At 44.1% G+C, this 71,663-nt stretch overlaps 3 protein-coding genes and 4 pseudogenes across 7 annotated transcripts; 3 read left to right on the forward strand and 4 right to left on the reverse strand.

The window, feature by feature from the left end:
* The first annotated feature begins 10,628 nt into the window (after positions 1-10,628).
* LOC308418645 (rRNA-processing protein FCF1 homolog) lies at positions 10,629-11,207 on the forward strand (annotated as a pseudogene). The gene has a single exon. The product of its transcript is annotated as an rRNA-processing protein FCF1 homolog (transcript).
* Positions 11,208-21,245: 10,038 nt separating this feature from the next.
* On the forward strand, positions 21,246-21,527 carry LOC308418519 (barrier-to-autointegration factor-like; the record flags this gene model as incomplete). The annotated part of the gene is made up of 1 exon (XM_080913899.1): positions 21,246-21,527. The coding sequence occupies exon 1, from the start codon at positions 21,258-21,260 to the stop codon at positions 21,525-21,527; it is 270 nt and encodes an 89-aa protein (XP_080770025.1). The 5' UTR covers positions 21,246-21,257.
* A 12,351-nt stretch (positions 21,528-33,878) lies between these two features.
* On the forward strand, positions 33,879-34,663 carry LOC308419188 (RNA-binding protein 7-like; annotated as a pseudogene). Its single transcript has one exon. The product of its transcript is annotated as an RNA-binding protein 7-like (transcript).
* Positions 34,664-34,940: 277 nt separating this feature from the next.
* Positions 34,941-35,493, reverse strand: LOC308418563 (ferritin light chain 1-like; annotated as a pseudogene). The gene has a single exon. The product of its transcript is annotated as a ferritin light chain 1-like (transcript).
* Positions 35,494-55,983: 20,490 nt separating this feature from the next.
* LOC308419051 (small ribosomal subunit protein uS2-like) lies at positions 55,984-56,874 on the reverse strand (the record flags this gene model as incomplete). Its single annotated transcript, XM_080914599.1, has 1 exon — positions 55,984-56,874. The coding sequence occupies one exon, from the start codon at positions 56,872-56,874 to the stop codon at positions 55,984-55,986; it is 891 nt and encodes a 296-aa protein (XP_080770725.1).
* Positions 56,875-66,183: 9,309 nt separating this feature from the next.
* On the reverse strand, positions 66,184-67,110 carry LOC308418802 (uncharacterized protein NKAPD1-like; annotated as a pseudogene). The gene has a single exon. The product of its transcript is annotated as an uncharacterized protein NKAPD1-like (transcript).
* A 2,866-nt stretch (positions 67,111-69,976) lies between these two features.
* Positions 69,977-71,024, reverse strand: LOC308419345 (glyceraldehyde-3-phosphate dehydrogenase-like; the record flags this gene model as incomplete). Its single annotated transcript, XM_080915054.1, has 1 exon — positions 69,977-71,024. One exon carries the CDS (start codon positions 71,022-71,024, stop codon positions 70,017-70,019), a length of 1,008 nt encoding a protein of 335 aa, XP_080771180.1. The 3' UTR covers positions 69,977-70,016.
* Positions 71,025-71,663: the final 639 nt, after the last annotated feature.

The following is a 71,663-nucleotide window of genomic DNA, read 5'->3' on the forward strand; positions in this document are numbered from 1 at the left end:
CCTGTTCCTCATGACTCACTTTCCCCAGCGAGGCTACTCATCTTTTCTTGTTTTATTTTTTTCAAGAGTTTCCTTGTGTAGCCCTGGCCCCTGGCTTTCCTGGAACTCCTCAGAAGAAAAGATCCACCTTCCTCGAGTTCTGGGATTAAAGGTGTGAACCACTACTGCCCAGCCAATGCTACCCCTCTTAAAGATTATACCACCTCTCAAAACAGTGCCAGGATCAGATGACGGAGCATTCGCCACATGAGTCTTGGGAGACATTGCAGGTTCCAACAATAGCACGTTACCTCCGAGAGCTGTCTTGCTTGCACCCCAGTGTTCTGACAATTTTTATTCTAGGGATTTAAATTTTCCTGACTCTGATTTCTTCAGTAGCGTACTGTTCATTCCCCATGAATTGTATAATTTATGTATGTTGGGTTTTTTTTTTTTTTGTTTGTGCTTTTTTTTTTGTTTTACTCTTTAAAAACAACTACTTTGTGTGTGCATGGTACGTAACCCACACATATACACACCATGGCAATCAAAGGACAGCTTTCTGAAGATGGTTCTTTCCATCCATTTTTATGTGGTTTCTGGTGATCAAATTCAGGGTCAGTAAACACCTTGACTCACCTGACCTATCTCCCCAGTCCAATCTCCGGTCTTGTTCTACTATGATTTGTTAAAATACAGAAATCAGTTTTTTCTTAAATTCCCCCCTCTCATTTTTATTGGATATTTTATTAATTTACATTTTCAAATATTATCTGCTTTCCCAGTTTCTCCTCCAAAAACCTCCATCCTATGCCCCTTCCCCCTGCTTCTATGAGGATGTCCCCCTGCCCATCCACCCACTCCTGCCTCACCTCCCAAGCATTCTGCTACATTGGGACATCAAGCCTTCACAGGACCAGGAGCCTCCCCTCCCACTGATGACAGATAATGCCATCCTCTGCTACATATCCTGTTGGAAATCATGGGTCCCTCTATATGTACTCTTTGGTTAGTGATTTAGTTTCTGGAAGCTCTCGGGGGTCTGGTTGGTTGATATTGTTCTTCTTAGGGGGCTGCAAACCCCTTCAGCTCCTTCAGTTTTCCCCCTAACTCTTCCATTTGGGGAGCCTGTGCTCAGTCTGATGATTGGCTGCAAGCATACGCATCTGTATCAGTAAGGCTCTGGCCGATTCTTTCACGAGATAGCTATATCAGGTTTCTCTCAGTAAGCACTTCTTGGCATCAACAATAGTATCTAAGTTTGGTGTCTGCATATGGGATGGATCCTCAGGTAGGGCAATCTCTGGATGGCCTTCTCTTCAATCTCTGATCCACTTTTTGTTTCTGTATTTCCTTTAGACAGGAGCAATTCTGGGTTAAAATTTTGTAGATGAGTGGGTGGCTCCATTCCTCACTGTGCCTAACCATGCCTAACCTCTGGATATGGTCTCTACATGTTCTCCCTCCCCTTTGTTGGGTATTTCAGCTAATGACATCCTTGTTGGGTTCTGGGAGACTTACTTTTCTGGGATCTAGGACTTTCTGGTGGCTACCTTAAGTTCCTTATCCCCTATTGCTACACACCTCTGTTCAATCTCTATACATCACTTCTGTCTCCTATAATACCTGATCCTGTCTCCTTTCCCTTTTCCCTTCCCTCTTGCTCCCAAGCCTCTCCTATCTTCTACCTCCAGTGATTATTTTGTTCCCCCTTCTGTGACCAAAGCATCCACAATTTTGGTTTTTCTTCTTCTTGAGCTTCATATGGTCTGTGAGTTGTATTGTGGGTATTCCAAGCTTTTTGCCTAATATCCACTTATCAGTGAGTACATACCATCTAAGTTCTTTCGTGACTGGGTTACCTCACCCAGGATGATATTTTCTAGTTCCATCCCATTTGCCTGTGAATTTCATAGTCATTGCTTTTAATTGCCGAGTAGCACTGCACTGTGTAAATGCAACACGTTTTCTGTATCCATTCCTCTGTTGAGGGACATTTGGGTTGTTTCCAGCTTCTGGCTATTATAAATAAGGCTGCTGGGCTGGAGAGATGGCTCAATGTTTAAGAGCACTGGCTGCTTTTTCAGAAGACTGGAGTTCCATTCCCAGTAACCACATGGTGGCTCACAACCATCTGTAATAGAATCTGATACCCTCTTTTGGTGTGTCTGAAGATAGAAATGGTATACTCATATGTGGGCCTGAAAAGTAAAAAGTTGGAAATATAAGAGGTTGATGTCAGTTGAAGCCCCGATGGTAGTTATGCAAATAACTGTCAACTGATAGGTGCTTTCTGAACTCCCGATTGTAAACCAACTTTGCCTGCACACACCACAATGGGGCAGATGTACAAGGCTCTAGGCAAGCCCCAAACCCCACCTCCACAGGAGAGAGTGTCATAGACTCTAGGCAGATCAGCCACCCCCTAAGTCCCTCCCCTGCACACATACAAGTAGCATTAGAGAAACAACTCTGGCCAATCTTAGAGGCAAACGAATGGGAAGCAGGTGGTTGGATCCTGGGCTGTTTAAAAAGAACAGAACAAAGGAAAGAGGTACTTGAAAACAAAGACACACATCAAAACCTTCTCCTCTGTCCTGGCTCCTTTGTGGTCCTGACTCCTTCATTCTTTATGAACACTCTATTCCTGAGCCCTATTGCTGGTCCTGCACTCCTCCTGACAGCCTGGGTGGGGGGTTCAAAGCCTGGCTGGCAGGGCTCTAATCTCAGCACCCTGCTGGGCCATAGCCTGCCAGAGTTCACTAGCCTGACAGCAACTGGCTGGAATTTGTTCCCACGCCTTCCAGCCTGAACTCAAGCAGGCCAGGCAGAGAGCCCCAGAAACTGCCTTCCCTTGGGACCTGCACTGTGGAGCTACCTTCCCTCAGAGGAGCAGAGTGGGGCCCCCACTGCACAGTACAACATTCATACATAAAATAAATAAATAAATCTTTAATAAATTAGATAGGAAGGTAAATAGATAGGTAGGTAGATAGCTAGCTAGGTAGGTAGGTAGGTAGATAGATAGATAGATAGATAGATAGATAGATAGATAGATAGATAGGGCTGCTGTGAACATGTGGAACATGTGTCCTTGTTATCTGTTGGAGCATCTCATGGGTATATGTCTAGGAATTGTATAGCTGGGTCATCAGGTATGTCCAATTTTTGAGGAACCACCAAAATGATTTCCAAAGTAGTTATACCAGCTTGCAACTCCACCAACAGTGGAGGAGTGTTCTTCTTACTTCACATCTTTGCCAGCATCTGCTGTCACCTGAGTTTTTGATCTTAGCCATTCTGATTGGTGTGAGATGGAAACTCAGTGTCATTTTGATCTGCATTTCCCTGATGACTAAGGATGTTGAACATTTATTTAGGTATTTCTTGGACATTTAAGATTCCTCAGCTGAGAATTCTCTTTAGCTCTGTACCCCATTTTTAATAGGGTTATTTGGTTCTCTGGAGTCTAACTTCTTGAGTTCTTTGTTTATATTGAAAATTAGCCCTCTATCAGATGTAGGATTGGTAAAGGTCTTTTCCCAATCTGTTGGTTGCTGTTTTGTCTTATTGACAATGTCCTTTGCTTTACAAAAGCTTTTCAATTTTATGAGGTCCTGTTTGTCGATTGTTGATCTTAGAGCATAAGTCATTGGTGTTTTGTTCAGGAAAATTTCCCCTGTGCCCATGTATTCGAGGCTTTTCACCACTTTCTCTTTTATTAGCTTCCGTGTATCTGGCTTTATGTGGAGGTCCTTGATCCACTTGAACTTGAGTTCTTATATTTCTTTTAGAGTCTACAATGTGATCTTTTTGAGAGACAGTTCTGAAGGCATACATTTGTTTTTTGCAACCTACTTTTAATAAGAATTCAATCTTTCCTTTAGCCTACCACCCAGCAGAGGTAGTGGAAGAGAAAAGTTATTAGGATATGGGGGAAGTGAACCTGTTCAGCAATAGTTCTTGATCCTCTTGGGCAGGAGTTCATTCCTGTAGCAAACACTGAATGCGACTCAACAGCTGTAACCCAGTCCTTGAAGCAGGTAGATAACAGGCATGAGCCAGCGGCTACAGTCCAGTCCTATCAGCAAGAAGAAACCAGGCACAAACTGGCAACTGTAGTTCAGTCCTGGAGAAATCATCAGGCTTGCCAACCAGCCTGATGCGAGGCCTCTGAAGTAGCAAGCTGCCACAACAACCTCGAGAGCAGTTCTCGGTGGAGTTTCTCACAGTGTTGGAGTTACCACAAGTTGAGCTCAACAACGTTATGTGAAGCAAACCAATACATGCATCTGTTTAGCGAAGAATAACAAGGTGGAACCAACCAAACCAATGCCTAGTGCTTTTCTCCCACTGTCTGTGGCGCCATATTTATATTCCTTCCTCAAGTGTCCTTACACATGTCTGCTACATCCAAATTTCCTTTCACCTGTGTGCCCCAGAAAAATATCACTTGACATAACTAACTTTCCAAAGAACTAAAAATTTCCACTTCATAGTTCCATAGCCAGCTAATAAGAATGTTAATAATAATAATAATGCATTAATAGCCAGAGGATAGAATATTCTATAGGTATTTGTTACGTTCATTTTGTCCATAGTCCAGATTAATGCTACATTTTTTTTAGTCTGTTGGTTGGTTTTAATTATTTTGCACATATCATCTATTACAGAGAGTGAAATATTAAGACCACCACTATAATTTTCATGGAATCATATGTTCCTTTACATTAAGTAAAGTTTGTTTTATTGCACTGAGTACATCAAAACTATGAATGCATATTTGTAATCTGTAGTGGTTTGAATAGACATGGCCCATATAAACTCATGTGTTTGAATGCTTGAGTCACAGGAAGTTGCACTATTAGGAAGCATGGCCTTGTTGAGTAGGTGTGGCCTTGTTGGAGGAAGCATGTCACTGTGGGGGTGGGCTTTGAAGTCTCTTATGTTCAAGATGCACTCAGTGTGGAATAGAGTTCTTCTACTGTCTGTGAATCAAGATGTAGAACTCTCAACTCCCCAGCACGATGTCTGCCTGGATGCTGCCATACTTCCTGCCTTGTTGATAAGCCTATGAGATTCTGAGCCAACCCCAGTTAAATGTTTTTCTTTATAAGAATTGCTATGGTTGTGGTGTCTCTTCATAGCAATAAACCCCTAATAAGACAGAAGTTGGTACAGGAACTGGGGTATTGCTGTGATAGGCCTGACATGCTTTTGTTTGGAGGAATTTGGATTTTAGAAATTTGGATTAAGAAGGCAGTGGAACGTTTTAAGTAGGGCTTAATGGGCCATAGTAGTGGAAGCACAGAAGACAGTGGTGCTGAGGTGATTTGAATTGACTTAAGAGGTTTCAGAGAATCTTAATATGTTGCTTAGAAATTATTCTTGTGATGTTTTGGTGAAGAATGTGGCTGATTTTTGCCCTTGTTTCCAAAAAAAAATCTGCTTGAAGCTAAGGTGAAAAGATTTAGATTAATTACATTGCTAAAGGAAATCTCGAAACAGACTACTATATACTCTGCCCTGTGATTTGCTCTTATGAAGAGTGTTTTGATTTCTATTTACTGAACAACCTGAGCAAGAAAAAAATACATGGTTCAAGGAGAAAATGGGCAACAGGAAGTGAAATGAAGCTAAATCCTGTTTTCAAGGAAATAAGCAGATTAAAGATATTAAATGGAATTAAGGGAGTAGTGACCTTGGGGTAAGATACTACCCAGCTAAGTGTCCATCTTGTGAAAAGGAATGAAAGAAAAGCTTAGGTTCAGGTGTGGTGGTGCAATCCCAGCACTCAGGAGACAGAGGCATGCAGATCTCTGAGTTCAAGGTCAGTCTACAGAGCAAGTTCCAGGACAGCTAAGCTTAGGCTATGAAAAAAAAATCATTGAAAACAGAAAGCTGGTAAAGATATAATTGAATAAGGGGGCTGTGTTCCATTCCTAGCAAGCAGCAGAACTTTGAAGCTTCAGCCATGTGGCTGTAGCTTTAGAGACAAGAATAGAAGACAGGGGTTTGGAATCTCCATCTACAACTAAGGAAATCCATTAAGGTCAAGCATGTGGCAGGGGTGACCCTGTATGGAGGCCCAGAAAGGCCATGGTGTGGAACTGTGAAAGGCCATTGTGTGAAGCTGTGAAGGTAAAGAGTGAAGCCTATATTGCCTTGGAGACCCCAAGATATTAGACATCTGTGGGACACCTGCTTTGGGGAAGTTGCTAACAGGGGGTGGAACCAGCCCAAGAGAAATATGTGTGTTGTAGTCATCAAAGCTTAAAGGAGTTGAAGATCTGCAAAACATTTTGACATCAGACATGAAGATACATGGAGTTTGCCCAGCTGTTTCTCAGTCTTCCTTTGGCCTGGTAATTCCTCGCTATGCTCCCTTTTGGGGTAGTAATATATATCTCGTGTCATTGTATGTTGGAAGTTTGTGATCTGTTTCTTACTTTTATTTCATAGGGGATCACACTTAAGAGACTGCACGAATCTTAGAAGAGACTTTGGAACTTGGAAGTTTTAAACCTTGTTGAGACTGGGATAGACTACGGGGACTTCTGAAGCTGGAGTAAAATGCATTTTGCATTGTTGTGGCTACAAGTCTAGGGAGGAACAGAGAGTGGGATGTGGTGGTTTAAATAGGCCGGACCCCTATAGACTTATATGTTTGAATGCTTGGCCCACAAGGAGGTGCACTATTAGGAGGTGTTGGAGTAGGTGTGGTCTTGTGGGAGGAAGTGTGTCACTATGGGGGAGGGCTTTGAGGTCTCTTATGCTCAAACCACACTCAGTGTGGCACACGGTCTCCTGTTTTCTGTGGATCAAGATGTAGAACTCTCAGCTCCTTCTCCAGAAGCATGTCTGTCTGGATGCTATCATGTTTCTCATCATGATGATAATGGACTAAACCTCTAAATTTGTAGTGACGTCGCCCGCGCCACCACTGTCACCTAGACTCAGACAGAGGCCTGGGGTATTGAAAAAGAAACACACACACACACACACACACATACACACACACACACACACACACACACACACACACACACACACACATACACATGGGGGTCACTCAATAATGGGTGAATGCTAACCAGGCTTTACTCGGGACTGCTTTTATATGAGATGAACAACAAAGCCTGGGGAGGCCAGGTGCAGTCAAGAGTGTACAGAACAGGATTTCCTCAGGGTAGAGATAGCTTGGATGGAACACTCTGGGGCGTGGTTAAGAACCACAATGGATACTAGGAAGGAGTTTCTAGCAAAACAAGCGGGGGAAGGGAAAACAAGGCCAGGCTCCAATGGTGGGTTACAACATGTAGGCCAGCGCCAATCACAAGAGTTGCCTTGGTCATGGTGCCTCTTCACAGAAATTGAAGCCATAACTAAGACATAATCATTATTTTTTTCAGTCTGGGTTTCACTATGTAGCAATGGTTGGCCTAGAACTCACTATGTGGATTAAGATAGTATTGAACTCACAGAGAGTCACCTGCATCTGTGTTCCAAGTGCTGGAATTAAAGGTGTGTGCCACCATGCCCAGGCATTATATCTGTTATATGAATTATTCTCTTTATTAATGTGTAATGGCATTCTTAAAAGATTTATTTATTTATTTTATGTGAGTACACTGTTGCTGTTTTCAGACACACCAGAAGAGAGGGCATCAGATCCCATTACAGATGGTTGTGAGCCACCATGTGGTTGCTGGGATTTGAACTCAGGACCTCTGGAAGAGCAGTCAGTGCTCTTAACCACTGAGCCATCTCTCCAGCCCCATGATGACATATTTTTAAACCTCTCTCCTGAATAGTTTTCCAATGAAAACTACTTCATCAGATAACAGTGTAAGCACTCTGACTTGGTTTCAGCTTCTTCTTCTTCTTCTTCTTTTTTGATATAATACTTTTATCCTTTACTTTTATTCTGTAGGTGTGAGGTGGATTTTATGTGGACAGCAAACAGTTGGATCTTGTTTTTAACCCAGTAATTTTTTTATATATATTTTGAGGGTTTTGCTGTTTTTTAAAGCTTTGTTTAGAGGTATTGCTGATTCCTGTTGAACTCACTGTGTAGATCCGACTGGCCTCAGATATATCTGCCTGTCTCTGCTTCCCAAGTACCGGGATTAAAACAGTTTAACACTGTTTCTGGCTTCTTATAATTTTCTTAAAATTGCTTTTTATTGTTGGTTGGTTAGATCGGTGTCTGTTCTTTTGCATCACTTCTGTTATGTCGGAGGGTTTTGGTTCATGGGGTTGAAAAGGAACAACTGGTTATTTCCTATTTCCCCTTTACTTGTCTATTCTTGATCAGAAGTTTTTCTTTGTCACATTCCTGGGATTGTGACTTTTATTCTTCTCTGTGCTTAGGATTTCTTCCATGTGTCTTCTACCGTGCACCGTGCTAGCTTGGTACTCAGGGATTGCTTCAGGTTGTGCTTGTCTGAAATGTTCTTCTTTCTTCATCGATTTTAAAACATAACTTCACTGGACACAGCAATTCTCAGTTACTGCTATTTATGTCTCAAAATGTATCTATCACACCGGGCTCTCCTTGATTTTAGTATTTTTGCTGGATTTGCCATAGTGTGTGAATTGGCATTTTTTTTTTCTTGTTTTTAATGCTGGTTCTTAGAGGAAACCCTTGTCTTCAGGACAGATACAGTGTAAGAGGAAGTGATACCATCATAGATCTAGATGGCACTTTGGAAGAAACATATGGAGGAGATTTTTGTGGAAATACTGAGAAACAAGCCTGTAGCCAGACAGGCTCCTGGGAAGCAGAAATGCAACTGTTGACAGGAGGCAGGTTTAAGCCTCACAGCTGTGCCTGGTGTGCTTCCAAATGACCCCAGGGGTGGTTTGCAGTGAGCCTCCTAATATCAAACTAGTGAATGAAGATCAAACGCTAAAAGAAGAAATAGAATCCGGGGTGATAGATATAATGGGGGAACCCCTTTATTAGAGAAACGGAAACCCAGAGAACAATGTTTCCAAACTGAAGTTGCCGAGCACCAAATATTTGAAGGGAAAGGCATGATTTGTACACAAATGTGATACTCTCACTAGAGGAGGCTGTGGTTGACTTTGAGATGAATGTTACTTACCTGGATAATCACAAGGTACATCTTTTCCAGGATTAGCTTACAGGGCCAAGAGCCAAGCTATGCTAGAAAGGGTATAAAAGTATCATTTATTTACCTCATATAATTGTCGTCTTGGAGACTTACTACTGAACAAGCTCACCTTTTCTAGTTCTTCCTGAACTCTGACTGGCTGGTTAAACTCAGATGTTCTGGCTCAAACTCTTCTCCAAGCTGACTAATTCAAATCTGGATTCTCTCAGCATCTCACTGAACTGTTCTGCTTGGCCTAAAACTGACTCCAACAATATGTTCTAATCTTCTTGCTCTTTCTTATTCTCTGGCTTAAACTACCTCTGCTGACCTGCACTGAGTTGCATGAACCCATGAACAAACTCAGCTCCACTATACTACACTGCACCCACTGCACTGACTCCCGGCTGACTGTCTCAGCTCCACTACACTGCACCCACTGCACTGACTCCCGGCTGACTGTCTCAGCTCCACTACACTGCACCCACTGCACTGACTCCCGGCTGACTGTCTAAACTACACTACACTGCACCCACTGCACTGACTCCCTGCTGACTGTCTCAGCTCCACTGCACTGAACTCAACTGACTGAACAGACTCTCTCCCTGAGCTGCTCAGTTGCTTTTTTCCTGAGAGCTGAGCATGTCCTATTTCTGTGAAATCTTTATTCTGTCAAATCTTTCTCTTATTCATCATTTTGTCTGCCCCTCAATTTGACATCATTATTTAGGATTAAGGATGTGAGCTGAAGGATTCCAGCCAGAGGGATTAAAGGTGTGTCTGCCTTCCAGCCAGATCACACAGACCTAGAAGGTCTTTGGATATGATAAGAGCAGCCATGCTGCTGGATTAAAATCTCTCTATAAAGGGGGAGGGCTTCAAATACTGACAAAGGTAAGGGGCTCCTTGGTAATCAATTTTAATGTGGATTTTTCAAAAGAGCAGCTGATAGAAAGTGGAAGAACTATCCAGCAGCCACTCAAACAAGCATCAGTTCTGAAGAAAAAAAATGGACTGGGGTTTTATTAGATAATAAATATCACTGAGCTGAAACAGGTAGATTAGTGATATTTATTACCTACAGGGCTCTTCGTGTGTTTTCATTATTCTCAACCTGCCAGTTTGATTTAAACTCCCCTCAGTCATCATAACACAAATAGTGAAAAGGCTTAAGGATCTGTCTATTGCATCCAGAATGAGCAGCATGAGGTAAACTAACACTTCTCCCTTTGGGGATATAATGTCTTGTGCTGCCACCTGAGTTTCAAAAAGTCTCAAGAGAGTGCCAGAGAGAAGAAACTAGATAAGGGTTAGGGACAACTGTTAGCTACTTTAAAATGCATCTGGAGAAGTCTATTTTAAGACACAAGCTAGTTTTTTTGGTTTTGTTTTCCCTTGACTCCCATTTCATTTTCCTGTGAGCTGGATGTATAATCCTCCCATCAAGCAAGATGTGCACACAAAGTGCAAAGTAATAATGAAAGTCCAATCTCGGAGCGATTCCGGAAGAAACAGAAGTGTGGCGTGAACATGGGGAAGCAAAAGAAAACAAGGAAATATGCGACTATGAAGCGAATGCTTAGTCTCAGAGATGAGCCACTTAAAGAAAAGGATAGGTTAAAGCCTAAAGAGAAAGAAAAGAAAGATCTGAGTGTGCTGAAGGAAAGAGAAGTCCCCCAGCATCCTTCCTGCTTGTTCTTCCAGTATAATACACAGCTGGGTCCGCCTTACCACATCCTTGTGGATACCAACTTCATCAATTTTTCCATTAAGGACAAATTGGACTTAGTGCAGTCAGTGATGGACTGTCTGTATGCCACGTGTATTCCTTGTATAACTGATTGTGTGATGGCTGAAATTGAGAAATTGGGACACAAGTACCGTGTGTATCCATGATTTGACCGATTGCCATGCACACACCAAGGAACCTATGCCGATGACTGCCTGGTACAGAGAGTGACTCAGCACAAGTGTTACATTGTGGCCACAGTTGACCGTGATCTCAAAAGAAGAATCCGGAAGATCCCTGGCGTTCCTATTATGTACATTTCTAACCACAGATACAACATCGAACAGATGCCAGATGGTTACAGAGCCCCTCCCTTCTAATTCTCACTCCACAGAATCCGCCTACCATTCTTGGACCAGCTAATTAAACATGCTTTCTGTTTTTTTTTTTTGTTTTTTTGTTTTTTTGTTTTTTTTTGTTGTTGTTGTTGTTTTGTTTTTTGTTTTTTTTTTTTTTTTTAAAGAAAGTCCAATCTCCAGTCCCCACGAAACACACATGCTTTCTTAGTTAGGGTTTCCATTGCTGTGAACAGATACCATGATCAAGGCAAATCTTTTTTGTTTTTTTTTTAATTGAAGAACTTTATTTTTTAAAAAAACAAAGATAAATGTACAAATTTTAAGTATTTTTGCATTACAGTATACGAATACATTTTTGTCATTCCTTGGTTTTTTTATATATAAGGTTTGATATATCTTACTAGTTCCAATTAAGATCTTACTAGTTACAATGAGCATAAAGTACATGTAAACAGGATCTAACCTAGAATTAGTCAAGAATTTCTTAGTGTGTAAGGAGTAAACATAACGGTTTTTTTTTTTTTTTTTTATTCTTCTTGAACTTCACACAGTCTGTGAGTTGTTTCTGGGGTGTTCAGAGCTTTCTGGGGTTAGTATCCAATTATCAGTGACTGCATATTATGTCTGTTCTTTTGTGACTGTGTTATCTCACTCAGGATGATATTCTCTAGATGCATCCATTTTCTTAAGAATTTCATACGGTCATTTTTTCTGATAGCTGAGTAGTACTCCATTGTGTAAATGTACCACAATTTTTGTATCCATTCATCTGCTGAAGGACATCTGGGTTCTTTCCAGCTTCTGGCTATTATAAATAGAGCTGCTATGAACATTGTGGTGCATGTATCTTTGTTGTATGTTGGAGCATCTCTTTTAGGTTTTCTACCTCTAGGGTTGTCTCTTTTAGTGTTTTCTTTATTGTGTCCATTTCCATTTTAAATTCCTTCTTCCATCCTTTATCTCTTTGTTTCTGTTTTCCTCTAGTTCTTTGAGTTCTTTGAGTATTTTTCTTGTTTCCTCTTTAAAAGCTTCTAATTCTTTATGCTTTTCCTCCTGTTTTTGTTTAAGGATCTCTATCATCATCTTGAGATATGATTTCAGGTCTGAGTCTTCTTTTTCTGGAGTGTTTGGCATTCCGCTGTTTGCTGTGATGGAGAGCTGGGTTCTGGTGTTGCCAGGTTATCTTGGTTTCCATTGGGTAAGTTCTTTTGCTTTCCTCTTGCCATCTTGTTGTCTGTGATTATACGTGGTCTTGTTGTCAGTGATTGGTTCTTGCCTCTTCCTTTTACCTGGCCTGTGTCCCTGGATCTCCTGATCCCCGGCTACTGGGAATGCCTTCTCACCAGGCCTGTGTCCCTGGATCTCTGCTGTTCCCAAGGCAACTCTTATAAAGGCAACATTTAATTAGGGCTGGGTGACAGGTTCAGAGGTTCAGCCCATTATCATCAAGGTGGGGGCATGGCAGTGTCTAGGTAGGCATGGCACTGGAAGAGGCGCTGAGAGTTTTATATCTTGTCTGAAGGGAACTAGTAAAAGACTGTCTCTTCCAGGTTGTTAGGAGGAGGTTCTCAAAGTCCATTTCCAGTTTCATACTTCCTCCAACAAGGCCACACCTCCTATGTCATTCTCTGAGCCAAGCATTTTCAAACCACCACACATGGTATCTAACAGCAAAGAGTTTCATGAAACTGAGTACATTAAAGACCGGGCTATATAAATTAAGGTTATGAAAAGAGCCCATTGTCTTTGAGAAAATGCATTTTCTCATTTCCTTTGGAATATAATAAAATCTGATGCAGGTATTTTACTGTTAAAATATAGCTCTTGAACTTGAATGTTGATTTCTTTCTCTAGACTTAGAAAAATGTTAATTATAATTTCATTGAACAGATTTTCTATGATTTTAGTTTAGTTCATTCTTCTAGGGATGGAAGATTTTTATCTCTTAATTATGTCCCAGAGATTTTGGAAAGTGTTTCCAAAGATTTTGGAAACTTGCTTGTTATATATATAATTTTACTCTATGTGCATGGATGATTTTCCTGCATGTATGCCTGTTTACCACATGTGTGTTTGATGTCTGTGGAGGCCAGAAAAGGGTTTTGAATACCCAAGATCTGGAGTTACGGACAGTTATGAGCTTCTACATAGATACTGGGAGTAGAATATAGATCCTCTGAAAAAGTTGCCAGTGCTAACTGCTGAGCCATCTCTCTGTCCTCACATGCATTTTTAAAAAGAGCAATCTATTCATTGTTGTCCCAACTTCTCTCTCTCTCTCTCTCTCTCTCTCTCTCTCTCTCTCTCTCTCTCTCTCTCTCTCTCTCTCTCCCCTTTCTCTTTTGAACCAAGGTTTCTCTATGCAGCTCTGGCCATCCTGGAACTTGCTTTTTAGGCCAGAGATCTGCCTGCCTGTACTTCCAGAGTGCTCAGATTAAAGGTGTGCACCACCATGGTCAGCATCCTGACTCTTTTCAGCCAGCATTTTATATGAAGGCATCTTCTAACCCATTGTTTTATTCCAGAAATCCCAAGTGCTCAACGCCACTAAGGATAAATTGGAAATGTATAATAGTACATCTGAATAATAATTGCAGATTGAGTACATACAACAATTATACCTAAGGCAATGCACAGTGTCTGTCGGTGTTCTGTCAACATAACCAAATAGCACCATACCTGAGATAGTGAAAAGAAAATTTTTATTTTTGGTGATGGTTTCAGAGCTTACTGTCTGGGAAGTCCTATTCTTTAGGCATCTAGTGGCCTGTAGGAATGAGTTTAACCAGTTTGCTTTACCACATCCAGAGTGATCTTAGAAAGAAATATTTTGCCTCATCTGTGAGTGAGTCTGTGACTGAGTGAGGGGAGGTGGGAAGACCCCTGCTACACATGAGTGACATCATCCCATGAGCTGGGGAGACTGGACTACATAAAAAATAGAAAGCATGTTGAGCACCAGCAGTCACGATCCCCCTCCTCCCTCCTCTCCCCCCTCAGCCTCCCTAACAGATACAGTGTGACCAGTTGCTGCAACATGCAGCTACCATGACTACCCTGGAACATCCAGCCTCCTTCCTTCAGTTGCTTTTGTTACAGCAACAAGAAAAATAAGTAATATAGACCGACTTATCCACTCCATAGCACAAGACTATGATGACACAGAATTGATGTAATTCGTGTCCTGTAAATATATTTTTACAAAAGTCCCAGTAGAAAAGGCCTTTCAGATAATATGATATATATAAATACGATATAACTCTGATGCCAGAACCCTGTTGTTCTTCCCATCCCACCCTCCTCTCCCCTCTCTCTTTTTGTTTTTTGTTTTTGTTGTTGTTGTTGGTGGTGGTGGTGGTAGTGGTGGTGGTGGTGTGTGTGTGTTTGAGACAGGATTTCTCTGTAGCCGTAGTTATCCTGGAACTTACTTTGTAGACCAGACTGGCCTCAACCTCACAAAGATCCTTCTGCCTCTGTCTCCCTGGTGCTTTGATTAAAGGTGTGTGCCTCCACCACACTCCCTCTTCTCCCAGCTGAATCTGGAATCCTGACACCCAGAACAAAACCATGTGAACCAGCTCCTTTACAGAGCATCTCTTGACACTGCTCAGTATTTCATTCAAAAGTAAAATTGATAGATAAAACTGTACAAACTACTCTACATTCTGGAATACTTATATCAGACACCTCTGTCTCGTAGAACACTTGATTTCTTTAATAGTGGAACTGTAGGAAACGTCTACCTTTTCCTTTTGTCACCTGAAACACTGTATTATTGAATACAGTGTATATACATCAACAGTGTATATACATCAGGGTTCTCTAAAGGAACAAAACTGACAGAATATCTGTGTGTGTGTTTTCATGAGTACATATGAATACACACCCATACACACATATATATCTATAAATCTATATAGATGTATAGATACATAGTCCATACACATAGAGAATGGCTTACAGGCTGTGGTCCAATTAGTTCAACAGTCGTTGCCCACCAATGGAAGGTCTAAGAATCCATAGCTCTTCAGTCCGTGAGGCTTGATGTATCAGCTGCTCTTCAGTGTATGACAGAATCCTGAAGAAGCAGCTCTGATCCCAGCAAAGGAACGGACTTGCAGTGAGAATGAAGGCAAGCAGGCCAAGAGAGCTCCTTCCACGTCAGTTAAGTAGGCTGCCAGCAGAAGGTCTGGCCCAGATTAAAGATGGAGCTTCCCGCTCAAATGATCCAGATTAAAAGTGGGTCTTCCCAGTTCAGATAAATTTTGAAAAGCAAAAAAAAAAAAAAATAAAAGACAACAACAACAACAGAAAGCCTTTCTCGCAGGTGAACCTGGCTGCCTGGGCTTTAGTTAAATCCAAATGCTGACACCCAGCACAGCACCGTAGAGCAGCGGAGCTCCATGCTCCATGTCTAGCTGCAACTTTATGTCCATTAATGTACTCCCCTGCATCCTGCTCCCTGCCACTTCCCCTGTTCACTGAGAATGGAGATCAGCGTAACCATTATGTAAAACATCATGGCGGTTCCTCTAAAGGTCTAGAGTGGAGCCTCCTGTGATGGGGGATGGGGCTAGCCCATGACTGTGCAAAGGAAAGTGGCCACCGCTCCACTCCCAACTTCTAAGCCATCATGGGTATGAGTGTGTGTGAGATCGTGTGGCTCTTGTCTTCCTGTGTGTTCTTTAACTCACGTAAGTCACCACTCTCCAGTGCAGCGCTGCTGCAGAGTGTGCGCTGTCCTTACTGACCTCCAGGTGACGGACTCTTCCAACACCTTTGGTAGATGTTGTGACAGTGAGAACAGGGCAGTGTCATCTCTTTGGACAATGGCTTCACTTCCTCTCTAGAGTAGTAAGGTTTCTAGCCTACGTGGCCATTTCATTTTAAAAATTACGTTCTTAATGTGTTCAGGCATCGGTACTGTTTTCTATAATGGTTGTATTAATTTGCACTCTCACCAACAGTGTGCAAAGGCCTCTCAATTTAGTTTACATGCACTATGTGCCGGGAAGAGGGTTAGACTCAGCCTCACTTGAAATTACTTAACTGGATGCTTTTAAAAATGATTTATTTACTTATTTTATGTGAGTACACTGTCATTCTTCTTAGACACACTAGAGGAGGGCATGGGATTCCATTACAGATGGTTGTGAGCCACCATGTGGTTGCTGGGAAGTAAACTCAGGACCTCTGGAAGAGCAGGCAGTGCTCTTAACCACTGAACCATCTCCCCAGACTTAACCACTGAGCCATCTCCCCAGCCCCTTAACTAGACATTTCCCCCCACCAAATTCCAGGCAGATAATGTCTGATATGTGCCCTTAAAGAGAGACTTTAGAGTAGATCAGAAGAGATTAAAAACAATCAGAGGTGTTCGTAGTAGAGTGGACAGCAGACCCCACAGGAGGCCACTTGGTCTCCTACAGCGAATGTGGTCATCCTGGGCCTGGGTGCTTCCCCAAGCAGAGCGGAACAGAGAAAACCAAGGCTTACCCAGGGACTTTTCATGTGTTTTTATCACATGCTGGTGCTGTGACTGCACCTTTTTCATGGGCCCACTGGAGCTCCCATGTTCGGAAGTTTATTTCAACTGCAGTTGGATTCAAACTAAAAGCAGTCTGCGGAGGGGGGTGGGGGTCCTCTGATTCAAATCCCACATAGGTACTGATTAGACAGTAACCGTAGTTGATCGGAAAGTACTGAGCTGAATCCATGCAATGTGGCACTTAACTATTGAAGCACATTTGAAGCTCCTAAGGAGCAGGATTGGCCCTCTTGGCGTTAAAAGCCGTGTAAACATCCGTCTTTTGTGGACACCCCAGGAAGGACGGGTAGGGAGAGAGAAAAAAGGCTTTGTATATGTGTCAGTGAGGTATCGATTGCCGTGACAACATCCCTGGGAACAACAAGTTATACAGAGGAAAGATTAATTTTGATTCCTGGGCTCAGAGGTTTTAGTCCATATTTTGGGCCTGGGGGTAAGCAGCACATCGCTCTGGGGAACCTGTGGTTAAGCACTTGAGCCTCCACCATGGTAGTCAGAAGACAGAGGCAGAGAGGGCATGAGGTCGTTATTGCTTCCAAGAGCATGCTCCCAAATCAAATAACTCACTTCCTTTCACCGAACCACGCCTCCTGAAGGTTCCCTTGGGTCGTTGCTGGAGAGCAGAACCAGGACGATATAGGATGAAAGGGTGTATTTAGAGAAAGGAGCTGGGGGCCTTGGCTAGATGTGCCAAGCTTGATCACAGCATTTTACAAAAGCCCAAACCAGAAACTCTGGAATATATTCTAGGAAGAAGAAAAAAAACAAGTTCAATTTCATGTTTTCTTTTAACCCTTATATCTGATTACAAGGAAGATTATTTGTAGTCAGCAAGCGTTTATTTGAGAATTTGCTTGGCGTATATCAAAACGTTAATTGGGTGCAATAGTTTTCCCTTGTGCCCAAATCAATCAGCGCCTCCAGGGAGAATCTCCAGGGCTCTGTGTTTAGTGAGTGTAAGCATTGTCTGCTCTGCCTGCTGTGAGTATGTGGCAAGGGACTTAGGAGACATATCTCGGATGGTGGAAACAACGTCCCCAGAGTTTACTTAACGAGGCTCTGAAAGGACACTTATGTCATGCATAGCCAGTCATATGCATGAGCGTACACACACACACACACACACATAATGCATGTGTGTGTACCTGTGTGTGCACAGTTGTACCAATATCAATTGAAAGCATCCAGGTGCCAATTACAATACAATTCTTGGGAGACAGAAATAGCCAAACACAGTCCATCTTGGCTCCAAACATTGCCCAGGGGAAAGCTTTGTAAAGTATACATTTGAGTCACATTCTGGGTCTTCAGAGGTGAACCAAAGGCCCTAAGGTGTGGATTAAATATAGCATTCATTGTTTTACTATGCACCATCGTTTACATGGGTGTGTTTCAGAAGAAAATTGCACACAATAAGACCTTGAAAAAACCCTTGATGGTTTTGAAGTAACTCTCTTTCCCATTAAAGAAAAATACATCTGGACTCATTCCACGGAGGGTTCATTAATTCTGGCACCTAGTCTCTTCCACGCCACATGGTTACTATTTTCATTTCCCTCTGGGAAGCAGAGTCCCACTCTAAAATTGCTGATAATAAGGATAATAAGCTCAGAGGCGTCCTGGGGGAAACAGATGGAAAACAGTTTCCTGGCCTCTCTCTGTTGGCTGTAGGAGAGGGAGAGGCGGGCTTTCCAAAGACTTCCGATCCAAACTCCAGTTCCGATCTAAACTCCAGGAGCCTTTCTGGACACTGCTCCCTCTTACACTCAGCATTACAGCACCATCCCTGGACCAGCAACACAAGTTCTGCCTGAGAATTTGTGCAAGATCCAAATTCTTAGAACAATAGATCACCGACCCCCATGGCAGGGACCTAGAAAAATGTGTTTTACCATTGTACCACATTTCCATTACTAATTAACTGAGAGAAAAAGCTGCATTCTCCCCACATTCTAGTCTAGAGTGTCTGTGGTGGTTTGAGTAACTCCAGCCAGCTATGGAGACATGGCACCTCTCTGAGCTCTGGTAATACATGCTGTAGTGGTTTGAATATGCTTGGCCCAGAAAGTGGCCCTTTTAGGAGGTGTGGCTTTCTTGGGGTGGGTGTGACCTTCTTGGAGTGGGTGTGGCCTTCTTGGAGTGGGTGTGGCCTTGCTGGAGGAAGTGTGTCACTGTGGGAGTGGGCAATGAGATCCTCCTCCTTAGATGCCTGGAAGCCAGTTTTCTCCTGTTTGCCTTTGTAAAGGTGTAGAACTCTCAGCTCCTCCAGCACCGAGCCTGTCTAGATGCTGCCATGCCATGGCACGATGCTAAGAGACTGAATCTCAAAATCAGTAAGCCAGCTGCAATAAAATGTTGTCTTTTATAAAAGTTGCCTTGGTCGCAGTGTCTCTTCACAGCAATGGAGACTCAAATGAGGACAGTATCTAATGTTAACTATCAGAATGAACTGTTACAACACGAGCAGTCATAAATTCATCAGCAAGCAAGAGCTCCAAACACACAGGCTATTAAGCAGGTTCGTAGGAGCAGAAGTAGAAGGGATAACTGTGAATGACACAGAAAGACAGACAGAAAGTAGGACACACACATATACACACACACACAGATACACAAATGCACACACACACAAAAGCACACACACAAATGCACACATACACACACAATACACACACACACAACCAGCCATACCCCATGTTCTCCATTTAGATGCCACAGTGAGTCTTGGGCTAGGGAACAACATATGGAAAAACAGTGGTTGTCACTCTGAGGGGCTTCATAGTGTGAGTGCGGAAAGAGTAATGCTCATGACAGATGACAAGACAAAATGGCCATGCTGTGTCAGACTCACAAGGTACTGAAGTTGGGGGACACAGACAAAGGAGCAATTTGCTCTGACTAACAGAGCAATAGATGATGGTAGTTAGGGTCTGCTGTAGTGGCTCATACCTACCATCTCTGCACTCAGCCCTGCAGAGCCGCTTCTGACCTAGTCTAATGTCGTGCACAAAGAGGCCATAGGTATATACAGAGGAGTTATTCTTACCGGTTCTATCAAACACTTTACTACAAAAAGGCGACAGGCTACATTTGATCTTTGGGCCATGATTAGCCCAAAACCTGCATATTGCTCTCTCTCTCTCTCTTCAGTGTTTTCTTTAACATTGTTGTTAGCAATAAATCCCCTCTTTCCTTTCCTTTTCCTCCTCTTTCTTATTTTTTTTTCCTGTCTTAAAAGAAAAATGTTTTTCTGGGCTGGAGAGATGGCTCAAGGGTTAAGAGCACTGGCTGATCTTGCAGAGGACCTGGATTCAGTTCCCAGCACTCACATGGTGGCCCATCAGCATCTGTAACTGCTGTCCCAGAGGATATGACACCCTCATCTGGCTTCCATGTACCACAGGCAGAGATGTACCACAGAGACATGCAGACAGGCAAAACATCAACACACATAAGACAAAATAAGTTTTCTTCCTCTAGCTATAGGAAGATACACAGAATTTCCAAGTTTCTTTTCTCTTATCATTTTAATGTTATTAACATGGGTTTTTTTGCTTATGTTGTTTTTCATGGAAATGGTAATATAGGTTAGTCAGTTGCATTGGGTAGCTTAAAGTCTTCTTTTCTTTTTAATATTATGTGCTTTTAATAGCTCATCACTGGTAATACTACATAATCAAGAATAAGTTAACAGGTTATCATTTAAAAATGTCGACTTTACTACGTGTACAAGTCACACTGTGGGAAAGCTGACCAAGACACACAACACAGGAGATACAAGTGGAATTTCTACACTTCATTACACTCACAGCACGTTTATTAAGGTTGTTTAATATGATAACCCTTCTATCTGAGGAGGAACAGCAGCCACAGTGAAGCTCTGGACCTCTCTACTAGACAAACTTCATTTCTTCCAGAGACAAGGTTTACTTTTATATTTCTGAGGTGATGTTTTTATTATTTCTGCTGTGTCTGATGGCCCCTGTTACATCAGAAAATCTGGGGACACACTTCCTTTAGCATGTTGTGCGATTACAGAGATATTTGACAGTAGTACAGCAGATCCCAAAGCTTCTGAGGCACTGTTACCTCTTCTGTTAGGAAATCTTATTAATGGTTTCACTACCCGCCCAACCATACTGACAGAAGCCATCTTGCTGCCCATCCTGATCCTGTGGCCATAGCTTGGGTTCATCATATCTTCATATATATATCTGTAGCATGTCTGTCTTCCATGATCACCTTTGGGATTTCTTTCCTCCCTCCCTCCCTCCGTCCCTTCTCTCTCTCTCTCTCCCTCCCTTCCTTCCTCTCTCTCTCTCTCTCTCTCTCTCTCTCTCTCTCTCTCTCTCTCTCTCTCTCTCTCTTTCTCAACAGTTTAAATATGTGTTTAGGTATATTTTTATTTTTATATTTATCTTTGAAAGTTTCTGTGAGAAGAACGTTTGAGGTATTGGTGGGAGTGGCCAAATGGCGTAAGAAGCGGTTACCAGAGCCGGAGCTGCCGGTTAAGTCTGATCAAGATGACAACCTCCCAAAAGCACCAAGACTTTGTGGCAAAGCCTATGGGGGGAAAGCCAGTGGGGAGCCTGGCCAGAATTGGTGAAGTCCTAGGCAAGAAGCTGGAGGAAAGGGGCTTTGACAAGGCTTATGTGGTCCTTGGCTCGTTTCTGTTGCTAATGAAAGATGAAGACCTCTTTCGAGAATGGCTAAAAGACACATGTGGTGCCAATGCCAAGCAGTGCCGGGACCGCTTTGGGTGCCTTCGAGAATGGTGTGATGCCTTCCTGTAATGTTCTCTGGGGACTCCTCAGTCCCCCAGCCACAACATGGAGTCTCCAGAGTCTGCAGCAGGGCGGGGCTCCTCCCTGTCCTCCATGAAGGAAAGGATTGCTGTCGTCACCCTCACCTCCTGTGTACTCCAGGGTCTTTGGGAGTTGTCCCCCCTCAACATTTCAACTTTTGTGGAATTGTTGACCTTTTATGTCTCCCCCTTCCACCTCTCCCTGCAGTTGCATGGCAACAGTTACCAGCTCTCCTGAATGGATTCCTGGTCCCCTCCTCCCTCACTATCTGTTGGATGCCCCTTGGCTCCTTTCCTTTTTATGGCAAAAACAATCACTGTCTTTATAAAAGATTTTTAATTAATTAAATTTAATTAATTAATTAATTAAGAAAGAAAGAAAGAAAGAAAGAAAGTCTCTGTGATTCTTGACTGGTTTAACATCTTTTGTTAAATCTAGAAGATTCTCGCTCTTCAAATATTGTATTTATTTATTGTTAAGTGACAGGGCCTCACATTTCCCAGGCTGGTCTTGAACTCACTATGTAAATAAAGGAGGATGATTTTGAACTCCTGACCCTCCTGCCTATGCCTCTTGGGTGCTGTAACTAAGCGCAGCCATTTGCCACAGATCCAGTTTTACCCTAGTCTGGGGACTGAACCAGCAAACACTCTACCAACTGAGCTACATCCTCAGTCCCTAAACATTCTTTTGTTGCTTCTTTCTCTCTTCCACCAAGCTTCTTACAGGCTACTGATGGCTCTGCCCTGCGGCACATGGGGACTCTGCTCAATGTTTCTTCTTCTGTTCTTCCTCACTAACTTTGGATAGTTTCTTTTGGATGTTTGGCCTTACATTTTCCGTAACTGATTGTTTCGTGAGCCAGATGTTCTAGTGGGCTCGTGGAAGCTGTTCATCTCTTATATTGTATTACTGTTTCCTTTTCCTCTTCTTCCAACCCTTCTTCCTCTTCCTCCTCCTCTTTCTTCCAGCTGAGGTAGAACCCATGGCCTTACTCCCACCTGTGTTTTTATTTTCTAGAATTTCTACAACTTCCATCTTTGTTTTTGAAATTCCCTACCTGTTCATGCACATGATCGATATTTTTCATTAGATCTTTTCACATATACGATTTCTATATATCTTAGAGTCTTCCTTTGGTAGCGGTAATGTAGTGGTAAATATTAAAAGTATAACCTTTTATCCTGCTAGTACCGGCTTTCATTGGGCCACATGGCACTGTGGGGTATCTGTATCTTAGCGGCTCCACACTGCCTCTAAGTACTCACAGACACCAACTTCTTTTGAACTAGAAACCACAGTTCACTCCACCCACCCTGGGGTGTTGCTTTCACTCACTTCCCCTTGGTGTGTTGTTGCCAAGTCTTGCACACACCCCTCCCAACTCCGTGTAGGGCTTTGTGCATTCCACTACCACACCCTTTGATCTCAATTAAGTTGTCACATCAAAGAACACACCAAAATACTCTGATCCAATTGGTATAATATCATTTGCCCACCTAGATAAGTCAAATGATCTTGTACAATTCCATCCCTTATAAAACATTTATAACAACTTTATTCTTATAGAGATGCACCAAGAGAAACATCCACATCTGCTTCCATGTTGCCTCCTCCCGAATCTCTCACCTACTCCTCCTCTTCCACTTTCCTGGACTTTTCTTCACCTTCCTCTCTACTGTCCAATCATGTATCACCTTGATATCAACCTACAGGTAATATCTAGGTTGTCTCTGAGTTTGATACTGACTATCTCCTATTTTCACAAAGGAAACAGTTGCTGTTTTCTTCTTTTGCTATACATTATGTTTTGTGTTGTTCTTAATTTTTGTTTTTGTTGTTAGAGTGGTACGGAGATCAACCTATAGCTGTGTACATGTGAGGTAAGCTGTCTACTGCTGAGGTACATCCTCGATGCTCCCCCTACCCCATTTGAAAATTGTATTTGAGGGCAGGTGAGAAGGCTCAGACAGCGAGACGACTGGTCACCAAGACTGATGACCTGATTTCAATCTCCAAACCAACATGGTGGAAGGAGAGAACTCACTCTTGAAAGTTGTCCTTTGACTTTAAATAACATGTTTGGAACATGTTCCCTACCACAGCTGCCCCTCACATAGATAAGTAAATATAAATAAAACACTACTTTGAGGTAGAGTCTCACTATATGGTCCAAGCTAGCCTGAAACCTGAAATTACCCTGTCTTAACCTCCAGAGTAGCTAGAATTGCAGGTGTTTGACACCACACTGAGCACATTTTATACTATATTTTTTTGGCACTGGGATGGAATCTTGGATATTCTACATGATTGGCAGGCACTCTGTCACTGAGCTGTAACCAAGCCTGCAGATGTTATAGTTTTGAATTGAATGCCCAGCAGCCCAGCATCATTTTGTATATGAAATAAAACAAAATTAAGAAAACAGTCCTTGCTCCTGGAAAGAAACACGTTTCTCCACAGGTGGGCAGTACAGTAAACTGAGTCCCTCTCATTCAAAGGTGAACTGGAGTGAGATTTGGCCAGGATTGCCTTCACTGAACCCAGCTTCCCAGTTCCCTTACAAAGCCTTGTTTGTGGGGCTGTGTCTGAATACAGTGGGCTTCTCAATCCTCCAATTCCACGGAGCTCAGGCTTCCCAAGTACACACAGATGTACCACACAGGAACCTCTCTCTATGTTCTTGCCTCTCTGTCAGTAAGTGGCTTACAGATAGTACTTTGACAATTGCTGTTTTCACCAGGGAGCAGAGGCCAGAAGAGGGCATTGGTTCTCAACTGTGTGTAACTCCTATTCCATGGGATACATTGTGTGAATGCTGGAAGTCAAACTCTGGTCCTCTGGAAGAGCATCCATAGCTCTTAACTGCTAAACCAGCTCTCCAGCCCTATAAAACAATATTTCTGACTTTAAGTTTTCTTTTAATGTTTGAGATAGAGCCTTACAATATAGTCCAAGCTGACCTTGAACTTAAAATCCTTCCCCCATAGCCTTCTGAATGCTGGGCTATCATGTATGGGCACCATCGTTGGCCTAAGAAGCATTTTTAAAATTAATGTTATTGAAAAGGTTTGTATTTTACATTTCCTTATTTATTGCGTGGGCATGCACACGTGCCCACATGAACAAAGGTGTGCATACAGAGACCAGAGGACAAGCTTTGAGAGTCGTTCCTCTCCCTCCACAATGTGGGTTCAGGGATTAAACACAGTAGGTCATCAGGCTTGATGGCAAGCTCCCTTATCTGCAGAGTCATCTCCCCAGCCCAAGGAGCATCATATTCTGAAGGTTGCACAGTACTGCTTTATGTGCAGTTTATTCTACCCAACCTCTATTACTGGGCACCGTGTCAACTGCACTTCATATTTCCCCAGCATTTCACTCCAACTTGCCTCCTCTGGGTAATGGTCTCTGTTTTCTTTGGGGAGTTTCCCTTGTAAGCTCCATGGGTGTCTAGCTGGGTCCTGGTTCCCTATCAGCCTAGCCTTGGGCCCTGCTCAGCACAGCATCTTGGCTGTCAGGACTCACTTCTCATCGTGACGGTTGTGAGCCACTGTGTGAATGCTGGGATCCAAATGACTGGTCCGAAGGGAAGCAAGTGGGTGGAAGAGAGAAGCATGCATCAGTTGGAGCCACAGAACTGAAAGAGCGTTCATGGAAGACCCAGCAGCCATCTTCTTTATCCCTTGAAGACAAGCCTGAGTGTGTAACAGAGTCCTGTCTGAGAGTGGGGACTCTGGAGAGGTGAGTCCCAACAGCCTAAGTCCAGATCCTAGTCTACCATTTTTCTGGTTCTTTCTATTCTTTCCTCACGTCCAAAGTACCCAGTTCCTGGAAGCCTTTTTTGTTTAAGTTTCTTTGCTATCTATGACTCAGTCATTGGACCAGGAAAGTATCCTCGCTGATTTATATAGTCCATACAATCTGTATTATAAAGAACACAAGAAATGAAGTGGCTGCTTCTCCTACCTCCCCCAGTAAGGTGGTTCCCAGATTAGGAGATGAGGAGGCAAAAGGCATGCACATATTAAAGACTTTTGCTGCACATGGCCAAATTGCTTGCAGCAGGCTACACAATGTATTCTTTTCTCCAGACCTATATATGTCCCTATTTCCACACAGTTACACTGATACTAAGTAACATTGAAAAATTTAAAACTCTAGATTAGGAGTTGGGGGTGGAGCTACTTTAGTTGATAGCATGCTTGCTTAACATGCACAGACTCCTGGATTGGATGGTCTGAAGCACATAAACTAGGCATCGTGAAAGAAGTTCGTAACTAAATAAAGGACCATTGCTCTCCTCCTCCATTCTCCTCCTCCTCCTCTTCTTCTTCCTTCTCTCTCTCTCTCTCTCTCTCTCTCTCTCTCTCTCTCTCCTCTCTCTCCTCTCTCTCCTCTCTTCTTCTCTTTTTCTTTTTAGACAGGATCTCATGTAGTCCATGGCTTCAAATTCGAAATTCAGTCAAAGCTAACATTAAATTTTTGATCCCCCTTCCTATTCCTCCAAGTGCTGACTTTGTGGCTATATTTGCTGCCCTGCACTAATAGGGTGTCTGTGTCCCCAGTGTGCTGAACTGAATGATGAAGAGGTGAAGGAGATCAAGGGAGAATGTGAATTTGCAATGAACCCAGAAATTAAAGGAGGAGTACAGGGTGTGTTCTGCAGATTGTCTTCCAGGAATGCTTGACCTCTCCCAAAACTGGTGCTAAGGACTGGTTGGACCACTAGGAATGCTCTAAAGAGTCAAGGGAAGGATCAATGGTTCTACCCTACTCCACCAGCAGGGACTCGGCTTATTCCCAGAGATGCAGGCCCCCCTTCCACTGGAAACACTGGTCCTAGTGGTGGTGGCGGCAGGCTCTTTCTGTGGGTTATGGGGTATCAGAACTGATTGGAGGACAATGGCTTTTTTTGTTTTTTTTTTTTTTGGCCTGTCTTCCTTAAGTGTAAACAAGGGAAGACAACCCCAAGGTTTTTCCTACAATGAAAAGCTGAAACACTAAACTTGAGTTTAGCAACAAGAAGATACTATTAAAGATACTAGAAAATGTATAAGCTCTTTGTATCCTGTTCTCTGTGACAGACCTCTTTCATCCTCAATACTCCAGCTAGGCTTGGGCTTTCAGTGGGGAGTGGGGAGGTTCAGATCTGGGCACTGAGATCTGTACTGTGTGTCTCTCTTTTATTATAAAAAATAAGGTTCATAAAGGCAAAGGCTTATTCAGTCTAGCTCAATGCTGGATGTTTCTAAAGGAAGAGATTAGCTTTTCACTGAAGACTGAATCACTGCTGCGCTGAATATTTTTTTTCCTCTTAGTAGAAAAAGTACTTGGTAACAATACCAGTCCAGCTTGCCTTTCTCTCTACTCAGAAGGTTCATTTGGATCTGAGCCCTGGGAACTGTGGTGTAAAATCCACTATTACCCTACAAGACACAGAAATTGCTGGAACAGTTTGGATTGAAGAAGAATTTCCACCGTACCTCATATTCAGTATGTGGGGGGAAAAAAAGTAAGACTAGACCATAAAAGCTAATTCTTCACTTCCAGGTCTCCTTCCTCACCTCCAGGTCTCCTCCTAGGCTACTCCATAGTCTGACTTCACATATGGTTCCTGCTTCTTTTGACTGGGTCTCTAATTTTGTCTCCCTTAAACTTCAGTTTCAGGTGGGAGCTTACCCACAATTCCCTTGTCCTCTCATTTCTTTCAGTTCATCCATAACCTCTAATACTGCTTCTCTTTTCCAAGTGTTGTCTTTTTTTTTCTATTCCTTTATTTTTCCACTTTACATCTTGACTGCAGATCCCTCCCTCCTTTCCTCCCAGTCCCACCCTCACATTCCCTCCCCCAACCACCCTCCTCTTCTCCTGAGAGAAGAGGTGCCCCCACCATGGGTACCAACCCATCCTGGCATATCAAGTCTTGGCAGGACTAAACACATCCTCTCCCACTGAGACCAGAGAAGGCAGCCTAGATAGGGGAAAGAAATCCAAAGGCAGCACATCTCCCCTCTCACTCCAATTGTTAGGGGACCCACATGAAGACCAAACTGCACATTTGCTACATATATATATAGGGAGCCTAGGTCCATCCCATGCAATTGGTGGTTGAATCCCTGTGAATCTCCATGGGCCCAGGTAGTTTACTCTGTAGATCTTGTGGTTTCCTTGACCCCTCTGGCTCCCTCAAGCCTTCCCCCTAATCTTTCATGAGACTCTCTGAGCTCTGTCTATTGTTTGGCTATGGGTCTCTGTACTGATTTCTATCAGTGGCAGGGTGGGGCCTCTCAGAAGACAGTAATGCTAGTGTCCTGTCTGTAAGCATGACAAAATATCCTGAGTACTATGAGGAGTTGGCTCTCTTCCATAGGGTGGATCTCAGGTTGGGGCAGTCATTGGTTGGCTGTTCCCTCAATCCCTGTTCCATCTTTATCCCTGCAAATCCTGTAGGTGGGACAAATTCTGGGCCAAACGTTTTGTGGGTGTGTTGGTGTGCCACCTGAATTTAGGATGTGGCTGCTTTAGGCCACTTGCCACTAGGACTCTTAGCTAGGGTTATCCCATATTTCCCAGGAACCTCCCTTGTCCCAAATCTCTGTCCCAGAGATTCTGTCTCCTGTACCACTGACTTCTACTCTCTCAGCCCTCCCCACACCTGAATTCCACCTCTATTCCCCTCCCACCCCTCACCCCCCCCAGAGCCCTTTCTCCATCCACTTCTGATGTCTATTTTATTTCCCCTTGTGAGTAGGATTTGAGCATCCTTCCTTAAGTCTTCCTTTATACTTAGCTTCTTTGGGTTTGTGGAGTGTAGCATGGTTGTCCTGTACTTTATAGCTAATACCCACTTATAAGTGAGCACATTCCATTCACCCTTCTGGGTCTGGATTACCTCATTCAGGATGATATATTCTAGTTTCACCCATTTGCCTGTAATTATTAACAGATGAAATGGTAATATACGTAAGTGATCTCCAAAATTCTGCCAGAGAACTCCTACTGCTGATGAACACCTTACACAAAGGGGCTGGATACAAAATTAACTCCAAAAATTTGGTAGCCCTCCTTTATACAAATGGTAAGTGGGCTGAGAAAGAAATTAGGAAAACAACACTCTTTACAATAGCCACAAATAATATCAAATATCTTCAAGTAACTCTAGCCAAGCAAGTGAAAGATATGTATGACAAGAACTTCAAATCTTTCAAGAAAAGAATTGAAGAAGATCTCAGAAGATGGAAATATTGCCCAAGCTCATGGATAGGTAGGGTTAACATAGTGAAAATGACCATTTTACTAAAGCAATCTACAGATCCAATATAATTCCCATCAAAATTCCAACACAATTCTTACAGACCTTGAAAGAGCAATTCTTAAATTTCACATGGGAAAAAAACCAAACCAGAACAAACAAATGAACAAAACCAAAAAACCCAGCATATCTAAACCAATCCTGAGCAATAAAAGGACTTTTGGAGCTATTTCCATCCGTGATCTCAAGCTGTACTACAGAGCAATAGCGATAAAGCAGCAAAACAAAACAATAAACCAAACCCTTGGCATCCGCATGAAAACAGACAGGTTAATCTGTGGAATAGAGTCAAAGACCCGGAAGACCACATACACTTAATTTTTGACCAAGAAGCCAAAACCATACAACAGGGAAAAACATTTTTTTCAATAAATGATGCTGATCTAATTGGATGTCTGTGTGTAGAAGAATGCTAATAGACCCATATTCATCGCCTTGCACAAAATTCAAATCCAAGTTAATCAAAGAGCTCAACATGAAACCAGACACACTAAATCTAATAGAAGAGAAAGCGGGAAATAGCCTCGAACTCATTGGCACAGGGACAAGTTGTGGTTTTCACGTGCTTTGGTTCTTACCTATCGGGTGCCCCGCTGTAGACTTCCGATGTGTTAGAGTGGACCGGAAATACAGAAAAGGCGGTTTTCCCTGGTTTTGTCTCCGTGGCTTCAGAGGTTTCTTTCCCTGTGTGCTTGCTGCTGATTGGCAGCCATATTACGTAGTTTCCCAGCTTAGAGTCTGTGCTTCTCTTTCCTGCATCTCTTCCTTAGCAGAGTTTGGCGTTCTCTTGGGTTTTGATTTCTGGCTTACACTGCCCCTGTGGTTCTGAAACTACAGTCTAAGCCTGTGCTTAGACTCTGCTGCCCCCTGGAGGTTGATCATTAGCTACTTCTGTTAGACTTTCCTCTGCCCAGATAGTTTAAAGGGTTGTGGGCTTTGTTATAAGGCTTGATTTCTCTTCTAAAATGATTTTCCCTCAATATTCCATTTTCATCGATCTAGAACTGACATTAACAAAAGGAGTTTTACCAAGAAGCCAAAGGAAGAGACAACAGATTTAAGAAACAGTAATTTCATACTTGGGACAGGACAAAAGAATAAGAAGTTCAAGGCCACCTACCGGGTTGAAGACCAGCCCGAGCGGCGTGAGATGCCATCACACTCAGACCTCCACCTTCAGATAAATAAAGAACACAGTCTTTTACACTCAGACCCCTAGAATACAGCTGAAATGGGCCAGCAAGATGGCCCAGTGAGTAAAGGTGGCTTGCTGCCAAGCCTGAGGATACAAAGTCTTCCTTCCACATAGTGAAAAGAGAGAACCAACTTCTAAAAGCTGTCCTCTGAACTACACACACAAACACACACCACATGCATACTATCCACACACCACAGTACACATTATACACACTCCCCCTACACACACACACAAGTACATACACACATAACACATTCATATTACACACACACACACAATCACATGCAAAGTACATACACATACAAGCACACACACATACACACACACAATCACATGCAAAATACACACACATACAAGCACACACACGTACCAGACACATACAAGCACATGCACACATATACACACATGTACCACACATACACACACTATAGATAAGTAAATATAATAAAATATAACCAAGATGAATTGACAGTGCTCCATTCAGTTCCTCCCAGACACTTCTTCCCTGACCCTTCCCTGACCCTCGACCCCTGTGTTAAGAAAGTACTTTGTTTTCTGACTGTCTTTGTCTAGACCCCATAGCTTTGCATGGCAATAATAGCATTTGCCTCCTGGCTGTCTTAATATCTTCAGGTCTTTGATGATATGTGGGAAACGTATGTCACTTTGATCTTGGTTTTGGACCCTTATGTTTTTATTTGTTACATTTTGGGGTGTGCACACGTGAAGACACATATGTGGAGGTCAGAGGACAGCCTGCAGGAGTCAGTTCTCTCTTCTCCCCTCTGGGCGCTGGGGAATCTAACTCTGACCCGGGGCTTGGTGGCAAATGCCTTTATGAATTATCCTGATGGCCCCTTTTTGGCTCTTTGTCACCATCCTTCCTTATGCCATGCGTGTTCGTGTCTAGGGAGGGTTAGAATAACGGGGTACTTTCCCAAGAATCAAAGGTGTGCACTGTCTTAATTTCAGCCCATTTGGGGGGAGTTCGGTTCTCCGAGCCTGTAGCTATACATACACAGTGTCAGCATTTATTATCAGCCACCTTTAGAGGACACTGTACAAGATCTTTGAGTGGGCCACTTTTACACTTAATTTTTTTAAGGTCACAGGCTTCCAGGTGTCAAGAGAAGGTGTCAAGGGATGATTAGTTCTCAAGGGGAGGTTTAAAGTGTAGGAGTCCTGGATGCTAATATTTTCCTTTGGGGACTGGATTCACATTTCTTCAAACCTTTTTAGACGTGTAACCCTCTGAGAAAACCTTTCTCTTTCTCTACTGGATGAGTTAACTTGGGGCACAAAATAACCAGGTAGAGGATCTAGTGGCCGAAGGGAAAGGACTCCCTGTATGGTTGTACTTACGATGTACTAACCTGTCTCTGCTCAGAACTCCACAGGGGTGCTGAAGGTAAGAGGAAGCTGCTCTTCTCTCTGGGGGTCTGTGAAAAAGACGGATGAAGCTTTGTGCCAAGTTAAAGGCAGGAACTGTTCCTCCTGGCTCAGAATTTCAGGACTCTACCCCAGCACCAGGGAGCCACAGGACTACCCAATGCACGCTCTTCCTATGGTCTTAGGTCCACTGAGATGGAACCTTGGATGATGAGTGATGTGACAAGTTCTGATGACTTGTCTGTGCACTGTCCATTTTAACTAGATCTGTTGTCTGTGTCGGGTAATATGACACCTTTCTTCATAGACACTGTTGCTCAACAACTCAAATCCCTTTGAGAAATGTCTCAGAGTGTGAGACCGCGGTTCCTCACCAACTTTTCTTTTTACAGAATTATCCATATTTTAGGCAGTTTGCAACCAATTCCCTCAGCCTTGTTTCTCATGAAGGACTAAACAGGGCAAACACTCCTGGGGAGTAGGACCTTCAGGCCGGTCTACTTTCTGAAGCCAGTGATACTGCTCACAGGAACTCAAAGACCCCCCCTTCTCATGAACGAGGCTGGATTTACAAAAATAAAATCATGAATCACATAGGTGGAGGAAAGGGACAGGTAAGAGGGGTGCTGCTTGGCTCATAAAGAAATGACAGCAGGAAGGTGGCACACACCTTCAATCCCAGCACTTGGGAAGCCAAGGCTGTAGTAGCTCTGTGAGTTTGAAGCCAGCCTGGTCAAGAAGGAAGGAAAGGGAAGGGAAGGGGAGGGGAGAGGAGGGGAGGGGAGGGGAGGAGAGGGGAGGGGAGGGAAGGGGAGGGAAGGGGAGGGAAGGGGAGGGAAGGGAAGGAAAGAAAAGGGACAAGAAAAGGAAAGGAAGGAGGATGGGAGAGGCTGGTGAGATAGCTCCGTGGATAAAGGAACCTGCCATTAAGCCCAGTGAACTGAGTTGAATGTCCGAGGCCCACATGATGGAAGGAACCAACTCCCATAAGCTATGGTGTACACATCACGAAAACACACACACCTCAAGTTTGAGGCCACCCTATTGAAATGAACATTTAAATGCAATAAAATTCAATGATGTACAAACCCTCAGAGGGGCCTGTGCCAGTAAAAGGATAGACTAACTACACAGTGAACCAGGTTCTACACCAGGGTGTTACTCTGTGAGTTTCTAGCCTGGGTTGTATAGCTCAGTTGTCAGAGTATTGCTCACCATGCGCAGAGCCAGATGTGGACCTGAGTCCCCAGAATCCCACTGTGCAGGTGGTACACACCTGAAATCTCAGCACTTGGGAAGCAGAGGCAGGAGAAACTGGTAACTTCAAGGCCAGCCTGGGCTCCGTAAGAACTCCTAGAGCCAACCAAAACCAACAACTTTTGTGTTTCTCCAACCTTGAGTCACATCTGCCTTTCCTTTTGCTTTTTCCTGGAATGTGTTCTTGGAATTTCTCTTATCACCTCGCTTTGCCCAATACTCTCCAGCCTCCTCCTGACCTGACTTTGAAACCCCAGAACTTTCACCCCTCAGGTCAGAGTTAGAAGCCAGGATGACTCTCTTCAAGAGTTATCCAGTATTCCTGGTGATTTACAGCGTAAATGGACAATGGCCTTGCTCCCTTCACACTGAATACAGTCCACAGACCATTTTTTGGAGATAAGCTTCCCCGACCCCCCATCCCACCCACCCCCCTAGGGGAAAGGGAGAAGCATGCCAGAGAGGAGCCTCCCTTGGAGGAAAGGCTCAAGATTTTTCTTTATAGTTCTCCCTTGACTAGTAACTCCGAAACATTCATTTGATGGCCCCACAGGTTTCCCTTAGAGTCTTCCTATTTAGTATTAACGGGATGAAAAGCCCCACATCTGAATCACTGCACACTACTCTTCTGCTGTGGTGGTTCACACTTTCACTCCCAGCAGAGGCAGACGGATCTCTGAGTTTGAGGCCAGTGGGTTCTACATTAAGTTCCAGGACAGCTGGGGCTACACAGAGAGATCCTGTTTCAAAAAAACAGACACAAACAAGGAAAAAAGCAAGTTCATCCTGTGTCTGACTGAAGCTGTACATGCTGTACATGAAGTCTGGGCAGGAAGGCCAGTGGATCTGACTGAGGCCTTCCTCCTTTCCCTCTTACTTATAAAAATGGCTCTTGCTGGTCAGTTTTCCCACCTTTTCTGACAAAACACCTAAAATAACCATCTTTAAAAGGAGAAACATTTGGTTTGGTTCATGGTTTCACAGTTTTTAGGTTTTTAGTCTATGGAAATGTGGTCCTATTGCTCTCATGATAGTCAGAAATTGTGTGTGTGTGTGTGTGTGTGTGTGCGCGCGCGCGCGCACGCGTGTGATCAATATTTCTTCTCTGATGACCTCACTTCCTGTCTGTCATCAGGTTCTGTTTCTTAAAGGTCATCTCGGAGACTGGAACGGTGCGGAGATGGGGGCGGCATCCGCGGAGGCCGACCACACTCTGTTCGTGGGTGACCTGGAGAGGAAGGTGACGGAGGAGCTCCTTTTCGAGCTGTTCCACCAGGCTGGGCCAGTAATAAAGGCAAAAATCCCAAAAGATAAAGATGGCAAACTGAAGCAGTTTGCATTCGTGAATTTCGAACACGAAGTGTCTGTTCCCTAGGCCATGAATCTTCTCAATGGAATCAAGCTTTTCCGGAGGCCTATCAAAATTCAGTTTAGATCAGGAAGTAGTCACACCTCTCAGGATGCCAGGATGCCATATCCCAGCATCATGTTGGAGATTTAAGCCCTACCTCCACATCTCCTAACAGCTATGAAAGGACGGTGGGTAACGTGACTCCGCCAGCACAGATGGTCCAGAGGTCCTTTTTCATCTCCAGAAGATTATCAGCAGCAAGCACTGATGAACAGGGTTTTCAGACAGATGTCATATGTTGGGAAATTTGGTTCTCCACATGCAGATCAGTTGGGATTTTTCATCGTCAGTTCAACCACATGGTCACACCTTTAACCAGTCTTCCAGCTTCCAGTGGCACCAAGATTCACCGTCATCTCAGCGTAAAAGACAGAATTCTCACCCCTACCTAGCAGATAGACACTACAGCCGTGAACGGCGCTACTCTGACCATGGGTCTGATTATCACTACAGAAGAGGCCGAGGATTTCTACTATGACGACAGGAATCCTGATGGCTGGAGCCATGACTATGATAACAGAAGGGGTGGGAAGTGGCCCTCATCCCAACACTAATGGGCATTCCGAGGACACTGTTTACAGGGCCATTTTAGGTCCTTCCTTCTTTTCTTTCTTTCTTTCTTTCTTTCTTTTTTTTTTTTTTTTTTTTTTTTTTTTTTTTTTTTTTTTTTTTGCTGTTTCAAAAAGCTTTATTTTTTTCTTGGTCCAAGACTTGGGAGAGGCTCCAGGGCAGTTACAAAGCGGCCTAGTGGCTTTAGAGGTTCATTCGGGTGGAGGTCCTGAGGCGGCTGGTAAAGAGCAGAGGGAGCGCCTTGGAAGGCACAGAGGCCTCCTAGTCGTGCTTAAGAGTGGGGCGCTCAAAGAGATACTCGCCCAGAGATCTCTGGGGCTCGCCAGTCTGCGCTGGCTGTGGCCCTGCCAACCTACGGAGGTTAGTCAGGTGGCTGCCCATCTTCTTGATGGGCTTCACCTCCTTATCCAGGAAGTGGCTTTCCAGAAATTCACAGAGATGCGGGTCTACACGGGCAGAACCCGGGGCATGCAGATCCAAGAGACCCTGGCTCAGGTTCTTCGCCCGGGCCAAGGCAGCTTCCATGGCCTCCAGAGTTTTACCCCACTCATCTTGAGATGGCTTCTGCACATCCTGGAAGAGTGCACGGCCCCCACGTTCGTTCTGCAACTAGAGGAGATGCTTGGCGCCCTCACGCTTTTCCTCGGCCAATTCGCGGAAGTGGCCTACGCCCTCCAAAGCCACGTACGTCATCGCGATCAAAAAAGAAGCCCAGAGAGAGGTCTGTGCAGGAGGCCCGCAGGTGCAAGTTCACCAGGCGGTTCACGGCAGCTTCCACTTCGGTGGAGTAATTCTGACGGATCTGAGAGGTCATGGCTGGTCTGGAGTATGGGGCAGACCGCAAAGATGGTGTTGGTTGGTCCTAGGAGCCGGAGACGGCAAGGAGATGGTCCCGGAGGCCGCGACTGGAGAGACTTGTAGGGCAGCTGGAAGCTAAGATGAGAGCCCCCGGGTCTGTTCCGTTCAAACACTGTTGAAGCAAGACACAGACCCACGGGACCTCAAAGGCGCTGCCAGGTCCTTTCAATTAAGTTGTTGCAGAAATATTTCTAAAATCTGTACAGAGTAATCCCACAATTTCCACCTGTCTTTGAAAAAAAAGGGTTTTTTTTTTTTTTTTTTGTTTTTGTTTTTTTGTTTTTTGTTTTTAAACCTAGTAACAGTTTCATAGTGAACTGAGAACTGTGGCCCCTTTTGTGCTACTTTAATTACCTAACCTCAGGGGTTTTGAACAGGAATGTTTGTACAGAAGAATGTTCCACCATTCTGGTCATTTCAGACAGTCTCGGGAAGATGAACTGTATGGATTGGTTGTATTTTAAAGAAAATATTTTACTTATCTCACCTTTGGTGTTGCAAGAAGTTTCTTGGTAATGATTCAGTTTGGTGTATATAATAGGGAACATCTAAGTTGGTAGTCTGAAATGGCTTTCTTCATTTTGTTAATAAATGAAAAAATAGACCTCAGTAATCTGTTTATTAATAGTTTATTTAAAACAGTTTATTGGTTTTGTTTGGCGATAAATCATACTTCTTAACTCAGAATTCTGAGTACAAGTTCTATGGTATGCTCTTGAATTTTTATCACAATTGAACATACATTATAAATCTTTTTACTAGTTCATTCTAAGAACTTTAAAATTCTTTCATTAAATTATATTTGATGTATGACTAGTCACTCAGGAAATTAAATATCTACAATGTATTTTTTACATAAAATGACAGTTTTGATGAAATTTTATAGTGAAATTAATACAAAGAGAAAATGGCAAAATGTTTCACTGCAAGGATTATAATTTTGAAATTTTGTCTAACAAAATTTCCATGTTTCAAGATCCTGTTGCTCTTTTCACTGAAAAATCGTTTTTAAGAATTCATGCTGTGAAAAAATGTGGCTCCTCTTTATACCATGCCATTTATACTGTGTTCCTTTTAATATATTAAATACACACACACACACACAAGGTCATTTCACCTCCCAATAGTGCCACAGGCTGGAAACCAAGCCCTCAGTGTATAGCCTTTCGGGAACATCCCTGACCCAAGCACCAAGAGATTTGTGGATTTTAGATGATTAGTGAGGGAAGGCTGATTATGTCCGTTATTAGAACAGCTGGGTAGTAAGAGCCATGAAGCACGCATGTCACTGCTGTAGAAGGAAATGCCCGTCCATCCACAGTGGTCAGCTGGGCAGACGATCTTAGTGGACTTTTGTATATGTTTGTGAGCCGCTGGTTCACCGGTGTTCCACCTATCTCTCACCGTCCAACCTGCTAGCCCGAGCGTATGCACACAGCAGCGATGACTCACAGGAACCAGAGCCGGCCCATCGGGAGTTTCCTCCTGAGTCTCTGGCAGGCATGTACTAACATCCTGTAGCCATCGATAAGTTGTGTAGCGGGCACACAGTCAGGCAGGGAGGATGCTGTAGAATTACCTGGTGAAAAATATTGGTGCGGGAACGTGAGAAAGGAAGAGCCGCTGCGGTAGTCATTCCGCCATGATACTTAAGCAAGCACATGCAATTCGTCTTGCAGCGAATTTAACTAGATCTTTATTCTAGGCTTCAGCCAATCATTGCATTCAGAAATAACTGTTTTGCAACCTCCTCATACTCTATACTTAGTTTTTCTATCCCTAACGTACGATCTTGGTCATGCCTATCTACCCAGCAGGCACCAGCCTTATGAAGGTGTATCACTCTCAACTACCCATTACTTGGCAACTGTAATTCAGCCTTCTCAGCCCTGGTTTCTACGTCACAATCTTACCACACACACCACTTCATAGATTCACCTGTTCTTGGCTGGGCCTCTAGTGAAACACCCAGATGCCATCTGTCATTCTCAGGAGGTGACAATTGGAACAAAACTGAAGAGCTGTCCTTCTCTCCTCTGCTCTTCACCCTTTTACCCTTTTCTTCTCTTCCTTTCAGGGCAAGTTCCAACTGAAATTTTTGGTATATAATCCAGAGTGTTAGGATTCAGACAGAGGACAAGCAGCTGAGGTTCCTAGTTTATATGCCAATGCAGACCTGACTTCCAGGTTCTCCCAGCATCCCTCAGTCCCTATCTGTTACAAGGCATGGCTAGCATACCCTGTCCTCTACCCTGAACTTTTCAGCCAAGAGGCTGGGCTGCCCTTCCTCCAGGAGTTCTTCAATATATAACCCAGACATTTTGGTTCTCTGTCTCTCTGTCTCTGTCTCTCTGCCTCTCTGTCTGTCTCTCTCTCTCTCTCTCCCTCCCTCCCTTTTTCTGTATTTTCTCTCTCCTCTCTCTCCACCCCTTCATTGCTACCAAAATGTCCACCTGCACCTACATCCCTTCTACAATACCACTCGAAGCTTCCTGGGCATCCAGTAGCCAAGAGGTCTGATGAGATATGGTCAAACCCAAGAGGTGCTAGTGGACAATTCCATTGATCCGAAAAATGCAAGCCATGACCAAGAAATCATCTTCTCCTGCTGTGGGAGTTGAAAAGTGAGGACTTGTGAAAGGATGTGGAGAGGGAGACAGAGCCTGGATGCAGATGGAGTGAAGGAGGTGTATATAATTGTAGGATTTTATAGACGTTTGTAAAAAGTGAAGACATTGGGGAGCTGGGTGTGGTGCTGTAGACCTGGAATTCCCAAACTTCAAAGGTAAAGGCAGGAGATCAGAAGTTCAAGGTTGTGCTGATTTGAATAGGTGTGGTTCCAATAGACTCATGTGTTTGAACAAGCCCATTGGGGGCCATGGAGTGGAATGTAGTGGTCTGAAAATGTCTGTCCCATAGGGAGTGGTACTGTTAGGAGGTTTGGCCTTGTTGGAGGAAGTGTATACTGTGAAGGTGGCTTTGGAGGTCTCCTCCTATGCTCAGGTTCAATCCATTGCAGAAGAGGGATTCCTCCTAGCTGCCTAAGAATGCCACTCTCCCCTGGTTACCTTCAGATCAAAATGTAAAACTCTCAGCTCCTGCTCCAGCACCACGTCTGCCTGGATGCTGCCATGCCTCCTGCCTTGCCTACTATATGATGACAACAGACTGAGTCTCTGAATCTGTAAGCAAAACCCAGAAAAACGTTTGCCTTTCTAAGACTTGCTTTGGTCATGGTGTCTCTTCACAACAATTAGAAACCCTAATTATGACAAAGGTCATTTTTGGTTACATAGAAAGTTCAAGGATAGCCTGGGCTACAAATTCCATCTCAACAAACAAGGAACGAAACCCAGCTAGGCATGTGGTCCCTGCCGGTGATTTCAGTATTAAGAAGGCAGAGGCAGAAGGGTCGATTGCAAATTCAAGGTCAGATCAATCTCTGCAGCAACATCCAGTCTCAAAAAGCCGAAAGAGGGTTGGAGAGATGGCTCCGAGGTTAAGAGCACTGACTGCTCTCCCAAAGGTCCTGAGTTCAAATCCCAGCAACCACGTGGTGGCTCACAACCATCTGTAACAGAATCAGATGACCTCTTCTGGTCTGTCTGAAAACAGCCACAGTGTACTCACATAAAATAAATAAATCTTAAAAAGAAGAAAAGCCAAAAGAACAAAAGATATTTACAGTCTATTTTTTCTCAAAGTTTTTCATGCAGCCCACATTTGATCCTTAACGCATACCTCAGTTCCAATTTATTGTACCTCAGCAGCTATGGAGACTGATGTTGTGATGTGTTCAGCATTTGCACATACCTGCTGGCAACTGTGTCTCACCATACTGAAATATAACAAGAGATGGCAGCTGTATCTCACCATACTGAAATATAACAAGAGATGGCAACTGTATCTCACCATACTGAAATATAACAAGAGATGGCAACTGTATCTCACCATACTGAAATATAACAAGAGATGGCGGGGGCGGGGTGCGATTGAAGACAAAATAGTTTTGAACAGAAACCCCAGGGTAACTGTGTAGGAAACCAAAACAAGAAATTAACCAAGGTGTTGCTGGCCAAGGCTGAAGTAAGGAGGGTGAGGAGGAGGAGAGGAGAGGAGGGAGAGAGGTAGAGAGGGAGGTAGGTAGGGAGGGAGGGAGGGAGGGAGGGAAGGAGGGAGGGAGGGAGGGAGGGAAGGAGGGACTCAGAAACAGTTTCATTCTGCATTCCATCACTCAGCTTTTAATTCGATTCGATTTTTGCTAGTTCGGAGGGTTGAACTCAGCCACCATCTCCCTCTGAGCTGTACACCTTGTCTTTTGTTACCAGGTAAATACACATCCACACATAATGCAATCTCTCTCTGTCTCTGTCTCTCCGTCTCTCTGAGTCACTTTCTGTCTCTGTGTCTGTGTGTGTATCTGTGTGTGTGTGTGTCTGTGTGTGTGCAGGTTTGGTGACCATATAGGGACCAGAGGACAACTCTGTGAATTGGTTTTCTCCTTCTATCTTTCTGTGAGTTCTGGGGCCTTCCGGCCCTGGAACATATTCTGTTTATTTGTTTGCTTGTTTGAGTGGGGGTTTCTCTGTGTAGCCCTGTCTGTCTTGAAATTGGCTCTGTAGACCAGGCTGGCATTGACAGAGATTCACCTGCCTCTGCCTCCAGAATGTGGGGGTTAAAGGTGCGCACCACTATTGTCCAGCTTCTGGACTATATTAATAAAGTAAACTGAAAACTGACACCCACAGAAGCCTCACTAGTGAAGCACAACCCCAAGTTGGTAGACAGAATGCAGTGTGTAAAGATGAGCAAGGTACTGGCTACTCATGGCTATAGAAGGAACTAAACTCAAATAAACCTTCGGAGGGTGACCCGGAGTCTGTCTGTTCCCTTATCTTCTCAGTTTCTACATTCTCTCCTCTGGATCCTTCCAGTTGCTTCTGTCTTTTCTCTGTCTCCTGCAAGCTGAAAACAAACATCTCGACCCAGCAGAATGAAGAGAGGTGTGCAGAAAACAAGTCACAGTGAAGATACAGACAGGGTCCTGAGAACGGGGATGAGTTGGGGGGGTAGGGGTAATCGAGGGTGGGGACAGGGCCCGAGGAGCTCTGAAAGTCAGGCAGGTAGCTGAGAACTGGCAGTGGCCAGAATCAAGACTGCCAGCCTGCTGAGACAGAAGCCACCGGGTCCCAGTTCAAGTGAGAGCACACAGGACGTGTGTGGGAAGTAGCATTCTTCTCCTGCGAACCAGATGCCTGGTCAGCTTCGGACCCCCCAAGATCCATTTCCGCCGCATTGAACTACCGCATAAAGAAAGATCAGGAGGGTGCATTTTAGCTGGCTTTATGTTACGAGGATTGCATGATGATAAAACTTGGAGATCCGAGGGAAGTTCTGGAGAATGACCTGCGGTGGGGGGATCGCTTTTATGCTGTCTGTCTTTTTTTTTTCCTGTCCAACATACAATCTGGCTCTCACCTAAGCCTCCACTTGGAGAACAGCCAATCATCAGGCCCTGTGGGCAGCGCCCTGCCTCTGATAAGCAGCCGACGGCTGCTAGGTGAGGTATGCTACAGGCTCTGGAAGTGTGAAGGAGCTGGTGGTGTTCATGGCGAGATACAGACATGGCCCCAGGTAGGCCCCAGAGGAAAGAAACTGGCTCCCGGACTTGGGGGGTGGCGGGGGTTTGTTTGTTTGTTTGTTGTTTTTGGTTTTTTTTCTTCTCTTCATTAGTTAATCATCAGGGAGAGGGAGTTCACTGATGGAGCGGCCGAAACGCCTGAGGGTCAAAGGGAAAGGTGAGTGCGCATGCTTCTGGGAGAGATGCAGTACGGTCCTAGAGAATAGTTCCTATGCAGAGGCAACCGGAGGAGAGACTAGAGAGAATGGAGAGGCAGTGTGGACCCCAAGGCCTCACCAGACACTAGAGCAGAGCAGAGGTGTGGGTGGAATGGTTTGTGTAAGTGAACACGTGGCTCTTGTTTCCGGCGCCCCTTCCATTTCCGGCCTGAAAGGCTCCTGCTCTCTCGCTGACCTTCACCTCCAGACTGTCCCCTCCCCCTTCCGCCATATCCACTGCACATTTCCCAGCAGAGCTGTGACAGCTGACGACATGCAGTTCTTCATGGAGATGTGCTCTGACAATCCGGCGAGAGGGCGATGGAGAAGAGTGAAGGAAGGAGTTGGGCTGAGCAGCTGCGGCGCCTTTAGACCCAGCGTTCGAGAGGCAAAAGCGGTGGGATCTCTGAGTTCACGCAGCCCTGGTCTACAGGACAAGGGAACAAGCAAGCTTCAGGGCGGACGGCCAAGGTTCCAAAGAAAAACCCTGTCCAAAAAAAAAAAAAAAAAAAGAGGAGGAGGAAGGAGTTGGGCAAGGAGAAAAATATCATGTGTTATGGAATTGGAAACGAAGCAAGTTCAGTGCAGTGTGAAGAGATTATGAAATTATGAAAGTTGGTTGTCACACTGCACCTGACATTGAGAAAATCTTTAGTGTTTATATCTACGCTGAAATCTTTCTCCACCCCTCCAGTCCTCCTCCTGGTGCCCCTCCTCCTGCTCCCGCTCCCCCTCTTCCTTCTCTTTCTCTATTTCTTTTTTTTTTTTTAAGATTTATTTCTTTTATGTATATGAGCACACTATTGCTATCTTCAGACACACCAGAAGAGGGCATCGGGTCCCCCTACAGATTTACACGCCACCATGTGGTTTCTGGGATTTGAACTCAGAACCTCTAGAAGAGCAGTCAGTGCTCTTAACCGCTGAGCCATCTCTCCAGCCGCCCTCCCCCCTATTTCTCCATCTCTACCCTCCCCACCTCCTAAAGTCATACCAAAGCTGGAGGTGGGTAAATGATTGTGAATTCAGAAGCGCTTTAAAGTACAGTCTCTCCTCTCCCAAGTAAAATTCTGAGGACACGGAGACTAATGTTTGTAGAAAGCATAAACATCATTATTTTTAATGAGTTTATGGCTGAGCTAGTTAGACTTCATTAGTCACACTGAAGTCTCCTGCAATGCCATCTTCCTCTCCTTGTGCTTTGGGGGATAAAACCCATGCGTTCTTTCTGTCACTGAGATGCTCACCAAACCTCAAGTTACCTAGTAAGTAAGCATTCTGGTCTCCAAGGGAATACTGGGTAATAGTCACTAGTTTCATCATCAGTAAGAAAAGGATATTTCGGTTCAAATCTTTACAGTCTGGTAATAAGATAAAGACACCTTGACTCTTCATTTGTTGGTTGTTTTGGTGATTATCAGGACATGCCCTTGAAAACTTTATTAGACGCCAAAGTCAAGAAGCCAGGAGACTACAGTTACCACTTCCACGCAACAGCACTGCCATGCCGGGAGGTAAGTCATGGGACCCGGACCCTGAAAGCCTCCTCTGCTCTCAGACGGGAGTCTGTCACCTCAGGTTGGTTCTGTGTTTTAGATGCAGGATATTTCCAGAATGTCTCTCCAGGAAGAGAGCCTGGGTCCTTTATCTATTCAGTCTCTGGCCACAGATCTTTGTCCGTACTTCCCGGTCGCCTTTCTGACCTCTCCGTGGTGGTCCTTTTCTTTGTATGCGTTTTTCTGGTTGGCTCTGAATTTCTTACTCCTTGATCCTAATGGGAGTCTTCTGTTTTCCAGCATTTTTTACTTAGCCTCGTCAGCAGATGGCGGCATTGTCCCGAAGGCGGGTTGGCATCTGCATCGCCCATAGACGGAGAGCTCTCAGAGGACTCCAGGTCCTTCCCAGAGACCTGACTGTGGGAACGGTTTCCAGTAAGTTTCATATAAGTCATTGGCGACGGGGCAGAGTCTGCAGAAAACTCAGAATCGTCATTTTGAACATCTCTGTGTCAGGAACTCCCCCTCCCCGCCCCCGGGAACAGACTCCACACCCACGAAGCGCAGGCATGCTCACCCTAAATTCACACCGATGCTGAAAACCTCTGACTCCGTTCCCGTTTTGACAAGCCACATAATCCTGTCACCCCTTCTCCCGTTTCTGAATATTTCCCTTAGGCGAGGGCTCACCTGCGGTGCGGATGCCTCTATTTTTCCTTTTGTAGATCCGTCCTCTTGAAGTCACCCCTGCTTCCTACTCTCCCACCCCCACCCCGCGCCCTCGCCAACAAACCTCACTTAGGTTCTTGTGAATTCTTGGGAAACAAAGGTGATCCATTGCCATCACTGAGTGGAAGGCTGTGAGAGTCTTCATCTCCCATTCCTTCACCTGGGCTGACTGCTTCCCGGCCATGCTCTGTTGACCTGACACTGTCTTAGTCATTGAGAATCCTTCCGCCTTTCTACCGCGGTCTTCAGTTATTTAAAGGATTGCGTGGGGTGAGAGTGGGGATACCCAGAAGCAGGGCAGCTCTGGAGTCTTCGGCCCACACCGCAGGTCAGTCCCTAAATCGGAAGCAGAGTTTCCTGGGAGAGGCCACGTTGGTGTTTCAGGCCCCGAGTTTCCCTAACGATCCTCTATACTTACAGTCTCCCTTCCCTCCCCGCCGTGTCCCCTCCCACCCCCCTTGCTTGCTTCCTTCCTTCATGAGTAAATTGAGTATTTACTTGAATTGAGCACGTGGCTTCAAGCCCCCTAACCAAATGCTCTACCATTGAGCACTTTTAAAATTTATGTTTATTCTTTAACTGCTCCATACATGAATACATTTTTATTTTTTCCACCTCCCGGTATCCTCGGTATCATCCCATTCCCATCTCCCAGCCTGCTTTTTATTTTGAGATAGAGTCTCGGGAAAGTTGCTTCCACTGGCCTTGAACTCACTCTGTAGTCCAGATGGGATTTGAACTTGAGCTCCTGAGGTTTACAGGCCCGCACCGCCATGTTCCACTTTTCTGGATTTTATTTTTATTTTATTTTATTTTTTTAGTTTATTTATTTATTTTATGTGAGCACACTGTAGCTGTCTTCAGACACACCAGAAGAGGGCATCAGAGCCCATTACAGATGGTTGAACTCAGGACCTTTGGAAGAGCAGTCAGTGCTCTTAACCGCTGAGTCCTCTCTCCAGTCCCCCTCTCTTTATCTCTTAATCACTCAGGTTCAGACTCACGTGACCCCACCAGATGAGATGTAGAATCTCCAGCTGCCTGTGAGCTGATGAAGCAAAAACCTGTCAGACTGGGTAAGCAAGGACTGGAGGGGTCGGGAAGCCAGCAGGTTTGGAGACAGCTGTATTTCCTGCTGCCTTTGCTTGTTTCTGCTTCCTTCCCTTTTATTTGCCTCTATCCTTTCTTTCTGAGGCTATGAGGTAAATAAACGAGCAAAGGCTCAAAAAAAAAAAAAAAAAAAAAAAAAAAGAAAGAAAAAGAAAAAGAAAAGAAAAGAAAAAAAGAGAAGGAAAAAGGAAAAAAAAAGTCCAAACAAATCTATCCAGCCTGGGATATTCTGAGTATGAAAGGGAACTGTTTGTCCACTTCTTTAAAATATTTTGTAGGGCTGCAGAGATGGCTCAATGGTTAAGAGCTCTTCCAGAGGTCCTGAGTTCAATTTCCAGCACCCACATGGTGGCTCTCAACCATCTATAATGGGATCTGATGCCCTCTCTGAAGGCAGCTACAGTGTACATATATACATGAAAATAGAAAAACATTTTGTAATAGTATCTTTCCTTCTGTTGTAATTGTCATCTCTGAGGCTCACTGCCTCTGACTGCTAACCTAGGCCTAGTCCTGGAAGCTTCTAGCCTCTGTACAATCTTATCTAGGCTTCAGATGTTTTCAGCTCACCCTGTTCAGTTCCGCCTGAGCTCTACTGAACCAGCTGAATTGCTCTGCTTGACCTCAAACTAACTCTGGCAATCGGTTCAAATCTTCTGACTCCTTCTGATTGTCTGGCTCATTCTGTCTTCCCCCGTGTCCAGCTTCTTCTCTCCTGAATCTCTCTCTGTAAAACTCTTCTGATAAAACTGGCTCCTCTCTCTCTCTCCATCTCTCTTTTTCTGCACTGCTCTCTTAAGTAGCCTCTTTTTTTGTCTGTTCTCGGAGAGTTGGGCGTATCCTCTTCTGGCCAAATCTTTCTCTGATTTGTCACTTTCTCTGCTATTCGGTTAGACATCACTTTCAAACTGGGCCCTCCCTTCATTGTTTAAGATTAAAGGTGTGTGCTAAGGACATGTCTGAATTCCAGCCAGACAAAGGAAATGTGTGCTAAAACTGAGCCAGGCCGCAAGAGCTTGTCAGCAAATAATTTAAATATCCTCTAACAAAATTAAATTTTTAATTTTGTGTATAATATGTATCGTACATGCTTGAGTGTGTGTCCATGTGCCATATGCACGCAGGATCCTGTGGAGGTCAGAAGAGGACATCAGATTCCTGGAACTGGAGTTACAGGTGGTTGTGAGCCATCATTCCCGTATTGGGAATTGAACCAGGGTACTGGACAGGAGCAGCCGGTGATCTTATTTTTTGAGCCATCTTTCCAGCCCCTATATCAACTCATTTAATCTTTATAGCAACCAACTGGCTGTTCTCATGGAGTAAATCCCTGCAATCAAACTATGGCCTTTGATGTATTAGTTATAAACTACTGTAAAGCTTAGTGGGTTGGAAGAATGAACATCTGTTTATTTATATGCAGTCACGTATATTCCAGGCTTGCCTCAGATTGGCTTTGTAGCTGAGGGATGGTCTTGAACTTCTGATCCAAGCCTTCAGTTCCCAAGCGCTGGTATTATGGGTATATGCTGCCATACCTGGTCTGTCTGCCTGTATGTATGTATCTAGGTCTCTCACGAAGTGGTCTAGCTGTGGCCACACCTGGAGACTGGAGAGGAGAAGATTTGCTCTCAAGCTTACGTCAAAGCCTCTGTTGCTGAGAGGCACAAGGATTGAATCCCACAGCTCTTGGCTTCAACTGTCAGCTGCAGTTCCATAGCTCACCATAAGTCTTCTCTGGGCTGCTCCATCACAAAGCAGCTGTCTTTCTCCAGAGCTGTCAAGCCTGCACCCTAGAGAGAACCTGCAGCCTTCGTGTAAGAGTAAGAAGAGATAACCCACAACGTCTGCTCTGGCTCTTCACTTAAAATGAGTCACTTGGATTGGGGTCCTGCTTCAGTGGTAGAGTGAGTAGTGGCCTAGGATGTGTTACAAGGACCCTTGTTCCATCCTCAGCACCACAACAGCAGCATAAAACTGAGCGCCCTACCCTACTCAATGATGTCACTCAATCCATCCCTCACCCAAAGGAGGCGGCCATCAAAACGCAGGGCTTCTGCACTCTCAGCGGTCACCTTTCACACTGTGACCTCTTCACTGGCATCACCCAGGACTATCTGAGAGACGCAGAATCCAGGCTGCCCACCGGGCCTCTGACTTTGCACTGTGACAAGATCCCAGGCCATGTCCATCTGAGATGCTAAAGGGGAAGAGAACTCATTGGTCCCTCTGATTAGCATGGCTGATACCATCCCTCCCTCGGGTCGTGTTAGCCTCACTAGCATTACAAAGACTATAAGAGCAATGGAAGGAGGAGTAGAAGGCAGGAAGGGAGTTGTCCCTAACGGAGGCTGGAGTGACACTCTCATCAGGTCAGTCTTTGTCAAGGTGTGTGTCTTTCAGGCGTGGTATCAGAGGTGGAGAAGACAACCACACTGGGTGCTCAGTGCCCCATCCTGCCAGTCAGCTTCACAGTCTGGAAACTTCTGTGTTGCCCCCCCTTGGCCCTCTGTTTGAGCCGCTTGCCTAATTCGTACCCAGAGCCGGTGAGAGTGCTCAGTGTGAAGGCTGGCTCACTGCAAAAACCCAAATGAATGTTCAAGTGGACATTATTAAAATTCATGACCTCATCAGTTGCCGCTTTAATCCATTATAAACCCCATTGTTAAGCCTCTAGGGAGAGCCCATCCCTGGATTGAAATGAAGTCCTTCTATGTTTTGAAGAAAATCTCCCCTCTCTCTTAAATTCTGAGGGAAGCCGTGGAACACGGGGAAGGGCTTCCTCCCTGTCCTCCCTGCTTCTGTTCCCAGCATGCTGCTCTTCCGATGCTTGCTCCATTGTGTTCACGAAGCCCAAAGAAGCCTTACGGAGAAGACTCACAGCCCAAAAGGTGGGTGGACCCGAAAGCATGCCTGGAAAGATGTCCGTTGGGTAGCGGGATTTAGCCTAAAGGACGATGATGCTTGATATGACGATGCAACCTGTAATCCTGCTGAGTGCAGAGGCAGGAGGATCACCACAGGTCTGAGGTCAGCTTGGTCCAAACTGAGGCTTCTAGGCTTGTCAGGGAGAGATCGTGTCACCAAACCAGCAGACCACACAGAGAAATGTGCAGGACTAGAAGGGAAGGCGAATCTGGGTTATAACCCCTGATGGGATGAAGGACAGCACTAAAAGAAGAAGAGGAAGAGAAAGAGAGGGAGGATGAGGAAAAGAAGAAAAAAAAAGAGGAAAAAAGAGAAAAAGGAAAATTCTAAGGAGCACATTTATGATTCTTTGAATTTTATTTTCATCAAAAATCACTACACATTGGCTTAAGCAGCTCCGCATGGTAGGAAGTACTGGAAAGCACTGGGTAGAGGAAAACCTAGATTCCAGAGCACAATATAGAATCACAGGATTTTCAACACCTATTTCAAGTTTCCTCTGTGGTCACAGGACAACTTCAGAACATGTCTCCCTGAAGCTCCCTGTGGGTGTTTTTCCTGACCCCACCGAGGCCTACTTACCGCTCTGCATAAGCAGCAGCGGTCTTGCTCTGAAAGGAAGACGTGGACTAGAGGCTGCAGAGAAACATTGGGGCAGCACACGAACACAAAGTGTCCCCAGTCCCATGGAGTGAAAGAAGAAAGTCAAATCCTGTGCAACAGCATCGCCATAGATGGGACTGCAAACCTAGCTTGAGGTGAAGGCATGGTTTGGGGCTGCAGGTTAAGAACACATTCTGGGGCTAGAGAGATGGCTCAGTGGTTAAGAGCACTGACTGTTCCAGAGATTCTGAGTTCAATTCCCAGCAACCACCTGTAATAAAATCTGATGCCCTCTTCTGATGTGTCTGAAGATAGCTACAATGTGTGTGTGTGTGTGTGTGTGTGTGTGTGTGTGTGTGTATGTACTTCACTCCTTTGGGAGATCAGTGGGAATAGACATGCAGTTTGATGAGTCCATCCTGCCCCTGAACCTCTACATGATCTGATCAAGTTCACAGATAACCCAGCCTCCTGTTCCTTCTATGAAACATTGATCGACTGACTCTCAGGACTGACATGTGGACTAGACCATCTGATATGGAGTTGTCACCACATCTTACACCTGCGACTGTTCGGTATGTCCCTCTCTCCTTCCTTCCAGTCACTTTCTCTGCTGTGACTGTGACATGTCAGAAACTCTGACACTGCAGTCCCTTCCCTCCAGGGCAAAAGCTCATGAGATTGGTCTTCACTCTGAAAACATGGGTCATGTCTTTTTGCTTCCTGTCTTTGCAGGAAATTCCTTTAGTGCAGTTGACACCAAGTACATGTTTGTAGATCTGAAAGCGAACCTAATGTCTGGAACGTGAATGCGTCACAGTATCCAGCTTTATGGGCCGTGTGCCGGCTGCATTAGTCGGTATAACACAGAGAAAGTATCAGTGTTGGGATTCTGTAAATCTCACCCCATGGTTGCCTGGCAACAGCCAGGTATGCTCTAGCCCAGTTACCTGACACTATAAAAGGGGCTGCTTGCCCCCTCCTCTCTCTCTTGCTCTTTTGGTCTCTTGCCCTCTTGCTCTTTCCCCTTTCCCCTCCTCTCTCCATTCCCTTTTCCCTCCTCTCTCCACGTGCTCATGGCTGGCCTCTACTTCTCTACTCTTCTACCCCCCCTTCTCACTCTCCCTTTCTCTCTCTCTGTTTCTCTACTTTTCTTGGCCTCTACTGGCCTTTTAACTCCCCTCCCCATACCCTGAATAAACTCTATTCTGTACTATACCATCATGTGCCTGTGTGCCTGGTCCCTGGGGGGGGGGATTTCCAACATTTGCCCCAGGCCTCGTCACACCTCTACGGGCCATATCCCCTGTACTCTCTTCATCTTTTTCTTAACATTGGTGCTGAAATCAGGGCTATCTCTTTTCTTTCAATCAGCGCTCTGGATGTCTGAGGAAACACACTTATTTGGGGTAAATTTACATGCAGTTGAGGAGCTTAAGTATTAAGTATGGCAGCTTTGTTATGTCACTTGTCATCTCTGGCAACTTGTGCACATAAAAATTCCTGGTACTCCCTCAGATGGCCTGTGTGCTTCCTTGAGCTCCTGATTCTTGTTCAGGCCCAGTGTTAGAGAACTGTATTAGACTTCCTGGTAAGAAATATAAGTCTTTCTTAATGCTTGTCCTTTTGACTGTGAACCCCTTTCTATTGTTTGTCTGCTTGGTTGGTTGGTTGGTTGGTTTGGTGTATACGTATGGCTGTTTTGTATGTATGTATGTATGTATGTATGTATGCATGTTATCTGATGCCCACAGAAGTTATAAAGAGGACATCAGAACTCCTGGAGCTGACATTACAGATTGTCATGAGCCACTATATAGGTGCTGAGAACTGAACTCAGGTCCTCTGTGGTCAGAACTCTGAACCACTGAGCCATCTTTCTAGCTCCTGGCTCTTCTAAAGGTAGTTAAGGGGTCAAACTTATTGTTTCTCCTCAGGACACACAGCGATCTCTCATTAAATCATAGCTAATATGTGTTAATCAAAAAAAAAATGTAACTCCTCTCACAAATTCCTTATTCTCTTTTCTTTTACAACATCCTTCAATTCCCTTATCTGAATCCCAGGAGACTTCATAGGCACAGTTCTGCAGCACCTAGGCGGTGTGGTGGAGATGCCCAGAGGCTGTGGAGAGCAGAATGTGGTCATTTTTTTTGCCTCCATCATCTATGTCTTGCAGTACCTGGAGAAGACACAGTTGCTGATGGAAGGAGATCCAGTCTCAGGCAGTGGGCTTCTTGGAGACAGGTAAGTTAGCCCTTTCTACATTGGACCATTTTCTCTAAGGCTCACAATAGGTTCATAAACTATAGAGAAGTTTAGTCTCCGAAGTGTCCCACACCCTTGAACATCTTGAAGATGTGAGTTGAAGTTGTCATGATCTCTAAAACTACATCTTGATCCCCCAGGGTCCCAGAAGGAGCTGATATATAAACACAGTATATAGTGCCTTTGGGGAACAGGATGGACAATACATGTTAACGCTGCCTGCTTTCTGACGGGTCCTGGACTCCAGAACCTGTTACTGGTTACTTTAACCACCCACTCTCTCTCCCCTCTCTCCCTACAATCCCCGTTCCTCTTTCTCTTTGCCCCTGCCTTTTAATGAGGCTTACTTCTGCTAACACTTGGTCAAGTCTCTCACTGTCCTTCTAGGCCTCATATGTGCCCACTTCACCCTTTTCTAGGTCTCCAATACTCTGTCTTGGCCCCTTTCTAGAACCAGAACAAACTGGAATTGTGTGCTGTCATCTGCAGACTCCCCCTTCCTGCTTTCTTCAGCCATGTAGGTTGACAGCCTTTATCACGAAATGTTTCGACAAACCTCAGAAATTCATCTTCATGGACGACAAAGACATCCAGGGTGTCCTCAAGTGGATGACAGGAAGCCAGCTCCCCAGTGGGGCTCCTACACACAATCATGAATGTGGAGATCCACCCGAACTCCTGCAACCCCCACTGTTTCCAGTTCTAGCCCTATTTCGGGTGATTTTGGTCAAGCGTTGGTCCTCAGTCTTCAAATCCTTATAATGAAAAGAGTCTTTGGAGTTTGGTGTTCAGATCAAGGGCATCAGCTGGGAATTTGAGATGCAAATCCTGGCTTCTACCCCAGACCCAATGAGTGAGAGCTGGGACTTGTAGTCAGGAGCCTGTGAGGATTCCGTTAGATGCTGACATTTCCGACCACTGGACAGCCTCTGGGTCTCTTGCTATTGCCTCAAACTTAAAGCAAAGCCAATTCTCAGTGTCCTTTGTAAGGAAGGGGCTTGTTTACTGAGTACCAGGTAGTAGTCTCAGGACTTGTTTGCTACTTACTGTTTACAGCAAATCAGAGAGCTAAGAACCTGTAGGTTGTTATCTCATTCACAGATGAAGGCCCAGAGATGCAGCATCCTAACTTCCTCCCACATCACTGACCTCCTGAATGTTGTCGGATCATCTCCCAGCAACACCACAGGCAGGGACCAAGCCTTCAACACTTGTGCCTTTGCTTCGGCATGTCATTGTCAGGCACATCGAGGAGGTACGCAACAGGAGTTGACAAGAACAACATTCCAGGGTGCTGGTTTTTTCTTTCTTTCTTACCAGAGCCAAACAGCCTGTTAAGAAACTCATCACAGTGCTAATAAGTTCAGTGGATTGGCATGAAAACACTAGTTAAATTCTGTGTCTTCAAATCCTTATTTATAGTATTTTAGCTGCACAACCGTGAGCAAGCCATTTCATCTTCTTAAGTACTTGTTTTCTTATCTATAGAATAAGGATAATTTAGACTCAGTGCTTTTTTTTTTTTTTTTTTTTTTTTTTCAAATTTTCTAAGCTCTTTCTAGGAAGGTGGTGGTAGAGTTTCCATTGCTGTGAAGAGACACCATGACCAAGGCAACGCTTATAAAGTTCAACATTTCATCGGGGCTGGCTTATTGGCACTGAGGTTCAGTCTATTATCATCAATGGTGAGAAGCATGGCAGTATCCAGGCAGGCACAGCTGGAGGAGCTGAGAGTTTTACATCTGAAGGCAGCTAGAAGCACATGTGTGTGTGTGTGTGTGTGTGTGTGTGTGTGTGTGTGTGTGTGTGTGTGTATTTGTTATATATATATATATGTCAATATTTTGCTAATTGGTAAATTTTTAGAACTCTAAGTGGCACATGTCATTATTTTCACTAAAACCCTCGCAATTACAAGAAATCTCTATGTGTCTGTCTGTCTGTCTCTCTGTCTCTCTGTCTCTCTGTCTCTCTCTATCTCTCTGTGTGTGTTTCTGTCTGTCTCTGTTTCTCTGTGTATGTGTCTTTCTGTGTCTCTCTCTCTCCCTCACTCCCTCTGTCTCTCTTTGTGTGTGTGTGTGTGTGAATGTGTCTGTCTCCATCTCAGTTTCTCTCACACACACAACACACACACACACACACACACACACACACACACACACACACACACCATGGATCTTCAGCCAATAGGAAGGCCCTTCTATTAACTTGCTCTGGGAAACTGAAACAGTGATTCCATGGCTTCTGCTCACAAAAGGCTAGCCAGAGCTTTACAGGTGAAGCTTGTTTGCAGCTTCACAAGGCAGCCCCACCCTACTTCCCAGGGCAGGAATGCTATCCAAATATGTTCAGTCTTTGGAGGATATGAAAAGTGAGGTTCTTCAGCCCATTATATATATTTTATGCTGTCAAGCACGTAGAAATCCTCACAGTAGAGAGTAGACTATAACAAGTTTTACTGAGCACCTCATTCTCTTCCTCTTTAGAGTAATTTATATAAAGTGCTTATGAAATGGGAAGCTTCAAACTATGCAATATGATACACTCTTGGTGATGGTCTGTCTCCTTCAGAGCTAAAGAAAAGATTATTAGGGCTGGAGGGATGGCTCAGGGGTTAAGAGCATTGGCTGCTCTTCCAGGGGTCCTGAGTTCAATTCCCAGCAACCACATGGTGACTCACAACCATCTATCATGGGATCTGAAGACAGATACATATAAAATAATTGTTTAAAAAATACTATGTATCCCAATAGTTAAGTATCCTTGGACTGGAAGGAATTGTCCAAGGGTCCTGGTACCCTCACCAGCCAGCCAGATGCCCTCACACAGGTGACTACAGAATAAACGACTGCAGAAGTCTGAATTTTCTAGGACTCTCACGTCATTGCTGGTTCCTGCTTCAAAGAGAGGGCTGTAAAACGTACAGTGAGCCATTATTCCCTTGATTCTAGAAATAACCCCTTTGACGCTAAGATCTATTTCTAAGCATGAATTTACCAGAATGGCCAGATGACCTAATGCTGTTCAATAGCAACTTGTTAATGATGATTTTCTACATGTGTAAGCTGTCTGGGTTCCCGTGACAGCTTCCATAGAAGAGGTGAATGGAATTCTTTTATACTTAGTGCTGTCACCCAAGTGTGCTTCAGCCACCAGACATGCACTTACAGGGTCCCTCAGGTTAACTTTCATGGCTCACAAAACAGTAAGCATGTGCTCGTTTTACTTCAGGGTACTATAGTTGCCCCCCAAGCATTTGCCAGGTATCCTGAAATTGTCTTCCTGCCATCGGAGAAAGTCAGCGTGGTTATAAAATCGACTGAAAAATTTCAACATACTTTCAGCACAGAGTCAGCCAACCGACTGGTACTGCAGCAGGAGGTGCTGCTCAGCTGTCTGGGGTGTGCACTGTGGAGTCTCAGGTGCCATGAGAACGGGGTGCAAGGGAAAGGACTGTCGGTATATTCTTCCCTCATACAATTTCTCACTACCTCTTCCCTCTCCCCTCCTTTGGTATCTTCCCTTCCCTCCTTTCCCTCCCTCAGCAGTAATAGTGCTGGTTCCTTTTTCTTCTCCTGTGCTGGGAACAGAACACAGGACCTTACACATGCTACACAATACCCTACACCTCACCAACATACCTCACTTTTATTTTTTAATTCTTGAGCACTTGAAAGTGGCCAGAAAGAGCAGAGTCATGCTGGCCATATATAAAACATACTAGTCAGTACACATCTCATGACAAAATTAAACCATTGGAAGTTTAAAAGTGAGTAACATACTTTACCCCGGGGACAGTAAAGACTGGTTCTGACTCTGGTTCTATCTCTCTCTCTCTTCCCCCTCCTTTTAAGATCTAGTTTCTGCAGCAACCCCTGAGGAAGAAGGTTGACTCTGGAAAAGACGCACTTAACAGTTAGTTGGAAGAGGTAGGTGCTCAGAGAAACCAAAGCGCTGGATTGTGTTTGTGCCCTTGGTCTTCCTTTCGAACCTGCACAGCCTGATGTCATCTGCATAAACAAGCAGGACCTGGGGGAGCTCAGACCAAGGAGGATCTGCTTCATGATGGTGCACCACGGAGCACGTGCCGCGCCTGCAGACGAATAGCCCCCCCCCCCCAGAGCTTCATACACCATCTGAGATTTCTAATGGCCACATTCAAGAAAGGAAACAGAATATGAAGAGAATTAGCATTGTACCAAATGTCAGAATGGTACTAATCCTTTATTAAAATGAAAAGTTAAATACAACGTCTTGATTTAAATTGCACTTACTAGCACAATAGATGATATGAATGTATATATGGATTGAGGTCTCACTTTTTTTTTTAAAGATTTATTTCTTTATTTACGTATAAGTACACTGGTGCTATCTTCAGACACACCAGAAGAGGGCATTGGATCCCATTACAGAAGGCTGTGAGCTACCAAGTGGTTTCTGGGAATTGAACTCAGGATCTCTGGAAGAGCAGTCAGTGCTCTTAACCACTGAGCCATCTCTCCAACCCGAGGTCTCACTTTTCACTGGCAACAGTTCCAAATATTTTTTTTTCAATATTAAAACACTTAATTATTTCAGTAGTGCTGTGGGCTGAGTAGCTCAGTAGTACAGTGCTAGGAACTGGACCTGGTAGATATAATCAGGAAAAGTTTAGCTGGCTGTGGTAAGTGAGATATGAATGCCTGCATGTTTGCATTCCGTTTCTGCGCCTTGGGATTCCAGCACGGGCCTCACACTGTCAGCCTGTCTCCATTCTTTCTGGCCAGTCTCAGGAGCCACAAGCATTACTGCAACTCTGGACTACAATAACACAATCACACAATTAACAGCAAATCCTTTAACCAAGTGATACCCCAAACTCTTTGTTTTAGCTGTTGCTTGTGGAGCCTTGAGCAAACATTAGAAATCTGTTCTCTTAACTGTGAAAAGAGTTATTGGTAAGAATAGTTATCTGGGTAGAACTATTTAATTTTTTTTTCCTTTCTTCCTTCCTTCTTTCTTTCTTTCTTTTTTTCTTTCATTCTCCCTCCCTTTCTTTCTTTGTAGTGCTGAGAATTGAATCCAGGGTAAACCTGTAGCATTAACCAGAGGATTAAGTGATTTAAGACTATAAAAATATTTAGAAGTGTTCTTCATACAAAAGAAGCTCTCAGTGCATGTAGTATGTCCAAATTCTTTTATTGTAATGCTAAAATTGATTTTTAAAAAAGGTTTTATTTATTTTATATATATGAATACATTGTTGCTTTCCTCAGACACACCAGAAGTGGGTGCCAGATTTCATTCTAGGTGGTTGTGAGCCACCATGTGGTTGCTAGGAATTGAACTCAGGACCTCTAGAAGAGTAGTCAGTGGTGTTTCTTTCTTTCTTTTTTCTTTCTTTTTCTTTTTTTTTTTTTTTTTTTTTTTGCTCTTTTAGAAATTTTATTTTCCTTCCACCTTTTTTCCCTTTCCTCAGGTGTTTGCTGAGCAGCTCAGGACCACTCAGTGGTGGCTCCAACCCACTCAGTGGCCTGCGCTGTAGGAGCTGCTGACCAGTCCTCAGTGGCTGGCTGCGCACTCCAGTCTTCTGCGGGGAACTGCTGGATGGGCACAGAGGGCACCTGCACACCTTCAGACCAATCAGCCACCTCAGGCTGAGCAGCAGTGAACTCAGGAGTTGGTGTGGTCCATTTACCCTGGAATTCCTCCTTGGTCACAGCCTTCTCAGCAGCAGCGTATTCCTTTTTCTCAATCTCCTCTGGGTCTCTGTAGAAGTAAAGATCAGGTATAACCTCCCATAGGTACTCATGGGAAACAGTACCTCGCATTTGGAGTACCTCCCAGGCCAACATCCACCACATCAGACCCACTGAGTGAGCTCCCTTGTTGTTGCATGGGATGGCAATATCCACATAGCGTAGGGGAGAGTCTGTGTTACACAGAGCAATGGTGGGCAGGTTGACATAAGAGGCCTCTGTGAGGGGCTGGTGGTCAGCCCTGGGATCAGTCACCACTAGAAGCCGTGGCTCCCTGAAGGCTGCTTGGATGTGGTTAGGGACGGTCCCAGGTGTGAAGCGGCCAGCAATTGGAGTGGCTCCTGTGGCAGCAGCAAACTTCAGCACAGCTCGCTGGCCAGTGTTCCTGGAAGAGATGACACTGACGTCGTCGGCAGGGTTCTTAATGGCTACAATAGCGCGAGCTGCAAGCAACAGCTTCTCCCGGGTCCTCTTCAGATTTATGATGTAGATACCTTCACTTTTCCTTTTGTAGATGTACTGCTCCATCTGAAAGTCAAGGTTGGTGCCACCTAAGTGGGTTCCTGCAGCAAGGAATTTGAGGACATCCTCCTCCTTCATCTGCAGGATGTCAAGGGCTCCAGACATTAAGTTTCCCTTTTAAGTTACGATGGAAACCAAGAACAACGCCGTATGGACCCGTCCCCAGATAGCAGGGAAAGGTAGTCAGTGTTCTTAACTGCTGAGCCATCTCTCCAGCCCATTAAGATTAATTTTAATCCAGCTTGTTTTCATTTCAATAAAATTAGAAGTTCTCAAGGACCTAGCAACAGTCTAAAATTTGATACAATTGTAATTCGCATCAAATTCCACACATAGAATAAAGTCACTCTTATTTTGTAGCCAATGGGCAAGAATGCCAAACACAAATTTACTTTTACTATGAATATCCATGTTCCATTCCCAACCCTCTGCCAGGCCATTCACCTTCCAGAATGGTTTGTTTGCTTGTCATGTGGGAGGGTCACACCGGAGGCCACCCTTGTGAGTGCTCACCAAGCTCCCTACCTCTGAGCTGTGCCCCACCTCCTTTTCACTTTAGTTCTTCTGTTTCTTTCTTTGTTTCCTTCCCTCCACCCCCCTTTGGACTTATTTATTTTACTTTGGTGATTTGCTTGCACAGGTTTCAGTATGAGGGTATCAGATACCTTGGGACTGTAATCATCAGCAGTTGTGAGCTGCCATTTGGGTGCTGGGAATTGAACCCAGGTCTCCTGGAAGAGCAGTCAGTGTGCGCAAACACTGCACCATCTCTCCAGCCCCACTTCAGTGCAGTCTTTAGAACAAAGGAGACCATTGCTCTCATGGAGCTGATGATTGCTGATGGTTTTGATGCCATTAATAATTTTCTGCAACACACGTGCTACTGATTGAAAGTTCCTGTAACTCTAATGTGCTCGTGACACACGAGAACATCTAAAAATGGATAAAGCAGCGTTTTCCTCTGAATGAGGGCCTCTGAAATACCCCAGGAATTACCTGTCAATTCATTTCACAGAGGAATTGGCATAGAGAAGTTCGGGGTGGATTAGTACAATTCAGAGATAAGGGACTTTTAGAGGGGAGTTTCTGGGGGAGAAAACTCTCCTTTGAGATACTGTTATTGTCTTTGTAAACTTGTTTTCATGAAAATGTGTTCCCATGGGGTCTTGCTATGTGGCTCAGACTGGCTTTGAACTTGAGAACCTCCTGCTTCAATTTCCCAAGCGCTGCATTTCAAAACCATGCACTCTTGCATGATATCTCCAAAGTTCAGGCCAGAAAAAACTAAGAGTGGCATTTGTGTGATGGTTTCTGTGGGATTATGAGTATATTGGGACCTAATGAAATTTGTAGGCAAATGGATGGAGCTAGAGACTATCACCCTGGGTGAGGATAACTGAGTGAGTGTAACTCAGTCACAAAAGAACACACGTGGTATGCACCCACTGATAAGTGGATACTAGCCCCAGAAAGCTCTGAATACCCAAGAAACAATTCACAGACCTTATGAAGCTCAAAAAGAAGGTAGGCCAAAATGGGGATGCCTCAGTCCTTCTTAGAAGGGAGAACAAAACATTTACAGGAGGAAATGTAAGATCAAATAGAGGAACTGGGATTGAAAAAAAAGATCACTCATAAGCTGCCTCACCCAGGGATCCACCACATATGCAGCCACCAAATCCAAAAACCAAATGCCAGGAAGTACTTACTGTCAGGGACAGATAGAGATGCCTCCTCAGGGACTTTGTCAGAGTCATATAGATACAGCTGAGCATGCTTGGAGCTAACCATCGACTGAACCTCAATGAAGGAGCTAAAGAAAGGACTTAAGGAGCTGAAAGGGGTTGCAACCTCATGGGAAGAACAACATTATCAACCAACCAAACCCTCCAAAACTCTCATGGACTAAAATACCAACCTTTGAGCACACATTGAGAGACCTATTGATCTAGTTGCATATGTAGCTGAAGATAGCAGTGTCTGGCATCAGTGTGAGAAGAGGCTTTTGGTCTAGGGAGGGAATGTTTTTCCAATGTAGAGGGGAATGCCAAGGCAATGGGGTGGAGAGGGTGATTAGGAGGGAGTGCAACTTTGTAAAGGCAAATGGAGGGGGAGGGGGAGATTGAGCAGGTTGGAGGGGAGGGGATAGCATCTCAAATGTAAATACAGAGTATCTTATTTAAAAAAATGAGAAAACATAAATAAATAAATCTTAAAAAAATAAGTGTATTGGAGGTTATGTGCTTATGTCTGTCTCTCTATGTATATGACCTCACTCCATGGTAGCGGGGGAGGGGGGAGAGAGAAGACAACTTTCTACCTTATTTTTTTAGATATTGTCTGTGATTGGCTTGGAGTTCACTAAGTAGTTAAGTTGGCTGGCCAGTGAGCGCAAGGACCCTCCTTTCTCCACCTTCTCATCATTGGAAATGCAAGTGTTCAGCACCGATCTGCATTTCTTTTATATGAGTTATGGGAAATGAACTTGAACTCGCTTCCTTATGTCTAGAAGGCAAGCACTTTGCTGACTACACCATCTTTACAGCCTCTTGTGTGATTTTTTTTGGGGGGGGGGTTTCCAGACTTTATTGGTTTAACAATGAACAGCAAAGGAAAAGTTAACTATCACGCCTGGGGTGTCATGTAAATGTGGCGTGAAAGCCACCTTTGGGAAGCGCTCTTGTGTGATTTTTTTTTAAACAATAATTTTCCCATTGGTTTAAAAAAATGGGGGGAGGGGCTGGCTAGAGAGATGGCTCAGTGGCTAAAGTCACTGATTGCTCTTCTAGTTCAATTCCCAGCACCCACATGGTGACTCACATCCATTTGTAATGGGATCTGATTCTCTTCTGGTGTATCTGAAGACACAACACATACACACACACACACACACACACACACACACACACACACTCCTGTTTTTCATAATATGTCTTCATTGTATAGAAACACTGGAATGAAACCACGTGGCAGACAGAGAGAAGAAAATAAGGGAGTGAATGGAAGTGAGACCAAAAAGCCTGACACTGTGGGTCCTAGGTTTTGGGAGAGCACTCCTTGTTAGTAAAGTGCGTGTTTAGCAAGCCTTGTTTAGAAACCCTACTTTCTATGTCCATCCAGTACCACCCACCACCTCCCCACAAACACCCCAGTAACTCCCCCAAAACATATAGGCACATACACATGAAGAATTTATTTTACTTTTTTGAGACTGAGTCACTCCATGTAGTTCTGGCTGACCTGGAACTCTCTGTAGCCGAAGCTGGCTTTGAACTCACAGAGACACTTGCCTCTGTCTCTCAAATGCTGGGATTAAAGGTGTTCAGTATCACAAGTATCCAGAATCCATTTTAAATAGTAATAAAACCTTCTTGTTCTTACATTTTTAGGGTTTCTGACTAGAGATAAGGAATGTGCTTATATATCCAGTTGTCAAGTGTGTGAAATAGAGACGTGGATGGAGAAACAGGCTGTTCTGGGTTTTGGAGGATGGTTTTGTGCACTGTGTATTCAGATGTCCAGACATCTGGGTGCAGTCTGGAAGGTGGCGTGGTCAAGCATCTCTGGTCTGAGTGTTATGTAAAAATTGTCTTCCATCACCTTGGATTAGTTAATAAAATAGCTTATTAGCCAATTGGCTGGGCAGTAAAGATAGGGCAGGACTTCCAAGCCTAGTCAGGGAATCCCAAAAGAGATTAGAAAGTACAGAAGAATCCCAGGACGTGAAGAAGGTGGAGAGACCTGAAGTGTTCACCATGAGAGCTCCATGAAAAAGCAGTCATGAGAACAGACACATGGACCAGAGCGAAGGCCTAGTCAGGTTAGAATAGATCAGAATCTGCCCAGCTCTTCATGCTTTCGGCTTCTTAAGTAAAACTACCAGGTCTCTATGTCTTTGTTCAGGAGCTAAAAGGCCCAGAGCAGGTGCAGAAACCCACTGCAATTATTTGAGAGCAAAGGGGGAATAGGAAACCGCCCATGAATTATTTTTACATCTCTGTGTTGATTTCTTTGTTTAGAGAGACAGTCTAAAATTGAGCTTTACATATGGATGGAGTTAGCCTTATGCTGCCTTGTTTTCTTGTGTGACTATCCAACGACTGAGCATCAAATATAGAAATACCATCCTTTCCCTAGTCCACAAGTGTGCTACTTTTAAAACAAATAGGGGAATCTTGTAAGGATTTTTAAAAATTTGTTTTTAACATTTTCCATTGATTTGTATCAATAATACAAACATAAACACAAAAAGTATAAGCTTATTGAAGTTTTTGATCATTTATATTTTTGTGTATGTGTGTGCACATGTGAAAGCTGTAGTGCAAGCCTGGAGTCATAGAACAATTTGCAAGAGTGGGTTCTTTTCTTCTACTATGTGGGTCCTAGGGATTGAACTCAGGGTTGGGGGCAAGTGCACTTGCCTGCTGAACCACCTTGCCTGCCGAAATTTTATGATTGTTCTTTAAGACAGCCTGGCTAAATTCTGACAGTTTGAATTTCTGTATGAATTTGATTCTGTTTCATTTCTTCGAAAAACCCTGATGGGAATTTGGGAGGGATAACTTTCAAGGCACAGATCTGAAAATGACTGACATTTTTATAACATTAAAGTTTTCACTTCACTAAGTGCTAAAGCCAGCCTCAGTTTATTTCAGTGATATTTGCGGTTTTCAGCGTCATGAATCTCACATTAAAACTCCAGGCGTTTGCACACTTTGGTGCTGTCATATTTACTCTTACATTTGTTTGATATTTGGATCTTAAATCCATCAGCCTTGACAAATTCGCTTGCTCTGCTGGTTTTCACTCAGACTATTTTATATCATCTAGGTCTTCAGTCCTAGAGTCCTTGTATAATAGAAACGTAGTAAGCTCTGTGACATACCCTCCAGAACCACTCCCTCTCATAACAGAAGCACAAAATCCTTTGGTTGCTGGGAGTCTTAATAGTTGATGGTTGCCATAGATTATCTGCTAGCTATTGTGCCCACTTGCCAAGAACAGCTCAAAATCAACGACTGGTTAACGTTAGGAGATAAGGCTCCACCTTCTTGCCTCAATTCGGCACCGTGGTTCACAAACATCTCTCAGCTCTTGGATCCTTTACAATATTATTGTATGTGATTGCAACCCTTCTCTTCCCAAATCTGCTTTCTCCATTTCTCTGTCAGTGCTAATCCACTGGCTGTATCCAAATCTGTGCCTCAGACTGTTTCCTTAACAACCTGATCAGGAACTCTACAGGCAGAAGTGGTTCAAGAAAGCAGCCTCTGAATTGTGCTTTGAGGACTAAGTTACCAACTGACCAGATGCTAAAGAGGACCTGGTCCCAGGTCACTGTGGCTGGATGGACACTTAAATAGAAACATTGTTACATATGAAAGTCAAATACTTCCTGGAAGAAACAAAACAAACAAACAAACAAACTGTTAACTTCCCTAGTCAGGGTGTGTGTGGGGGTGGGGAGCTAAAGGACACCTTCAAGCTTCCATCCTAAGAACAGAGGAAGTTGGCTTTTCAGCAGCCAGCTATCTGGTTGACCCAGGGTCAGGCTGGGAGGAATGAGACTTTAAAACCCAAGAAACATTCAAAATTTGTAAGTAGCCAGTTTCTCCTTGGGCTGATTTGAAGCCTCAGAGGATCTGTTCCTTCCTGCTACCAGGGAACATCTCTTCTACCTCAAGACGACACAGGGTCCCTCAAGCCTAGGCCTTCTGTTCTTTCACTATAAGCAGAAGTGAGACAGTGCTGTGGCAGATAACCGAGGAAGGGCTCAAAGTCTCAGAGAAGGCTCACATTAAGGAGCTTGGCCCAGAGGACACTGTGTGTGTCAGAGCAGTAGAAGTTAAGTGAAGCTCTATCAGGCTTGGGTTGAAGTGAGAGAAGGATGCTCTCAGCCAGTGTAGTGTCAAATGGCAACAGCCTCAGCTGCTCAGGAGGCTGAACCAAGATGATCACAAATCTGAGGCTTACATAGAAAGTTCAGGCCAGCCTGCGCAACTGTGTGAGACCTCATCTCAAAATAAAAAGCAAAACTCAGTTATGTATGTAGCTAAGTGGATACGTTTAGAAAGCAAAGAGATGGACAGTGATTGGAGCCTGGATATGACACCCTCAACCTCTGGGCTAGAGAGATGGCTCAGTGATTAAGAGCACTGACTGTTTTTGCAGGGGTCCTGAGTTCAATTCTCAGCTACCACATGGTGGTTCACAACCATCTGTAATGGAATCCAATGTCCTCTTCTGGTGGGCCTGAAGACAGCTATAGTGTATATATATACATAAAATAAATAAATTTTTTTAACAACTTTATTTTAAAATAAATAAATTTATCTTTTAAAAAAAGAAACCCCAACCTCCTCCCTGGGACCCACATGCCATCCCCTCCCCACAGGAAACCATATTTTCCAGTGATGTTCCACCTCCTAAAGAGTCATGCCACTGACTAGAGACCAAATATTTAAACACATGAGCTTATGGGGACATTTCACATTCAAATCATAATATGTCTATGTACAAATAATTCTATTTGTACAAGTGTCTAACCTATCTACAGCCCAATTTCTTCTTTGTAAAACAGAATAATACTTACTTCAAAGAGCTAAGAATTAAATGGGATTATATATGATTATATATGTAAGAGCCAATGGCATTTGGGATGTAGAGAGTAGAAGATAGCCCAAGAGCTTAGTGAGTTCAAGTCAGCTGAGAGTACAGAAACTAGAAGCCATATCAGAACGAGTGACTATAGTCTGGTATAAAAGGGAAGTTAAAATATTTTACCAGTCCACCAACTACTTTGCCAGTCTCCAGAAACCCTCTACCAAAATTAGACTCAAAAACCTTCTCCACCATCAGACTAGTCTTATTTCCGCAATCACATCCAAACTGGCTAAAAGACTCCTACCAGGAAATCTACAAGAGATGTACTTGTTAAATAGGTTTCTCGGTTCATGCCCAGACAAACCACACCAAATAGAGTTCCACGTGGAGAGGTTTAATAGAATGGCGAGACAGGGGTCGGGTCGAGAGAAGAGGGGAGAGAAAGAAGGGGATGGGGGTTCGATCTTTTATGGGGGTAATGACATCATTTGCTTCCAGGTGGAGGTGGGTATGAACTGGTGTATCCTGGGAATGCCAATTATACTAATAGAGATTTCATAGAAGGGACTGCCAAAGACTTCTACTGGGATGGCTAAAGTTATGTTTTAAGTTTAAACTCCTGTGCTTAAGAGATCTATAAACCAAAAATGCCTCTAACCCGTGAGCCTCACTTGCTTAAGGACAGATAGCTTCCTGGAATGCTGGGTGCTATTGTTCCTATATGATAACAAGCCTTGTGGTTTGCTTCTGTAACATGCTTGGTCGCCTCAACTACATAGGTAGGTGGTAGGTACATATGCAGGAAGATGTCAGGATGTATGCTTGCCCCTGATTGGACAAAGGAAATATGTAGCCTTGTGGGGTTTGACTTTTTAAGCATCTGATGAATGTAATTCGGTGCCACACTCTGGGGATGGACCCAGCCAGTGTCCATTGTTCTGGCCAGCACTTAGTAAAGCTTGCTATGGATTTGGTTCAAAAACTGTGGTCCATGGTTTTATTCTCCCCTGGTGCGATTAACAAGCCACAGGTGCCATCAGCATCCGTCCGGGAAAGAAAATGCTGTGGGAGTTGAATACAAGCTCAAACCAGTTTGATACTGCACACTCTTTTTTTTTTTTTTTTTGTATTTTAAGAACACTTTATTAGAAATATATTCCATAAAGAGCACAAATTTAGTTAGAACTATAAAATGCCACTTCATGGGATTCCAACATTGTCATATTCTATTGCTGATGTGTGTCATGCTAACCACGAAGTATCTTTGTATTACTCATGCATTAAGTAAGGCCAGGGAGGCTAGTTAACCTGCTCTAGAACCCAACCAATTAGTGACAGAACCATTGTCGCACCCAACCTCAACCAGCAAGGAAGACACGACCAGGGGAAGATCTTCTTCAAGCAGTTTATTCAGGAACCTTGTACAAGCTTCTTCAGCTTCTGCCTCTGTCTCCGCTCCCGGGGGAGGGAAGGGAGCAGGCTAAATACTCTAGACTGGCAAACCATAATCCGGGCAGTGCAGATAGGTTGTAACCATGCGGAAGTTAAGGAGCCAGGCAAGTGCGTCCAAATAAGGAGTTGTTTATCACAGGGAGCGCTCGCCAACGGGAAGGCGGAAGGCAGAGGTCGGCGCCATCTTTGGGGCGCGGCACAGCGCAGCTTCCTACAAACCATGACTCATAGTCTTGAGTTTCCGCATTTCACTCAGTACCAACACGACAACCTCAAAACCCTGACACGGTCACTTTATCTTTCCTCTTAATGAAAAGTCAACTGTTCTACCAGCCACTTCCCAGTGGTATTTTGGTTTCTTTTAGTATCCGAATCACTGTATACAGCAGGGGGAAAAATGTTCTTGGTACTCAAAACACAAAGACTGGGAAGTGGGTATGTCCCTGAGAAGTATTTCATTTTGGAACTGATTCAACTGGTTTCAGGGAAAATCTAAAATCCATTAATAGAATTAGAAATGAACAAGGAAAAACAACAGGACTGGGGTGTATGGCTCAATGGTAGAGCACTTGCCTAGTATACGCAAGGCCTTCGGTTCAATCCCCAACTCAACAACAACAACAACAAAAAAAACCATTTAGATGGCTGATGCCCTGACTCTTTGAAAGCATCATTAGCAACATAACTACTTCCTAATTCTTTCCATTTGATAGGCCAACTAAACCAATAATTTCAAACATGAGCCCATTTAGGCAATATACAGCAATGGAACTAGAAAAACACCTACTATCCAGTTACTGTTATGTTTGAGTTATGCTAAATATAGCTGTAGACCCTCCCTGACCAGCAGGGAAATTAGGCTGAAAACTCTAGGTTCCTTAGCAGTCATCTGGAGATATTACCACGAAGGGAAAAGGTTTGTTCTTCTAACTATTTCCTCACTAAGTAAACTAGATGCCTATAGGGCCCAACTGCAGAAGAATCAAAGCACCAAAGCTGAAGGCAGTATACGTCCTGTATAAATAGCAAGCTCCTTGTCAAACCGTTCTATTTAGCACTCCTTCAGTCCTCCTCCATCCAGACCCTTGAGTGCCCCAAATCCAACATTCCAGTTGGTGTGCCCAGGTCACTACTGAGTTCAGCTTTCTGGCTTCTTTAATTTGCTGTATAGGTATTCTACCCTAAGTGATTAATTGAAAAAAATAATCTCTTCAAGAAACCTTAACAAAATACCAGATTTCTATTAACAAAAGGGGATGGAGATTAACAAGCCAAAAAAGGAAAAGAGATATCTGTGGCAGGACAACTCAGCGGTAACCCCCTTTAAGTCAGTGGGAAGCAGGACTGCGGCTCTCCCACCTAGTCATCCTCTGAGCTCTCAGCAGACCTTGCATCGGTATTCACCTTCCAGTTCCTGCGCTTGCTCGTCCTCTCCTGGACCTCAGGGTCAGGTACAGGAACATGGACGTTCTTCTCTTTCTTTTTCCTTTTGGTTTTCTTAGTGTCTCTTTCCTCGATTTCTTCAGAACTGCTAGATGCGGAATCATCTGTCTGAGAAGTATCACTTTCTTCCCCTAAAGGTAAAGATTTTTAGGAGGCTTTTTCCTGGATTTTTTCTTGCTCTTGTGTGGTTGCTTCCTTTTCCTGGTACGAGAAGCCCAAGTTGCCTCTGAGAACTCACTTGAGGAATCTGCTATGTCCGTAGCTTCCTTTTTGTTCTTCTGTGTCTTGTGTGACCGTTTTTTTTTTTTTTTTTTTTTTTTTTTTTTTTTTTTTTTTTTTTCCTTCTTCTTCTTCTTCTTCTTCTTCTTATGGGATTTCTTTGATTTCTTATGTTTTCGGGATTCATGACCAGATGATTTTACCTGGGGAGACGTTTCTTTCCCCATTGGTAATGTCTTGCTGATCACTACTGTCTGTTTCAAACTCTTCAGGATACAACTCTTTATAACCACTGTGATCCCATCTCTCTGGTATATTGGATTCATAATCATATAACTTCTTGTTCCAGGATTTAGCCTTAAGAAAATCATCTTCCAGGGCCCCAGAAATTTCATTCTTTGACCTCCAGTAGTCTCTCTGACTTTTTTCATCAAAACCATCACTTCTCATCCGGCTTGAGCTGCTGGGTACTGTGTTCCTTCTGGTCCCCTTGTAAGCATCCTCCATCTGCTTCTCTAGTTCTCTGATTTTCCACATGTCAGACTCCTCCTGAATCTTATTGTGAGCATCTGTATGCCGGATGACGTTCCTCAGGAGGACTTTCTCCAACGGAACCCGTGACATTCTTTAATCCTTCCCGATACTGCAGACTCTACCACACCTGTGGCAGGAATGGCATTTCCTCAGCTAGCCACAGCACAGGGGGCAGTTTATACACAATGGGAAGTGGGGTCCTACAAGGAAACAGGCCAGATCAACATCAGAGAGACAAAGGGATGATCAACCCAGGACCGGAAAGAACGTACAAGCCAGTCACACATCACCTTGGACCCCACCAGCTCTCCTTCCTCTCCTGTAGCTTTTTCTCTCCAGAATATCATAGGTCATTGCAGCAGGTGTTCCCAACTTTGCATACCTCCTCCTGCTCCTGCTTCTCCTCCTCCTTCCTTACACCTCCCAAAGCCCAGAAGTTGACCTGTTATATGAAACCTGAGTCCATATCTTTACTCCCCCACCACACCCTATGTTTTCCCCTTGCCTCAGTTTCCCCCTTCTTTGTGCATCCACCTCCTCTACTTCCTATCTAACAGCCTAATACTTCTGTTCTTATCATGGTTGCTCACTTTCTTTACCTCCCACTCATATTAACATTTCTTTTACGATTTATTTATTTATTTTATGAGTGCACTGTAGCTGTCTCCAGACACACCAAAAGAGGGCACCAGATCTCATTACAGAGTGGTTTCTGGGAACTGAACTCAGGACCTCTGGAAGAGCGGTCAGTGACCTTAACCGTGGAACCCTCTCTCCAGCCCTAATATTAACATGTTAAAACACACAGTACTATAGAATCCCTTTCCTCTCCTAAGTACCTGTTTTACCCTTTTAAACATCAAATATCTGTCTTTTCTGTCAAACACTGTAAAACTTTGGTTTGAGGAAAAGAATTTACCCCTCTCATAAAACCTTTATGCAAATGTTTTAGCACTTCCCTGGAAAGCTTTTGTTTACACAAAGGCCCTGCTGCATTCTGCTAACTCCAGTGACAGTTTGCCCCATTCCTTTGAGCCTTTGAATTGTTTTTAATCTAGCCAGTCATGAAAGACTGTGAGGTCAGATCTCAGCCAAGAGGGAAAAACAGAGTCACCACCTGCCTTAGAACAAGACCCAAGACTTCCTGCCTCTTCTCCTTGTGTGGGGAGTGCACCCTTCCTGACCAAGTGCAAAGTTTTGTCTTGCTGACATATTTTCATTGTGTTTGGGTGTTCCTTTGTGTGACACCAAGACGATTTCTAACAGTGGTCACCTACCATCTATTATCAGAGTCGGCTACTAAGGGACAGCCACTGCTGCTGTGACAATGCGACAAAACGGAGCTAGTACCTGGAACATCGATATAACAGATGGAAATATTACTACAACGCCGTCTATCCTGAACACCACAAACACGTCCAACCTGAGCAGACGGGAAAGCAAGACAAACAAGAAAACAACGAGCTCCATCTTAACCCATTATCTCACCCTAGACAGGCAGATTCCTGCCTAGAGACAAAAGTAGCATGAAGAACCAAGACAACTTTTCTCCTCCTCAAATTATGGATCCCACAGTAACGATCCTCAATGAAAACAACTAAGACGAAATTCCAGATGTAGAATTCAAAAGAATGGCTATAAATATGGTCAAATAACCCCCCCAAAAAAAAAGACATGACTATTTTCCAAGAGAAAACAGACAGCTGAATGAAATTTCAAAGTTCGTCTGCAATAAATAAAACTCAAAAGTGAGAGAGAAGACTCAGTATAGGGCGAGGAGGAACGCTCGAATGAGTGATGTCCTGAGAGTTTTTGTAGCTCTGATTTGGGCACGGTCATATCGAGGACCCCAATGTCAGGACCTCAGCACCATGGGAGTGGCAGAGGTTTCCCCTGGCAACACTTTGAGTGATGGCTAAGCTTTCCTTGGGAGCTCAGGTATCATTGATATTGACACCTGTCTCTTACCACCACAGACATGTGGTAGTTTAAATGAGAATGGTCTCCACAGGCTTTCGACATAAAAAGACAGTGCAGAGTCTCCGTCTTACATTCTTGCTGAGGAAACTTTGGGTTTAACTGAGTTTGATCTCCTTGGTGGAGAGTCCCATGGAAAAATTACCCAACTCTTTTCAAGGAACCTGAAGTCAAGATGCCCAGATAACTTACCTTAGCTTCTGTTAAACTGCTTGCTTGCACACAACCTCCCACTGCAGCTCCTCAGTAAAATAGAAGGATGTGGTTTTTGCCTTTTACAAATCCCTTACTCTAAACATTCTGCACAAGGCTTGGGCCCTGAATACCCGAGTGTAGTCTCTGTTGAATAGAATAAAGACTTTCAGTTGGCTACAAAGTGTGTATGAGCAGCCATCTTTAACAGGATCTTTGTAACAGGCTCATAGACTTGAATGTTTGGTTCCCAGTGTTTAAGAAGGGTTAGGAGGTATAGTCTTGTTGAAAGAGAAGTATCACTGGAGATTTCAAAAGCCTGTGCCAAGTAGACAAGCAGACCCAGTCTCTCTCCTCTTCCTCCCTCCTCCTCTCCTCTTCCCTCTCCCCTCTGTCTCTCTCTCTTCTCCCTCTTTCTGCCTGCAACTTTTAGATCAGATGTGAATTCTCAGCTACTGCTCCAATGCTATGTCTTCCTGCCACCACACTTCTGCCATGATGACCACGGACTAACCCTCTGAAATTGTAAGCAGAACTCCAATTAAATGCCTTCTCTTATAAATTTTCTTGCTTATGACGTCTCCTCATAGCAATAGGACAGTGAGTAAGACAGACTTTTGGGGGGTGGTGCAGCGGAACTTTATTGATGGTATTAAAGAGAGTAGGGAGGGCTCCCTAGGCCCCTATTATTATGGGGGTCTGGGATAGAAATTGTGAGGGAGATGCTCAGTGTTAGGGGCCAAGTTGGGATGAGACTCCTCAGCAACTGAGGGCCTCTCTCTCTTGCTCTCAGTGTCCTTGCTGGGGGGTGGGTGGTCCAGGGTTTCTTACTCCTTAGAGGCCATGTAGGCCATGAGGTCCACCACCCTGTTGCTGTAGCCGTATTCATTGTCATACCAGGAAATGAGCTTCACAAAGTTGTCATTGAAAGCAATGCCAGCTCTGGCATCAAAGGTGGAAGAGTGGGAGTTGCTGTTGAAGTCACAGGAGACAACCTGGTCCTCAGTGTAGCCCAGGATGCCCTTTAGTGCGCCCTCAGCTGCCTGCTTCACCACCTTCTTGATGTCATCATACTTGGCAGGCTTCTCCAGGCGGCATGTCAGATCCACAACAGATACATTGGGGGTAGGAACACGGAAAGCCATGCCAGTGAGTTTCCCATTCAGCTCTGGGATGACTTTGCCCACAGCTTTGGCAGCACCAGTGGATGCAGGGATGATATTCTGGGCTGCCCCACGGCCATCACACCACAGCTTTCCAGAGGGGCCATCTACAGTCTTCTGAGTGGCAGTGATGGCAAGAACTGTCATCATGAGCCCTTCCACAATACCAAAGTTGTCATGGATGACCTTAGCCAGGGGGGCTAAACAGTTGGTGGTGCAGGATGCATTGCTGACAATCTTGAGGGAGTTGTCATATTTCTCATGGTTCACACCCATCACAAACATGGGGGCATCGGCCGAAGGGGCAGAGATGATGACCCTTTTAACCCCACCCTTCAAGTGGGCCCCGGCCTTCTCCATGGTGGTGAAGACACCAGTACACTCCACAACATACTCAGCACCAGCATCACCCCATTTGATGTTAGCGGGATCTCGCTCCTGGAAGATGGTGATGGGCTTCCCATTGATGACAAGCTTCCCATTCTCAGCCTTGACGGTGCCATTGAATTTGCCATGGGTAGAGTCAAACTGGAACATGTAGACTATGTAGTTGAGGTCAATGAAGGGGTCGTTGATGGCGACAATCTCCACTTTGCTAGGTCCTGAGCAGAAAGCAGCCCTGGTAACCAGGCGCCCAATACGGCCAAATCCGTTCACAACAACCTTCACCATCTTGTCTAAGGGACGAAATTGGCACTGCACGAGAAGATGTAGCTGTCTGTAGAACAGGGAGGAGCAGAGAGCAAGACAGACTTCTTAACCACCAAGTGATGTCACAGTCTGGTCTTGAACCTCTTCCAATAAGCACTCTACACTCTCCAAAATTCCACTATAGCCTTTTGTACTTTGTCATCCTACAACACTATGACAAATCAGCAATGCCACTACCTTCTCTTATGTCCATTTTCAGCTCTTAAGAAAGATGATGTTTGCTCCTTGTTGGTGACTTGTCTTTGCTGATGTGTCAGAGAAGGTAGAAGAGTAGAGGAGCCAAAATCAAAGCCAAGAATTCTCATACTTTAACAATCTGACCTGAGCACTTAGAACTTTACTCTGGTTACCTGTGGTGATATCTCACACAAACATCTGGAGCCTAACTTCTTTTTTTTTTTAAACGACTTTATTTTGCAAAACAAAGATAAATGTACAGATTTTAAACATTTTTTGCTTAAAATTATACATTTTTGTCAGTACTGTTTTTTCAGACATTAAAATAAATTTTACATAAAACCATGTGAATATATTTTTTAGTCAGTACTTGATTTTTTTCAAGGGCTTGACAGTATGCATAGAAAACCTACTAGTTACAAT

The sequence above is a fragment of the Micromys minutus genome (assembly GCF_963924665.1).
Source record: "Micromys minutus genome assembly, chromosome: 3".
Lineage (NCBI taxonomy): Eukaryota > Metazoa > Chordata > Mammalia > Rodentia > Muridae > Micromys > Micromys minutus.